Raw genomic sequence first — 71509 nt, forward strand, 5'->3', positions numbered from 1 at the left:
GAAAGTGGCGAGGAGAGCCCAGACCCAGCTGACCCGACCCTGTTGCAGCAAACCTCAACCCTCCCAAATGACATCTGGAAGGGGCAGAAAAAGCCAGAAAACCAAACGTTTCACAAATGTAAAGAATTTCTAAAACCCGATCACCATATTCATGTGCTCCGTCACTACGTCTTCGGTCTTGTCTTCCGCTTTGTCTTCCTGTCTTCCTCCCTGCCTCCTTGGTGCCCCCATACTTTTCTGGGGATTAACTTGATAAAGGCCCCTGCCCTTAGGGAATCTGTTAGTCAATCAACAAACACTCGCCATTCCTCTATTATGGGCCTGGCCTGGGTCCCAGGACTGGGGACAGAGCAGGGAACAGGACAGAAAAAAATCCCTGCCCTGAGAAACCTTAGTCTGGGGGAGGAGGGGGAGAAAGCAGACATTAACAGCAGGTAATTTCAGACAGCAGTGGACCAGGAGGAAAGCTGGAACAGGGTACTGACAGAGGGCGACTAGGACGAGGGGCGCTAGGCTGGGGGGGTCAGGGACAGCCTCGCCGAACAAGGACATTCCATCCCCTCCAGAATCCTGAACCCCTGCTCTAGAAAGGGGCAATCCCTTTGGAACAAGAGACTGTGCTGGGTGCCCTGAGATGGGGACATCCCCATCTAGGCCCTAGAGAGGGGGAGGATGAGGCAGTCTGCAGTGGCAGCTGCACAGGACCCAGCTCCCAACAGACGGGTGGGTGGACCTAGAGTGGGGGTAGGTATAGGGTAAACGCCAAAAGAAGGGCGTGGCAGGGGATGTGGTGGGCCGCCTGGGGTCTTGCAGGGGGGCGCGAGGAAGGGGGTGCCTTGGAGGGGCTTTGGGCGGTGCAGAGAGAGCCAGATTGCTTGCTGGAAGGTTCTCCTGGCAAAAGCAGGAGGTGGAGACCCCGGTGGGGCCCGTGCAGGGGTGTGAGCCAGAGAGGGCGGCCCCTAAGGCAGGGCCAGAAAGGAGGGCCAGGTGCACACAGCTGCCCCACCCGGGGCCCGGCAGACCGGGCAGGGGAGGCCCTGGAGCCATGGGGCTCCACCGGCGTGGTCACTGCTGGGAACCTGGCACTGGGCACAGGGAGCCCGCAGGCCTGCACCGACGCCACCAGGGGAAGGGCGTGCAGAGAGGGGCCTTCCAGGGAGAGGCCGTTGTCTAGCCACCCCCCTCCCCAGTCCGGGGATGGGAGCCAGCGCAGAAAAAGCCTCCGGCCGCCCAGAAGACAATTCACTAATACCAAACACCCTCGGGTCACCCCCTGGAGGCACTCTAGGAGCTCCCCTTTGCAGTAGCCCAGACCCGTCCCCCCACCCCCCACCCCCCACCCCTGGGGCCCTGCGGTGGTCTGGGCAGGGCTGGGCGCCCTCGGGAAAGGAGAATCAGCAGGTGGAGGCCTAGCCCAGCCCTGGGGTAACGGCCCCGAGTGGGGACGTCAGGAGCGACCAGTTTGGGGGCCTCGGGAGCCACAGGCCCACTCCATGTGGCCCTCAGAAGCCGTCTAGAACGAAAGGAGCTGGAACATGACCAGGCCGGGGGGCACGGGTCCCTACACCAAGTCCGCAGGTCGGCCAGCGCTGAGGCTTCTGCTACCTGGAGCCGGCACCCGGACGGGACGTCGTCCAAGGCGGGATTCGATACCGGAAAGAGGTTGACTGTATAATATTCATCGTATAGAAAGTGAACACCTCACAGGCAACCTATTTCAGGTACCACTGAGCAGGGCTGACTCCAGACGGGAGGCTTCTTCCTCACAGACGGCCCACCACGCGCCCCGGGGCCACGGGCTGGAGGTCAGCGCATGCTCGGGGGCCCCCGCCGGCCCCCTCCCCGGCCCCGGCCCGGCCCCCTCCCTGGACGGCAGCGCGAGCAGGAGGCATGCAAGGTGGGATCTGATGCTGAAAAGGGGTCGACTGCGTATTGTGCGTCAGGATGAACGCGAACGCACCACGGGCAACCTCTCCTCAGGCACCCCACGGGGCAGCAGGTGCAGCAAGCAGAAGCTCGGGCTCTCCCCCAATGGGGCGGCGGCCGGCGCGGGTCCCCAAGGCAGGGCGGTGAGTGGCAAAGTGGCTGGGACAAGCCTCCCAGGTGCAGGCCATGCAGGGGCTCAGCCCTCGGTGGGGGAGGGGGGCCCCCGGGGACAGGGGCAGCCGCCCTCCGCAGTGGGGGGCCCTCCATGGTCTGGGGCACGGAGGACAGACAGAGCCATTCGCCTTGCAGCAAGCGGGGCCTCGTGCCCAGCCTCCCCCGGTGCAGACCCCCAGCGCCCACGGGCCCTCCGGGAAGCTCTCCCGGGGCGGACTCGATGTGGAGGGTCGGCGGAGAGGGCGACACAGGTCATTCACAGAGCCCATGCACTCACGTACCCTGGAGGGGGCCGGCCTCAGAGTCGCAGGTGGTACTGAAAACAGGCCATCTGTGTTATATTCGGCATTAATAAAGCGAACTCATCACAGACAACCTCTCCTCAAGTACCCATGGAGACGCCGTCGAGGGCCGTCGAGGGCCGCCACCGCTGCTGTGGTGACCGCCTCGCGGGAGCCGTCCTGAGGGTGGATCAGACAGGAAAGGTGAGGGGCTGCCGGCTGGCCGTGCACGCCTGCCCTGCCCCGCCCCTCCCCTCCAGCCTAGGCGGCCAGGCCTCCACCCCGGGCGCCCCGCTGGGGCGATGACACAGACCCCTCCCCCCACAGCCCCATGCCCGCCCCCGCAGGGCTTCATGTCCAAGAGATCCTCCAAGGTGAGATTTGATACTGAGAAAAGATCAACCATGTATTATTCGAAGTCAATAAAGCGAATATAACACGGTCGATCTCCCTTCAAGTACCAGGAGAGGTGCTGAGCTGAGGAGCGACGGGCCCGGGCCCGCGGGCCCTGCGGGCTGCAGTGGATACGGACGGCTAGTGGACCAGGTGAAGTACATTCGAAACAATTACTTTCCAACTGGTCGACCATCCGTCCTGTACCCCAGAGCGGTGCTGCTACCGACGTTCTTCCCCGAGGTGCCACGGCCTCCGAGTCGGCCTCTCTGGTGGAATTTGATACCGAAAAGGGGTTCACCGAGCAACATTCGTCGTCCAGATGCAAAGTTGCTCGGGTAACCTCTCCCCGAGTACCATGGAGAGGCTTGGACGCTTGGACTAAGGCAGACGCTTCAAGGTGGCTGTGCTTCCAGAAGACCCTCCCCAAGGGCAGCCTGAACGCTGGGCATTCAGGGGCCGGAACTTCGCCCTCTACCGGACTCCCCTGCCCCCGCCAGCCGTTGAGGCCAACCATTCCATCCCCTCCCAGAATGCGCCAGATCCAGAGACCATTCCCCGAAGTGAATACGAGGGCCGTGGGGGGTGGGGGGATCTCAGGCTGGCAAGGGGGTGCCCTTGCTTGGGCGCACCACCCTAGAGGGCTCCCCAAGGCGAGCTGACGGGCATCTGAGGCGCCCTTCTGCCCGACTGTCCTACACGGGGGCTATCTGCCGATGGGTCTGACGCACAGCTGACGAAGATACCACCCTGCCTGCCCTCAGCTCTTCTTTCCCAGACCCCGGAGAGGGTGACCCCAGGCCCCGCGCCAGCACAAAGCCTCCCTCCAGGGGGCACTGCGTGTGTGCGCGGTGCTAACGCCCAGCACTGCGCTCCCCGAGGTGCCCCCAACACCACCTCTAGCCCCGTATAGGCGTCACCCCCCCGCAGCGTCCTCCAAAGGGCGATTTAATACAAAAGAAAACTGGTTGATCATTTGATTAGCCTCACAAGCAAAGCAAGCAAAACACCAAAAATAAAGGCTAGGAGGAGTGGGGGGAGAAAAAAGCAAATGAGCCAAACATAATCTCTCTTCAAAAAAAAGGCAAAGCAGCTCTGGTATCAGAACCCTGGTTCTTCACAGAGTTGACATCAGATCCAGAATATGCCCCCAAATAATGGACTGGCCAGAGAGGGCCAGGGAGCAGATGACATATGCGACAAGCAGAGTCTGGATTCTGTGCCCACCACCCATTTTGCGAACTTGGGAGTGGGACCGACAGCAGAATCCTTTCCCTGATGTTGGCAGGAGTTCAGAAAGCCCTTGGGTCTTGCTACCATTGCAGCAAGGAACCGGCCACCCAAGGTCTGTCCTGAAGAAAGAAAACGCAGTATGGAAGCGTCCCTGTCCATGGATACTGACCTGCGGCTTAGAGATGCTTTCCCAGAGCTGACATCACCTCCTGACGGGCTCGTGAGAATGGGCTGGGCGGCAGCGGCTACTGGACCAGATGACATACATCACCAACACACTCAGGGCATGTCCTGGGGCTGCGCCCATGCACCTACCCTGGCGAGGGCTCCAGCCGCTGGCCACCTCCTGAGGGTGCTGTGGCTTCTGGGAATCCTCCAAGGCAGGGCTTGATCTGGAAAGAGATCCACCAGACAGTGCTGGTCATCCACGAATCATGCCAGCAAAGGACAAATTTTCACACCCCGGGCAACGGTCTGGATCCTAGAAACACCAATTCCAGGACCACCTCCCAAACGAGGCCAGCCTCCGCGACCAAGCGACACTCGGCTGGTCTGTGGGGCCGGCCTGGGGCCTGGGGACGTGCCAACACCTCCTGTGGGTTGCACAACGGCACTGATGACAACTGTCCCCACTGACCAAGGATCTCCTGCCTCACTTGTGGAGGGAGTCAGCGTGTCGCCCAGAGCTCCGCAAGGGGGTGAAGGGATGCCAAGAGGAAGCAGATCAGGAGAGGCCCAGCACTGAGAAGGCACACACGCTGGTGACAACATGCACCCCGTCACCAGCGTGTCCCCCCTGACGTCAGCAAGCCCGCTCAGGAAGCTCTCTGGGAAGACTTGGGACAGAAAGAAAAGGTCAGACGCATAAAGGACACTGTGCCCGGCCCCCGTGTTCCTGCTGACCCCACGGACCGCACGCCACACGTGCGAATTTAACCACCTTAATGAGAACTGTGCCGACACTGATTTTCATACAAATCGTGTTTTTCACAGTGAATTCCATTAAACTAATCAAATTCCCTGTTTAGCCTCCCTGGCTATGCTGTTGAGCTGTTCTCGTTTCTTTTATTTCCCTTTGCTATTTTCGCCCAAATCATCTTCATTAGGATCAATTCTTTTCCATTTACAAATTTGCACGGGGATCGGATCCCTCAGTGTGCCCGTGTCTGCGTCCGCCCGGCTGCGTCGGGAGTGCGCTGCCGTCCGTTTCCTCCCGTGGCTGCCACGCCTACAGGGCTCTGTGGCCCCAGGTCGGATGCGGCAGCTGACACGTTGTCGAGAAAATTAGATTCTTCTGCCAATTTGTAGACAACTGAGCATGTCTTACGCGGCGACTTTTCCGTTGTGTTTAGTGTTATTTTGTGTTGATTACTTTTATCACTGTTACTTAATACAAGTAGGGTTCAGTACTGACAGCTTCTATTCATCCCCTAACCCATGAGAAAATGGAGAGTGCTGGTGGGCAGGGGGATGGCGAGACAGAGAGAGAGAGGGAGAAGAGGAGCGGCGCAGGGAGAGGAACCGGAGAGACAGACAGACAGAACGCAGGAGGGGTTTTGTGCGAGACAGAGGGAACGAGAAGCCGCGGCCTCTCCAGCTGCTGAGGGCAAACTCTTCACTAACCCACAAGGTCAAAACTCCTCCCGAGGAGAAGTGGGGCAGGCAGAATGTCTTTGGGATCAGTGGTCAGACCGGTGAGGTAAGGAGGGTCCCAGGTAAGCTCTGGAGCAGATTGAGCACTGACACCAGCCTTCCAATGCCCCAGGTGACCCACGCTATGAACGGAACCTGTGTTCTCTGATCCACATCATCCTTGTCCACCCACACGCACACCATCCGTTCTCGTTCATGGGAGAGGTGTAGACCCTGAGCTTGCCACTGGGCCCCAGAAGCCATCACCGGCAGGATTTGATACTCAAACAAAAGTTGCCTTTGTGTGATTCAACATAAATAAAGCGAATTCACCAAGGGCAACCTCTGCTCAAGGGTCAAAGGTCAGCAGGGGCAAGAGCACCAGCAAGACGCCTCTTCACCGAGGGCAGCGCTGCCTTCAGGGTCTAGCTGCTCATTTCCACCCCCCGCCCCCAACTCCCTGGCACTAGCCTGGCACTGCACCCGGGAGCCTCCCACACCTGATCAGAACATGTCTTGTCGGAGGGGAGGGCATCATGCACCAGCTCACATGGCACCGGGTGATCCCCTGACCTGGCTTCAGCTGGGAGCAGGGGGCTGGGGGAGGCTCTGAGCACACGCACCACAAGTCAGACCCATATCTAGGCAGCATCTGGCCACTTACCCTCGAGAGGCACAGACACCCAGGTCCCATCCCAAAGCTGGCGCCTCCGCTGGGCAGGCCCTGCATGGGAATTTAACACAGAGAAAGGAGCGGTCATTTAACATTGTCTAGAAGTACTGTGGCCACGGCAGGGACCTCCAGCCTCCAAGCCTGTGGGGTCCCTGACCTGAAGACTGGGGACTCCTCCTGGAGTGGGGGAGCTGGCATGGCGAGGGCGAACCGGCCGCGTCATCGGGGAAACAGAGGCTTGCTGCTGTCCTTCATTCCCTCTTCCTTCCAGGAGGGCCTCGGAGAGCCACTTGATAAAGAAAATGTGTCAACCAGCCACTATCCATTCATCCAACATCACATCTACCACGTGCACTGAGGAACACAGCAGTAAGCAAAACCCCCAGGGAGCTCGCATTCTGGTGGGCAAGAGAATGATAAAGGAAGGTCTATGATAGAACAGCAACATAGTAATAATGGTCATCCCAAAAGCCAATTCTTTTTCAACTGCACTACATTTCAAGCACTGTCCAAACACTCTGCACACGTATTGAGGCTTTATACCTACTCTATGAGTAGGCATTGTCTCTGTTTTACAGATGGGTAAACTGAGGCACAGAGGTGATCGCCTAAGTAACTTGCCCAAGATCCCAAAGCTCGTAAACATAAGGTAAATCATACATGCTATGAATGATTCTTATCTTGCACCAGGAATAAACAAATCATGCCGTGGAAACCTGTCTTCAAATACCTCGATTCTCATGACCCAAGAAATCCCCACCCCCAGCCCCACCTCCCCAGGGTGGGCTTTGCACCCTGAGGACTAGGACACTTGAAGGCATCCTAACACAATGCATATGTAAAGTGTATGCCCTCCACTCAGCCAGGCTGTTGGCATAGCGCAAAGGTCCCCTCCCCCAGAATGTGTCCCATGTCCAAGATGACTTCATACAGGACAGAGGCTTACCAAATAAGCTTTCTTCACTAGTGAGTCTCCAGGGAAGGAGGGGTTAACAGTGACCAGAAAACCACTGTCTCCCCTACAAGGTCAGCATCATTCCTGGGAATTCTGGGCCGGGTGACATTGTCACACATAAAGCACTTGTCATGGGGTACACACTCCGTTTCCTTACCGTGGACAGGCACCAGATGAAACGTGCCCTTGTGGAGTTTTTCCCAAGAAGAATTTAGTACTGAAAGGAGATTGGCCATGTAATACTCATCATAAATAAAATGAACACACCATGGACAACCTCCATTCGAGTACCTGACTAAGGTGCTAGCTTCCGGCACGTCCCAGACAGCAGGCCTAAGGACGGAAGGGGTACGGAGTGAGGATGCTGGCGACACCAAGAGGGGGATGCGCGCTGTGCGGGCTGGCCCCATTCAGCTGGGCCCCGCCGGCAGATGCGGACCCACTGCCCCTTACTTGAAATTAGCGCCCCTTCCAGGAAGCCATGCAGGGAGGGACAGGCTGCGGGGCATCACCTGTTACACATGAGGAGACAGCACAGGGATGACTTCCTGTCAAACACAGAGAGACTCGACGACGAGACTACTGCCTTTTCAGGGAAACTGGCGTCGTGCGTAAGTGGTAACCCCTGAGGGGGTGGGGATGCAGGTGGCACACACATGGGAAGACCCGCACGTGCTCAAGACCATCCAGTCAAGAGTGTGGACGCCAAGTCGAGTCCCTGAAGCTGGCATCACCCCAAGGTGCCTGAAGGCTAGTTTTGATATGTAAAAAAAGGTCAGCCATGTAAGATCTGTCAGAAAATAAAGTGAGTACATCACGGAAGACCCGTCTTCAAGGGCTGCCAAGAAGCTTTGGGAAGAAAAGCCCCACTTTTCCCAAGATGGCACCGCCTCCACGAATCTTGCCACAGATGTATCACACAGAGGGTGCAGAGCAGGGTGCACTGAGTCAGGATGGTACACACTCTATAGTCAGCTCTGGTCCATGGTTCCCCCACCCCCCGCCACTGACCCCAGAGAGGAATGGACACTGAGGTCTCACCCTGAAGTAGGACCCTGCCCCAAACAGCCCTCCACAACAGGCTTTGGTACTGAAAAATAGGTGAACTATGTATGATTAGCATAAATAAAGCAAAGGCAACATGGATAACCTAACTTCAAGGACTGTAGATTCATGCCAACCAGTTGCCAATTCCTCTTCTCCAAAGTTGGCCTTCCCCAGGAAGTCCCCCTAAGGACACAGCAAACACGGAGAGTTAGCAGAATGAGAGTCATGCAGGAAGTACACGTGCCATGCTCAGTCATCCCATCATAGACCCTGAAGTAGCCCAGAGGTCAACACCTTCGCAGTGCTTGGCACGGTATCTCAGAAGCACTTCTGGGGGATTTGAATGTGGAAAGGTCAAGCGCAAGAGAAGTCACTATTCTGATCACAGCAAGGAACACTTCCCCCTTTCCCATCAGCATCACAACTGATAGTAGGGATCCTTTCTTCACACAGCCTTGTGTCCAGGAAGCCCTCCAAAGCTGGAGTTCATCCCAAGGAAGCTGACTTCGCAATATTGATTGTTAAAAAAAACTACAGTGTGGGATACAGATGTTATCATGCATGGTGTGACACTGACCTCAGAATTATGGCCTCATCTCCAAAGGTGGCCTTAACTTCTAAGAAGTCTCCCTGAGGATAAATTACACACTTAGGGTTAATAGTCCAGTAGACATATGTTCAAAAACCAAATCCTCCATTGTTAAAAGTAAATTCACATACCTAGCAGATGGTACAGACTCCACGTCCATCCCAGAAGCTGGAACTGCAACGAGGCATCCTGCCAAGGTGGAAGATTATACTGTGAAGGGGGCATCCAGGTAGGATTCATTTTAAATAGGCAAGTACAAGAGCAAATGACAACAGAGACTTCCAGATAAGATGGCAGCGTGGGGCCAGATCAGAGATTTTTTTTTTTTTCCTCCTCCAGGAAACCCAAGAAAAGGCCAACACATAGAAGAGAAAAGTACTCATAGAAATAATAGAGGAAAATATCTTTGAAACAAAGGAACGACTAGCTATGAATCAAGAAGGCATAATATGATTCAGAAGAGTTGATAAAGAAAACCAGTGACTGAGTCAGATCCTAGTACTGAGCTAACAGAGAACCCTCTCCTCCACAAAGGCAGAGAAATGATGAATAAAACACAGCCACAGCCAAAATCAACTGGTAAATAAATGCACAGCTAAAAGGAATGAAAGGAAGGGAAACGATCTGCTGCCAATGAAGAGAGAATTTAATTCAGAGTGACAAGTTTGCAACCTGCCACCAACGAGACCTAAGGGACCCTGCACTGGAGACTCAAAGAGTCTGTGGTCATACTGTCCAAGCAGAAGAGGGGATGTGACCTTGGGCCCAAGAAGTGTGGAGATCTGGAAGAGAAAGGAGAGCTAGAACACTATGCGGGCCCAGAGAAATGACAAGAGAGTGTGCTTCCGTCTAGGCTGTGGATGGAATGACTTCTCCTGTGAGCAACAAAGCTCCAGGACAAAGATGTGGTGAGGATTTATACCAGCCATCAGGTGTGAGAATCTTTAAGCCAACAATTGAGTAGGAAAACTGGTCCAACTGGTGAAAGCCTTGGGGTTCCAGACAGAACCAAACACAGAGCCGTAATGTCACCATCTTTTGCAAAGGGAACAAAACAGAAACACTTTAATTCCCACTGATGATAGTATCACTACAAAAAGCTACAGAAACCCATGAAGAAAAGCACAATCAGGAGTCAACAGACTCAACAAAGAGAAGGACTTGTACCCCTCAAGTTGAAAGAAAGTAACAGTAAGTATCTTTAAAGTGACTAAGGTGATTAAAAAGAGCTACAAATCACAGGGCCACAAGAACATCTGAAAAAACAGGCAGACAAGGTATTAGGAGCAATGGTCAGACATTCTCAGAGATGAAAGACCTCACAGACTATGGTCCACCCAAAGTCTTTCTAACAAAGTATATGAAGATCCACCAGACAATACAGTCCAGCCAAGCAGGAGTTACGTAGAGAGGCCCCATCAAAAGAGCTAGTGAAATACTAAATGTAGCAGACAGTGGAGCAGTATCCACAAAGCTCTAAGAAAAAAAAAAGAGAAAGTAGGCTGAGAATTTTATACCTAGCTAAGTTGTCCCTTATGTCTAAAAGCAAGAGACAGAGATTCTCAAATGTGCAAGGACTGAGCAATAGTGTCTATGAGTATTCTTGAAGAAACAGTGATAAAATCCATTCCATTGAGAGATTAATTAAAATGAAAAACTCCAGAATAGAGAAGGCTTAGTTTAAGAAAAAACAAAACAAAACAACTGGTGGTCAGTAATGAATCCATTTAAATATAAAACTATGATTAAACACCTGCAAGAATCATGGTTATAGAACAAAATGCAAAAATCTATAATGGGAAAATTACATTGTAAAAAGCAGGAGGTGGATCAAAATGCAAGAATGCTGATTTCCTTATATTTCACAACTAGCAGTGAAATTGAAACAATTAAAAACATGATGATCCAAACCAGCTGACATTTTACACAATAAAAATTTTCCTTCATATTAGAGGGATCTTTTAGGAATGAATACCTCTTGTGGTAGAGCAAGAGACCTTTATCAATTCTTCCAATTTTCTTCGGCTTACTTTTTATATTAAATTTGAGTAAAATTAGAGTTAACCTTTTTAATAAAAAGATCAGGTACTGTGTGATCTCATATTTATAAAATATTTTTCTCTTTGTCTAAATAGACGTTTCTATTTGCATATTTGCTCAGACAGGTATTTGAAATTTCTGCAGTGCTGATGGTTATTTCTGGGTGCACAGAGAATTGGGCAATTTTCTCCCCTCTTTATTTACATTTTTCCACATTGCTTGAATTTTTATTATGAGCATGTGTCATTTTCATAAATATGGCATTATGGTAAAATATTCTTTTTCGAAAGAAAAAACAAGAAATTGAAAACAGAACTGCCCTCTGTCCTCAAATTTCGTACACTTTCCAGGTCAATAGATGTAGTGAATCACCCATTCACTTAGCCCAGAAAAACTGCTGAGACCAATACCCTTCCTGACTTTGCCAGTATATCTAAGGAATCCTCCCTCGAAGACAAGATTTAGCACTGAAAGAGAAGGCAGCTGTCTACTTTTCTTTAGAACACAAAAAGCAATCCAGAAGCATCCTGAACACCCCTACTCCCTCAGTCACTTAGGGTCCTAGATCACATGCTTCTCACCCCAAATTGGCAAGGTCCTCCATGAACGGACTGAACAAGGATAAGGAGCACTAGGGGCAAACTAGCCACTAATTCCCGAGGGGCCTGCTGCAGGTTCAAGAACATTGGCATGGGACCCACAGGAGTGTGGCTTCCCCGAGGTTGGCATCAGCTCCAAGGAGACGCCTGATGAGATGTGGTACCGAAAAGAGATCGACCGTGTATTGGGCATCATTAAATAATGCGAACTCACCACGGACAACCTCCCTCCGAGCACCATGAGGTGGCGCTGCTCGCAGCGTCCCTGCATCCACGAGGTCTGGGCAGCTGGGATGGGAGTGGCCTCTGAGGGGTGGACGGGACACTGAGGATGAGGAGACCAAGTGGCTCCATCCCCAAGTCAAACCCATGCATTCCGGCCAACTCCTGGTTCACTAACCCGGGATCAGTTGCACAGGAATATACCACTTCCTGCACTTGGCTGCCCATGCAAGCAACACTCAACAGTGCAAAGTCAGCCACGTGTGGGTCATTGTCAATGAAGCAAAGAGCTCTGGAAAGACCACACGTTTGCAAAGACAGATTAGCCACTGCCTCCTTGATAAGGTTGGAATCACCCTAGGGGAGTTCCCTGGAGGCTGCGAGGCTGCTGCAGGTTAGTAAACCAGGGATCACAGGGGCCGTTTCCTGGTTTCTCCTAAATCCCAAGAACTGACTCATAAAAATGCTTCTCCATGCCCCTCCGACATTGGGTCTGCTAGTAAAAGGAGCTCGCCAGGTGTATTTCAGTGTTAGTTTTTTTAAAAGTTAGGGCTTCCCAACAGCCTCTCTAGCTTATCCTGAAGGCGGTGGTGCCCCAGGAAGTGGCCCTCGGGTCGGCCCGGCCTCTGGGGTTAGTGCGTCAGCAGCATGCGTCCTCAGGAAAGCACGGGGCTCAGCCGTCCAGGCACCTTACCTGGGAAACAGCACTGGCTCAGGACACCTTCCGAGGCAGAATTTGACACTAAAAGAGAGGAGAGCCGTGTATGACTCGCTTTGATGAATCGAATTCATCACGGCCAGCCTCTCTTCAAGTACCATAAGTGAATGCTGGCGAGAATCCATTGCCTCTCCCGCGCAGGCAGCTGCCCTCTCCGGAGCCCTGTAAGGGATGGGCGGGACAACATTGGGTAGTGGGCCGAGTGACATACTACCACTTTAATTGCATGCTCACCCGAGACGCACTTACCCTAAGGCGGGGCGGACCCCGTGAGTCCTCCTGCAAGAGGGGACACCATTCGACGGCCATCATGAAGCAGCACATCGTGGTGCCCCCCCCCCCCACTCCGACAGTGCGGAGTACCAGGGCTGCTCCCCAGGGTGGGCCTCGCCTCTGCGGGGTCCTCCTGTGCGGAGACAGGATGCGGCAGGTTAGGGGACCAGCTGCCTCACCCACTGGATGAAACGCGTGCTCGGTGAACAGGTACGCACCCTAGAGAGGAGCTGGCCGGCTCGCGTCAGGTCTCTCATCGGAAGGCAGCATCACGTCCCGGAGAGCTTCGGGGAGGCTGTGTAGTGATGGCGATGAGGGGGCTACTGCGGATGAGTGACCCCGTTTTAAGCGAACACACCCTCCCGACCACGGCTGTCCAGGTCCGCCGAGCAGCTGCCGCCACAAGTCCGTTGCCGCGGTGCCCAAAGTTGGCAGGACCTCCAAGAAGTCTTCCTGGGTGGGTGAGGTGGGTGCTGAGGGTTGGTGACTAGGTGGCCCACAGGGTGAACAGTGCTTGCCCCTCTGGTCAACCAGTCACACACCCTGGACAATGCTCACACCAGCATCTCTTCTGGAAGTTGGCCTTAGGCCCAGGAAACCTCTCTTCCGGGTCTTGTAAGATGGCGCTGGTGACAGAAGAACAGCCATTTCCCCAGAGTTAGCATGGCCCAGGGAAAGGCCCCCTACGGGCGGATCGGACGCTCAGGTTAGTGGGCCAGACGACTTACAGCTAGGTCAAGCTCGGTGTCCCTGGCCAACCCTCCATCCTTGTCTTCTCCACATGGTTGACAACACGAACACATCTTCCCGGACGTTGCCCTTGTGTCCAGGAAGTCCTTAGAGGTAGCATTTGGTACTGAAAAAAGTGTTGTCCGTGAATGATTCGTCATAAGTAAAGCGAATCCACCACGAACAACTTCTCTTCAAGTACCACAGAAAGGCAGAGACAAGACAGACAAGAGGTCCCCTTCCTCTTCTCTGGGGGTCGTGGCCTCCAAACGCCATCCTGCGGGCAGATTGGACACGGAGAGTTAGTGACACGGTTGACGTGGGTCCCGAGAACACGCTGGAGGTTGGGGGGGCCGTCCACTCACCTCCCTGGGAGGGGTGCTGACACAGCCCCCCCTCCCTGGAGTTGAATTTGTGTTCCTGAGTCCTCAGGGGCAGGGTTTAGAAACGAGAAGAAACTTGTGCTTCGATGTGCGAACTCGCCACAGGTCAGGGCTCTCCACACGTGCATGGACCCAAGGGTTTCTGAACGGAGGCCTTGGACTTCTCAACAGAGCACACTCGATTATCCATCAAGCACATGGAGGCACTAGCCAAGCTCCTTCACGACTCGTGGGGTCCACCAAACTGGGGGAGTTCCAGAGAGATTCCCATGGCCACTGCAGGGTGCTCCTGGAGAGTCTGGCCAGCCCGGGGACCCGAGGCACCCTCAGGAGGATCTGAGGGAGGCTCATCAAGCTCTTCACTGTCCCAGGAGACCCCCACTCCCTTGCCACCCGCTCTCTACCCATCCGGCTCCACTACCCATCACCCCAGAGAACCACCCAAGAAAGCAATTCCAAGAAGGATGCTATCAAAAGTCACTCACCCACCTTCTCCCAAACAACCCTGGACCAGTAGGACCAGGTTCCATCTTCTCATGGTCAGAGTAATCTTTTCAACACAGATCCTGCATCTCTCCCTGCCTGGAACCCTCCCACAGCCTCCACCTCACTCAGAATAACATCCACACCTGCCCCACCTCAGCTCTGGCCACTCCTCCATAGCTCAGCCCAGCCCCACTGGCCTTCTTCCTTTCTCTCAATGATGCCAGAGGGCTTTCCACGTAACCTGCCCTCCTTCTGAAATGCTCTGATCCCAGATTGCCACCTGACCCACCCCCCACTTAGTTTCCATTGCCCCTCCCCAGAAAGAACTTCCCAGACCCCTGTAGTGAACATAACCATCCATCCCATTTCTGCTTCTCTCTAAGACCTTACCCTACTTTCTTTCTCTCCATAACACTCAACAGTGGACAAAATTATATCTCACAGTTGGCTTCTTATTGTCCATCTCTCCCACCAGGCTATAATGAGCAAGGACTTTCTCTTGTACTCTACCCCCAGTTCAGAGGAAGTAGCTAAGTTCTAGAATCCTCTAGAATACAGTATGCACACAATCGTTTGTGGAATGATAGAATCATTCCTCATTGGTTGATCAATCCGTGGACCATGTGGTCATGCCAGTAGCAAGAGAATCTGATCGTGAAAAGAGAAAGCCCTACTGAGAAAGCATCACAGCCAAAGCAGATTACCCCTCCCCAAGGCAATCATAAAAATGGGCTGGGTCTTGCGGAAGAGGGAAGCAAGTGAGACCATCAGAAACCAAGAGCGGACTCTGCTCAACTCTCTCTCCACATACACCGGAAAGACATGAGGCGAACATGTCTCCCCCAAAGTTGACACAGATTCCAGAAAGCTTTTCTGGGCAAGATTTGACACTCAGAAAGAGTCTACCCTGGAGCAAATGCAATAAAGATGACCAATTAGGTATCAGCCAGCATCACTGCCACGTCCTCACACTGGCGTGGTCTCCAGGGATTCATCTCATGGCGAGGACTGGGTTCTCCTGGAATAGGCAGCAGGTGCTGGGTGTGAGTGGGATTCTCACTGGTCAACCTGCCATGATGGGTGGTGCAGATACCAACACCCCTTCCAGAAGATCACAGTCCAGCCCTCCTAGGCAGCCACTGTCTGCACAGAGTGGCTTCTGGTCATGGGTGCGACAAGTGACAGGCATCATGAAAGAAGCATGTGCGCCATGCTCCACCGTCCATGTACATACCTTGGGTGGGTATGGAAGCCAAGACCTCCTCCCTGCAGGCGGAATGCTGTCTGGGAGGCCCTCCAAAGCAGTATTTGATACTGAAAAACTGGATGTCCCTGTATGATTCGTCATAAATACAGCGAACACAGCAGGGATAACCACTCTTCAAGTACCGAAGGCTAACGCGGCTGAACCGTGTCTTCACCAGAGTCGGCCTGGCCTCCAGCTAGTCCTCCTAAGGACGAATTGGGGACTGAGGGTTAGGAGAATTGGGTGCTGCATGTTGTAAATAAAGCCCATGCTCTCTGGCCAGCCATGCATTCCTGTCCCCCAGGAAGGGGCTGGGACCAACAGCTCTTCCCAGGCAAGATTGATACTTAAAAACACAAACTTTCCCTCGTATGACTCAGCATAAAGAGAGCCAACCCAGCAAAGAGAAGGTCTTTTCAAGGGCCAGGTACTAGCACTGGTAAGGAAACCACCAGCTCTTCTCCCGGAGTCTGTCCCGAGAAGTCACTGGATAGGTAGGGACTGTGGATCAGTTGACATACATCATTGATAAAATGTATGTTCTCTGATCAACCATCCATTCCCCTATCATGGACAACGCCCTGCCCTCACGTTGGAGTCCTGTCAGGGCACATTTCCAGGTGGGAGTTTGTCCTGAAAAACAGCAGCTCCAATGTGATTAACCACAAACAAGGTGAAACCCCAACAGTCAACCGCAACACCACTCAGCCCCAGGGGCTGAGCATCCAAGGTCTCAGTGGGATACACGGAAGGGAGCTATGTGGCTTAATCCTAATTAAGGCACGGGCTCTACGATGGGTCATTCTTTCAAGTACTGGGGGAGGTCATTCCTCCGTGAAGTTGGAATTATATCCAGGAAGGACGAAATGCCGTATTGTGCTTGTAATAGAAAAAGCACTGAGGAGTGACCCGCCGTGTCTGCCCCGCCCAGGTGAGGCAGAGTAGGAGCCCACCGTGCCCACCCCCTGCCTCCTCCTGTAGCTGGGCTGAATGCTGAGGGTCAAATCAGCTCTGCCTAGACCTTGGATTGGCACTGCCAACAAGAACCTTTCGCGGGAGGGCCTCATGGGCAGGATGGGATACTGAGAGCTGAAGGACCACGTAATCTAGGCCACGAATACAGTACTCCCCAGACCAAAACTCTGTCTTCATGACAGGTGGGATGGAGCTGGGCTGGCCCCCGGAAGTCCCGTAAGGACAGGCTGTGTCCTGGGGGCCCGTGGACCCCCACATGCTGACTCTCCACCCACGGACGGTGTGATGGGGCTGACGCAGATCCCCTCCCTGCAGGTGGGACACCTCGACACATTCTTCCACGATACCAGCATGAGTTCCACGATGCGACATCTGCCAAAGAGCGCCCCGGTGGCCCCACCTCGAGCACCGAACGCCGACAACAACATGGCCATCCCATCTCCAAAGCCTGCTTCAATTCGGGGGCTTTTCCTGCTCATTCTGAGGGTGGAACGGATTCTCTGGGTTAGTGGGTCAGGGAACACATTCACCAAAAAATGCGCACCCCGGGGTCAACTCCATACTCGCATACCTGAGGCGGAGGCTGACAGTTTTCTTACTGTGAGGCTGGCGTCCCCGACATGCATCCATCCTGAATGCATTCCATCAACAGACCCGACCACGCTGGTCATCACAAGTGGAACAGAAGCATCAGGATGGGGGTGCGGCAGCCGGGCTTTGCAGCAGCTCTAGGATGTCACCCTCAGTATAGGTCAGATCCTGGGGTGGTGACCCTCCACCAAATTTGGGGTCTGGGCCAGCCTCCCTCCCCTACAACAAGGGGAGATCCTGAGACCACTGTTCTCGTCCCGAATTGGACCCCGCATGCAGGGAGCTGCCCGGGGCAGAGCTATGGAGGAAAAGAGACATCGGCTGTGTGCGTCTTCATTGTGAGCACAGGACAGGAATACAAGTCAGAGCCAGTCTCTTCAAGACCCTCCTGCTTGCACTGCCTCTTGGAAGTCACCTGAAAAGGAAGTGGACAGTGGGGTCCGTGACTTCACAGAGACCCACAAAGGGACAGTGGAAGTCAGCCTCCCTTTCACATACCTGGAGAAACGGTGGCCCTGAGTTCAGGGAGCCCTCCGGGGTGGGATCTGACCCTTGAAACAGACTGCCCTCAGAGAAGTCTTGAAAGAAGTGACTTCTCCTTGAGGATCCCAGTGGGGTGGAAACTACAATGTATCCGGGGGGCCAGCACAGCCTCTGGGAAGCCACCCTACAAGGGGCTGGGCCAAGAGGTTCGGGGCCGGGCGGAGCTCCAGCCCCCGGCGGGGTAGGCTCACTGGTCAGGCATTCCCTGAGCCGCCCTGCGGTGATGTGGACACGGAGGCCCCATCTCTGGAGCAGACCGGGCACCACACCCTCACTCCAAGGCAGGTCGGCATTGAAATGGGGCCGACTTTGTACAAATCAAAAAACACAGCAAGTTCACCGCAAAAACACGGCAAAGTCACCCCGGGCTCGTCCCCCCGCCGGCCTCCCTTCCAGGAAGCATGCCTCACGAAGCTCAGGATGGGCCCCTGGCTCACATCACACACCAGAAACACACACTCTCACGTCTCTTGTGCGGGCGGCCCTCCGAGGCAGAGTTTGATATTCAAAAAGAGGTTAACCATGTATTATTCATGATGAATGAAGCGAACAGAACACGGATAACCTCTCCTCAAATATCCCTGAATAGCTCTGATACGAAAACCATGGCCTCTTCCCCACCGGTGCCTTTGCCTCTGGAGAATTCTCAGGACGAGCTGAATCCCAAGAGTCAGGGAGCCGGGCGTTCACAAGCTGTGAAGAAAGCGCAGGTGCTGGCGTCAGCCATCCGCTCCCACACTTGGGTCCCAGGGCCTCCCTTGGCCCTGACACCACCACCCAAACCCCAAAGTTCATGCCCCAAAAGACTTCCAAGGCAGGTTCTATACGAAACAAAGCAACAACAAGAAACTTTGCTCCAGGGATTCCTGGCAGATGGGATTTGATGACAAGAGGTAGTCAGCAGATGAATGTGTGTCATAGATATACCTCTTCTGATAAAATGGAGCGTCACTGATCCCCGAGACAAGGTCTCTGCCGCAAGATGGCCCCGGTGCCAGGAACATCTCCTCCAGACTGACTGCAAAGGAAGGAGTATAGAATTAGAGGGGCCAAGCCATCAGTTATGCTGTTGACCCGGCACCTGACAGGTTCTGCTCTGGGCAGGCACTCGGGGCCTCTCCCTGACGCAGCCTTGTATCTGAGGAGCAATTTGAGGCACGATTCGATTCTAAAGAAGAGTAATCTCATGACATTGATGCATCCAGGGAGCCCATCACAGATCACTGTTGTTCACGAACCAGAGAGCAGCGTGTTGATTCCAGGAGGCTCTCTCAGGAGGGATGGCATATGGAATGCGGGGGACCCGGGCACGCACATCACAAATAAGGCACATGAGATCCAGCCCCGAACGGTTCCAAGTGTTGTCCACCGACCAGCAGCGTTAGCATCACTTGGGAACTTGCTAAAAATGCAGAATCTTGGTCCCTGAATCAGAATCTGCCTTTTAACAAGATCCCTAGGTGATGAAAATCTTAGAAGCATTTTATGGTTTGAGGAACACTGTTCTAGTTAGTACTTCACACATACAAGAACACGCACACTCACACTCACACACACACACACACACACACACCCCAGAGGTGCCACTGACCACAATGTCTTATTCGCAAAGTTTGTGTTCCATCCGAGAGTCCAAGATAAAGTGGGCCCAAAGGAAGGCACGTGGCTGAGGATAAACAGAACTTTCACTACACAGCTGCTCAGGAGCACTGAGCCATACGAGTGGCAGGAAGCATAGTGTGTTGAATGTTTGCGCCTCCCCTAGGAAGTCTTCCATGCTCAGGATATATGCCAAAGACCAGGGGACGTGGGACCCAGGTGCCCCAGTCCACCACCTAGGTGCCTAGAGAGATGCCTGGAGCCAGCAACTCTCCGAGGGACCCCTCGTGGCTAATATTTAAGAACAAGAAGATAAAGACAGTTGGAAAATTAGCTGAACATCTTCCAAGTGGTCCCTCCCACCCCAACGCCAGTATTAGTGCAAGGAAGTCACACTGATGGCTTGCATCCCAGGGCCACTGAACTAATTATTCTATATCTTTAGAACAGTCATGCTCCACAGGAGGGCAGGAGTCGACGTCCTCCTGCTGAAGTCAGCACTGTGCTTGAGAGAACTTTTGAAGCAAATTTGGATACTAAAACAATGGTTGTCCGATATTAATCACCATGAATATAGAGACCATACTACGGACAACCATTCTTTAAGCACCAAAGAACTGCACCATCCAGAAGAGCTTGGCATCTTCTTCAAAGTCAGTGTCCCTTCCAGAAAGTTCTTCCCGGGCGGTCCGGACAATAAGGGTTAGCAGGTCAGCTTCACACATTGAGAGTCAGGCACATGCTTGGGGGACCAGTCACATCCTCGGGACTCACACAACGCCCTGTCCCTGAGGTTGGCTTCATGTCCCAGAAGCAGGACTGATGAGCCTCGAATGCCGTGCCCCGCCTAACACCTGCCCGTGACCAACGCAAGTCAGCGGCGGCACCAAGGAGCCCACTGGGCCCTGGCCAAGCTCAGCCCCGCCTCCAGGGCCCCCACCACGAGCCAAGTGCATGCTCGCTCGTCCCCCAGCCCGGAATGAGCCCTGGGGAGGGGTGCCGCACGCAGCCCTTTACGGAACTGGCCATCAAGTCCAGGAAGTCTGTGAGGCAGGATTTGATACTCAAAAAGAAACTGTCCTTGTATGATGCATCACAAACAAAGCGAACACACCAAGGATAATTTCTCCTCAAGTATGAAACAGCGTGGACAGGAACACCGGCACCTCCAGGTCTCTGGCTCAGGGTTGGACAGTGACCGAAACTCAGCAAACCCAGGCACGCACACACACACCGCACACGCACGCACGCAAGCCCCATGCACCTCTGACAGCCGCTCTTTCAGCACTGGGGGGACAAGCTCCCCGAACCCGCTCCTCACACAGCTTGGCGTCCACGCCCAAAGGCCCTCAGAGGGTGGGTGGCGGCGGAGGTCAAGAACCCAAGGGTTGTCCCCCTGACACGGAGTGAATGTTCTCACTTGCCCTGCCCACCCCACCGAAGTTGGCCATGTTTCTGAGTGCCAGCACGAGAAGGACTCCGCTGCTCCCCATGAAGAGCCTCGGGGGGGCCCCTAGCATAAATGTGGCCCCCACTCCAGTCTCGACAATCCATTCACATACCTGAGGGAGGGCTTGATGTCCACATCTCGACCTTGCTCCAAAACTCCAAGGAGGGAACATACCACCACCACCAGCAACACCGAGGTCACGGCACGTGAGCGTAACGGCTACCACTTAGGACGTGCCAAGCGCCAGGCTCTACTCTAAGCCACGTACAAGCCTTCACTCCATCAGCCCCCAGCAGCCCCCACGACCCCCCTCCGACAGGCGAGGCAGCAGGCACAGCGCGATGAGATCTTGCCCAATGTTGCATGGTTAGTAAGTGTCAGAGGCGGGATCCAAACACAGGAAATCGAACTCTACGGTCTGCGCTCTTGATACTGAAAAAGTGGATGACCCTGTACGATTCGACATGAGTAAAACGAACAGGACAGGGATAACCACTCTCCAAGTACCAAAGGTTAGCACGGAAAAGAAAGCCACTGCCTTGGGAGGACTTGGTCCGTCTTCAAGGCGCAGTCCTGGGGATGAATTAGACGCTGCGGGTTAGTGGACCAGGGCGCACGCACCAAGCATAAGCGTGCAGGCTCACGGACCGAAATCACAACAGTGACAACAAACACCGCCCCTCGCCAACGCTGACCTGGCCCTCGCGGGACCCAGACCACACACACAGCGCATGCCTCCTGACCCACCCACACATCACAGGGAGAAGTGACACTGCCTGGGCCGTTGCCTTCCCTAGAGTCGGCCACGCACCCGTGAAGTCCCCTCCGAAGAGCGGTAACCCATTGAGCGATTCGCCACACAGCAAATGGACACGCACAGTCATGCACACACATACCGCATCCCTCGCTGAGTGTGACTAGGTCCAAGAAGACTCCCAGACAAGGTTTGATACTCACAGAGAGCTTGCCCTTGTATATTCTATGTCAATAAACCGAATATACAAAGGGCAACCTCGCTTTAAGTACCAAACATGAGCATTGGGCAGGTCCATCGCTATGGTTCTCAGGCCTGGCCTCGTCTCCTGGGATCCGTCCTAGGGAGGGGTGGGACATGCAGATCGGCAGACCCGAGGGCAAACACCTCCTGCCAGGTGTGTGCCCGTTGGTCAGCTCCCCATCCCACGGAGCCCAGGGAGGGGCAGGGACGCCAGTACCCCTCCACTGTAATCGGCATCGTATCCAGGAATCACTCCAGCTCAGGACTTGTTCCTGAGAAGGAGATCAACCCCACAGCCTTTGAGTGCACGCACAGAGCTCAGCCTCTCGATTTCTGCAAAACGACACCAGGGGTGGAACGTGCATGAGCACCTCCTCCAGGAAGTTCTCCTGATAACACACTGGGCACTGAGGGCAAGGGGACCGGGCATATTTACACTGTAGATAAAGCAAAGGCCCTGTGGTCAGCAGCCCATCTTATCTCCCACAGAGGCATAAACATCGATGTCATTCTCAGAGTCAGCTCCCTCCCCACCACCCTCCTGGAGGTTGGCATCATGCCCAGGAAGCCATGCTAGGACAGTTTCTATGGAAAAGGAGTCAATCCCCACATACCACAGAGTAATGGAGAACGCACACCCACAACCAGTTCCCCACGGCGGCCTCTCCCCTGAGATGGCCCCCACGGAAGGAGCGGCAAGTGAAGGCTACAGGTCAACAGGGGACCTGACTCATCCCCCAGGTGAGGCGCTCACCTCTCTCAGACGACATCTGTCCCTGATGGGGGCTGCCGCAGTGCTCGTTCCCTGAGGCTGGCCCCAGGGCCAACTGACCCCCACGGCAAGCAGGGCAAAGACGACGGTCACACAGCCCAAGAACTGTCTCTGCAAACAGAACCGGAGTGCTCTTCTCCCAGCCATCATCCTAGGGGTGAACGAGATGCAGGCCGTTAGAGAACCAGAAGACAAACACTGAGACAGAAGGACGTCCCTCTGACCTTCCCATGTTCACATACCTGGCCCAGGGGGACAGGCTCCCATGGCTCTTCCCCAGAGCCCAGCAGTTCCTGTGGAGGACACTGTCTCCAGGGCAGGCCATGAACCACAAATCACAAAAAGAAAGAGCTCTTACAGATTCGTCTCGGGGACCATGGGCAGGGCAATGTCCATCTGAACACTGAAGAGGAGCACTGATGAGCAAATCTCAGCCTCTCTCCCAAAGCTGATGCCACCTCCAGGAAGCCCTCCAGGACGGACTAGTGGGGGTTGGTCCATCAGACTTGAGACCATCCTAAATAAAGCCGGTGCTCTGTGGTCGACCGTCACTCATGTGTTACCCTTGAAAGGGGCTGGTATCAAGGTCGGTCTCCTGAGTTTGACTTTGCACCGGGATGCTCCTGGGTATGACTCGGTACTGACAAAGGGCAGGTCCATGCATAACTCATCTTTAAAAAAGCAAACCACCATTAAACTCAGTGCAGACAAGAGGAGGCATGTGCAAAAGGCCCCCCACTCCCTGCCCCCACCAGCATAGCACAGCCTCTGGGGAGTCCCCCCGAGGAGGAGCCCAGGGTCAGCATCGCAGCCGAAGCCCACACCTGGGCCCAGGGAAGCGGGGACATACCTGGGAAGGGCTGACATCAGGCTGACATCTCTGTCCTGAAGATGGAGCTGGGTCTGAGTGCCTTCCCGGTCAGAGTTTGATACGCAAATAAGAGTCTCCCCCTGTATATTCGCCATTAATTAAGTGAACATACAAAGGGTATCCTCTCTTCAAGTACCAAAGAGCAGCTCCAGTGAGGACCACGCTGCGTCTTCCGGAGTGGTCTCTTCCTGCGGGGCCTGAGACCAGGGGGAGGGGCCGGTGACAACCCTGCCCCCTGCATGCTGTGACCCAGCCCTGAGGTGCACTGTACTTCTGGCATCTCTCCAAGACAGGATTGTCTCCCCACAGGCAGGCAATCCTCCATGACCCGACATAAAATGGACAGACCAAGGCCGACATCCCTCAGGGCCTGCAAAACTGCCCTGGGGGAAACTTGCTGCCTCTGTCCCAAAACACTGCCTCCAGGAAGTCCACCTGATAACGCGTTGGCCGCCTGGGGGTAGAAGACAAAAGAGCATGCATCATGGGGGGTGGGGAAGCAAAAAGAGAAAACCAACACACTCCATGATGGGCCGCCCATTCGCAAATCCAGTAGCGGTGCCGAGACAGGCACGCTTTTGAACTTGGCGATGTGTCCAGAAAGCCACCTGCACTGCCGCTCCAAGCACCCAAGTAGTGCAAGGTTCCGCAGAGGGAAATGAAATCGCTGTGGGCCAGTGCTCCCTAACTAAGAGATAATGACGTCAAGAGTCCCAGGTCCTTCCATCACAACCAGCAGTGATGCCAAGGGGCTGCCTATGGACAGAGGCCACTGAGGCTTAATGGTCCCAGCAGCAAGTCTCATACAAACACTGGGTGCTCTGGGGCCACCCCGGTCCCTTCCTCGGGACTGGCACGGACCCATCCCCTTCCCTTAGGTGGACGCTAAGGCTCAGAAGTCAGCCCAAGAATGGACTGGGTGTGAAGGGTGGGTGGGCCAAATGACCCAAATCTCAGCTAGACACTGACGTTCCTCTTGAGCAGCCTTCCACCGCATCTGGGAGATGAAGGTCTCTTGCCAGCGCCTGGCATCCTGTCAGCCTTACGCGAAGCAGGCCCACCCAGGGAAGCGCCGCTTTCTAAACAGAACGGCAGCTCTGAAAGGAAAACCAGTGCATCATCTCCCAAGTCATCATCTCTTCCAGAAAGTTCTCTGAAAGATGCACGGGACGGGGAGGGCGGGAGCACCAGGTCACAAAGAGCAGGAAAAGAGGCACATGCCCAGTGGCCAACCGTGCACCTGTCCTGGCCCTCTGCTGGGTCCCAGAAGTCAGCCTGGTCTCCAAGCAGCCTTCCCAGGAGGGATTTGCTCCTCAGAGAGAGCTTGTCCTTGCATATTCATTACAATCATACAAACACACGAAGGATAACCTCTCTTCAAGTAGCAAACGAGAGTACTGGCAGGAAGGCCACTGGCTCTGGGACAAAGCTGACATCAGCTCCAGAAGTGAGCCTAAGGTGAACAGATCGGATACGTGGGGTCAGCGGGCGGGAGGCATGCGCCGTGTGCGGAGTCCGCACCCATGGGGGAGTCGCGTGCCCACTCGGCCCATACCCCCTGCTGCCCCCACCGGTGCCCCCTCCCGAAACCGACAGCCCGCCCGCGTACTCTCTAAAGTTCCTGCGGAAGGGGTTGATTCCAGAAAACTTATCATAAACATGGGAAACACACAGAGAACAAAGTTCATTCAAGGTCAGTGAGGCGGTACTGAGAACCATCTGGAAACAGCACATTAGACGCCAAGGGCGTATCCCATACAAAGCGTGGGGCTACCCCGTGGTCGGCTCCCGTACCCAGCAGGGGTACCCACACCATCTCTTCTTGGATGGCGACTTCACGTCGTCGGAGATTTCCCAGCAGCATTTGATACTGAAAACGTGGATTTTCCTCTATGATTAATCATAAATAATGTACTCATAGAAGGAGAATCTACCTTTTAAATACCAAAGAAGGATTCTGTCCAGGAGAACGTGAACCTGTGTTTGAGTCATCAAAAATGAAAGTCACGGAGGGCGGACGAGTTTCCATGCGGAACCCGGACAACAGACCCGCCACATGATAACCTCCCCAAGTTGGCCTCCCAGTGAGAAATGGCTTCTAAGCCTGTAGGATCCTGTGGCGTTTGCCCGTAATTACCATACGATGTGCAGCCCACCACGTTTTCACCTGCCCAGGCCCCGGGGGGGGCTAGGGGTGGGGTCCCGGGGAGGGGCTCGCGTCCTACAGTCTCCTCCAGAAACACTCCCAAAGCGGCATTTGATACTGAAAACATGGATTTTCCTCTATGATTATCTATGAATCACGTAAACATAGAAGGAATATCCACCTTTTAAATACCAAAGAAAAACTGAGTTCTGGAACGGACAAACATGTGCACAGTTCATCCAAAGTGGAAGCGAGACAGCAAAGCAAGTCGCCTTCGGTCGCGTGGCCCAGACGACACGCCATGGCCTCTCTGCCCGGAGGACTCCTCCGCGAGCGGGGGCTTCTAAAGGTGATGGTCGGCAGACATATGGCTCGAACGAAGCACATGTTCCGCGGTCCACCAGCTTTTCACTTACCCTGGCGGGGGGCGCGGCCCTATCTTGCTCCCCTGACCGCGGCTTCAGGCCAGCCATTTTCCCAAAGCAGCATTTGATACTGAAAACGTGGATTTTCCTCTATGATTAACCATCAAACACGTAATCATAGAAGGAAAATCTACCTTTTAAATACCAAAGAAGATTAATCCTGGAAAGCGGGAACCTACGCACAGTCCATCAAAAGTGAGAGGCGCGTTGGCTGCCGTGGAGAAACTGTGACCACAGACCCCAGCCTCTTCCCCGAGGTGGCAGCGAGGCAGAGGGGTCGCGAGGCAGGGTGGGGGGCCAGGGGTGGGGCGGGGGGCGCGGGGGGTGGTCCGCAGGCCTGTGGCGCGACGAAAGCACATGGGCTGGGGTCCACCATCTTTCCACTTACCCTGGAGGGGCTCAGCCCCCCGGCTCCCCTGACGGTGACATCAGCTCAGCCATGCTTCCCAGCAGCATTTGATACTGAAAACGTGGAATTTCCTCTATGTTTAACCATAAATAACATAAACATAGAAGGAATATCCACCTTTTAAATACCAAAGAAGGATTTAGTCCTGTAAAGCCTGAACCTGAGCACAATCCGTCAGAAACAGAGGTAACGCGGGGCGGGCGCGCCCGGCTTCGGCCTGCTGGGGTGTGGCAGGGTGGTAGACAGCTCTGAGGACAGCACCTAACCAGAACCTAAGTGTTGGGGTCTGTCTTCCATTCACTCCCTCTGTCGGCGGGAGGGGTGGGGGGTGGTACACATTAACCTTCCTCTGTTTCCCCTGGCGGGGGGGTGGGTTTCGTGTTCAGAAACGTTTTAAAAGCAACTTCAAATATCAAACGTGTGGATTTTCCTCTATGATTAACTATAAATCCTGTAAACATAGAAGGAACATCCACCGTCTGAGTATCAAACATGGAAAGCCCTAACCTGAACATAATTCATCACGAATAAAAGCATCCCAGGGCAGTCAAGGACCTTTGACACTCCGTGAAGGAACTGTAACACCAGGCCCTGGCCTTGTCGTGCCCAGATAACAGACCTGGTGACCAGGCGCACGAATAGGGGCCGGCCCTGCTCTCCCTCACCCTGGGCAGGATCACCCTAGCGTCTCACGGGCATTTCACGGCCACAACTATATCCAAAGCAGGGTCCGGTTCTGAAAAAGGGGACGTACTTCAAAAATTCACCATAAATAAAGCAAGCACAGGAGGGATGGCCATTCTTTAAGTTCCAGAAATATCACAGACAAAAGAAAGAAACTCTACAAAGTCCCTAAAGTCAGCCCCAACTCTGAAGCCTGCCTAAGGACCCCGAAGGCAAAGGCCACACAGAAGTGTGTGCTGATCGTCGAGCGTCCTTTCACATACCTTAGAGGGATGAGGACACCAAAGAACCTTCCAGAAAAGGAGACTTGTATCCAAAAGGTCCCAGTAGCCAGGATTTGAGAAGTCAATGGGATGGGCTGTTAGGAGTGTATTAGAGAAATAGATTTCAAATCGCATCTCTTCAAATACAACCAAGGGGCAGCAAAGCATGGTTATTCACCAACCGCTGCCGCCACCCCCTGAAAAACACGGCACAACTTCCAGAAAAATCACCCTTCAGGTGGATTGAACACAGAGACTTACCAAAGTAGGTGCCATTGATCCTCGGTAAAGCACGCATCCAACAGCACCAATGACCCCAGACTCAGTTGTCATCACCGCCAGGAAGTCCTCCTGAAAACAGATTCCAGACTTGGAGACAAGCGGGCCAGGTGGCCTTCTTCGGAAACACAGCACACGCTCTGTGGCCAACCCTCCATTCACAGTCCACAGAGGGGCACCCACACTGATACTGTTTTCCTAAGGCCGGACTTGTTTTCAAAAATGTCTTGCACGTGAAAACCACTGCCTGTCACAAAGGGTGGGGTTGGGCGTTCTTCCTAAGGAAAAATAGATACTGAGGATAACGTGGACCAAGGAACAGCCCTCATTTACAAAGAGCCGGAGTCCCCCCCCCGTCCAGATACGGCTTGTTGAAGAAGCCACCCTGATCCCCCCAACCCAGAGCCCCAAAGCACGATCTGTCATAAATAAAGCAAACACACGGGGCCAGGGGTTCTTCACATACCATCAGAGCAAGGCCACGCTCCCTAGGTGGGTGCTGTCTCCAGGAAGCCCGGCAAGAATAACGAGACACGGCTAGTTAGGGGCTCAGAGGGTCTAAGTCATAAATACAGTACATACCCTCTGTGGCCAACATCAGGTGTGTACCCAGGGGTGGTTCCTGCAAGCATGGCCATGAACGAGGAAGGCATGCTCTCGAGGAGGAATAACCAACCGGCTGGACAATTTTTTTTTTTTTTTTCACTGAAATGCAGGCAGCCGGACAAGATCTGGGATAGATGTGGCGACCAGCCACCGAGCTCCTCCTCAGGTATCCCACGATGGCATAGCCAACCCACCTGTTGTCGCTTCCAAGAGGTCCAGCATCACTCCCCAGGTGTCCTGCTAGGGCTAAAATGTGGGTTAGGGTACCAAAGGTCAGGTAGCTGAGAGTCCTGTCTGCTCATGGCATGGCCACCTCCCCTCCCCTGCCACCCTCATTCCCTCCTGGAATGCCCTTCCCTAAAGTGCTTCTTGAATAAACCACTTGCCCCCAAATCCTGAGGAGCCCTCGCCAGGTGTAAGGAAAAAGTATGTGTTGATCATAGCAGTGTGGCCTCCAGGAGGTTGGAAGAAAGATAAGTCAGAGCATATGTCCAGGGGAGCTGGGGAAAAGCCCTGGCCACTAGCTGAGACCGGAGATAGGGGCATTTGAAGAGTCAAAGACCCCACAGTCTCTCTCTCTCTCTCTCTCTCTCTCTCTCACCCATTTGGAAACCTCCCCCAAACAACCTGGTATTTCACGCCTTTAAAAAACAGTTACTGTTAAAATAAAATTACATTAAACTAAGTTACATACTAAAACATCAGTACACCTGCCACATATTTGTAAAAATTCCCACGATCATCTCGTATTTGTCATTTCAGTTTTTGCAGCCTATGTCTGTCCTATCGCTTCCCCGTAGAGGTTAAGCTTTGGAAACCAAGGGGCTGGAAAGTGTATATTCGGATTCTTCTTAAACTCTGAAAACCATATTAAACACTTTTTTGTTCACGTTTCTTTGTCAATTTTTCAAAGCAATTGGTGTCACAGAACCTAACTTTCCACGTTTATAGACTTACCTTCGGCAACAGGATTATATGGTGATTCATTCAATAAATTCTCAGATCTCAAAATAAATAAATGAAGGAAAACACTTGCCATCTGGTCAACCATCTGTTCTCATACCGTCCGAGCGGGGGAGAGGATCTCACACTCACACCCATTCCTGAACCTGACACCACGTGCCGCGGGTCTTTCAAGAAGGCATTTGATGAGGAAAAGAGATCAACCGTGCAATATCTGCCATAAACAAAGCAAATACATCACGGACAACCTCCTTTCGAACATCTCAGACCAGCTTCCATGACCTTGCTTCTCCTCCGGCTGCCAGGGAATCCTCCTGCAAAGGAGACAGAGGGTGAGGGCTCGCGCACAGGGAGCACGCACCAGCCAAGATGTGCTGCTCCCTCGGGGCCTCTCTCCAGCCTACCTGGGGTGCTGCAGGGAACAGCGGCCCTCGCTGACATTAGCAGCAGGATTCAGAAGCCCGCCAAGATGGAAAGGGAGGATCAGTGGAAAGAGCACTGTACCTTTCACGTTTCTCGGACATAAAACAAAGGCATCATGGGACAGCAGTTCTTCCCATTCAACAGGTGCCTCAGGACCAGAATCCCCTCCAGGAGCATCTCCTCTGGGCTGCAGAGATGCCGCAGAGACTCCTCTGGGCTGCAGAGGGTCCACGGGCCAGGTGGTACAAGGCATGCACAGGATGCATACGCAGCCCGCCCGCTACGCTGAGCTCAGAAACCCGGGGGGACGTGCTCCCATGGCTGGCCGTCCCTGAGGCTGGCACCCCATCATCTAGGATGGGCCTAGAAGGTACAGCAGGCTCACTATACGTGTGCCCCATCTTGGAAGGCCTTTCTTCACAGGCTACCGACGAGCCTGACGCAAAGACTGCTGCTTCTCTTCCCAAGGTGTTTTTGCCTCCAGGAGGATCTCTGAAGGGAGGACCGGCCCTGGAGGACGGATGGAGCAGGGGCTACGGCCGCGCAAGCATCTGCTTGGGCCGGCGCTGGGGGCTGCCGGCAAGCTCCCTTCCCGGGAATCGGTCGGTGCCAGGCTTCAGTGACGGGATATGATACTCAAACAGAAGTGCACCCGTATTTTTCGTCATAAATAAAGCGAAGAAACACGGATAACCTCTTTTCTAGTACCAAAATGTAGCCCCAAGAGTGACCCCGTGTGGCATCCTGTCCCAGCTGACAGAGCTCCAGGGACTCCTCCTAGGGAAGACAGAAACGGAGGGTGAGCGGCCGACGCGACCATGAAGGCCACGCACACACTCTGGACCATGACCCATTACTTACCCCAGGGAGCTCCGGACACCACCGAGAGGCTCTGCTCAAACATCCTTTCCTCCCAGTCAGCTCTGGCACTGAAAAGAGGCTGGCCAAGAATGACTCGTCACGAGTACAATGAATTCATTTGGGGAAACCTCTCTTCAAGTACCACAGAACAGAGCCGTCCGTGGAGCCCCGGGGCCCCCTCCTCCAGGAAGACGGCCTAAGGATGGATTAGCGTGGAGGCTGAGAGACCCGGACAGCAGCATCATTCACGAGGCACGTGTCCTGCAGTCACATCCATTCTGTGGTCCTGCCTGGGGGCCGACAGCGACGTCTCTTCTCTGCTGACAGCACCGAGGTGCCTGGGGCTGGGAACCTGGAAAGAGTCAGGCTGGGGGGTGGTTAGTCCCAACATAACGACCACCCCGGGGAACCCCTCTCCCAGAACCACAGGGACAGCCGCCTTCCACCACAGTTGGTGTCCCCAATCAATTCCACTATGCACGTGTGGGTGACCGTCCGCCAGGTGACACATCACAGTTGAACTACATCCACCTGGCAGCCGTCCGCTCACATCTCTGGAGGGAGCTGGTGGATGGTTTTCACTGGCTACTTGTCTGTAGGGCTGTAGCAGTGTTTTGGCTGTTGTCACCTGAGCTCCCTTCAAACGTTAGGGGGATTCTTCAGGAGCGAGCCTGGAAGGAGGTCTCCCCAGCCGCCCTGCACTGCGGAGCTGGCATGGGACCGAGGCCTCCCCAGCTGCACCTGTCCTTCGAGGTGGACATTGCCCGTGGTTGGGCTGCAGGTGGCCCGACGCCGCACGTCCCTGACCCTGCCAACACGCGGGCCAAGGGGCAGACCCTCCACGTACATACAGAGATGGGCGGTGACACCACAGTCCCTTCTCCACAGTTCCGCTGGGCCCAGGGAGCTCTTCAAGGCGCAATTTGATACCGAGAAAGAAGTGCACCATGTTTGTTTCGACACGTATCAAGCGAAAATAACAGGGGCAACTTCTTCCCAGGCACCAGAGGCGGGCGCGTGCACACTCACTCCCTCTGGTCGTCCACCTGCGGGAGAAAGGACACCGAGGGTCAGAGCCGGGTCAGCGCCATCCACCCCACGCGTGCGCGAAAGCAGGGGGGCACCAGCTCACCTGGGCAGGGGCAGCACATCCGGGACACGCTCGCAGGCGAAGCTGACGCCGAGTCACGTGGGGCGTGCGGTCGTCCCTGTGGATGAAGCAGACCGGTCCCTCGGCTCCACGACCCCAGGTCGTCCTCCCGGGGGGGGAATCAACCATCACGGCAGACGGGTTCCAGAGTATTTACTGTGAACTCCACAAATGCTCCTGGAGAGCGGCACTCCGGAGAAAACAGGACAGTCTGCACCCCGAAAGAGAGTTTCTCCCACGAGTCGGTGGCTCTGGGACAGCCTCCTCTTAAGGGACAGGAGACCGAGGATATTGAATTAGGCAAAACAAGCCACCAGCCCAGCATCAGCTCTCCTGTGTCTCCCATGGTTCTGATGGCATCCCTTCCTCAAGGGAGCTTCTGGTTCCTTCGAGGCACGGCTGGGCCCTAAAACACCAGCAGTCTAGAGTTTAGTATGACTTGTGAATACAGCAAACCTGTCAGAGAGGGCCAAAGGGCACCAGGTGCGAGGAAAAACGTCTTCCCCAAAGTGTACAGCATGTCCAGGAAAGTCCTCCGAGGAGAGAGGGAGTCTGAGGGTGAATGGGTCAAGGGAGATGCTTTGGGGTCTGCCATCCTTCAGCTGCCCCGGAGAGGGGGGCCCATGCCAGTGGCCCTGCCCTGGACACAAAACACATTAATCAGGAATTGTCATTCATAAATTAATACATTTAAAGTACAAACATGGTAAGTTCATAAGAAAAAGTCACTTTTTACTGAGAATCTGCCTTAGATAGGATAACAAGGATAGCGGAACCAAGAGACACACATCGCTGAAAAAAAAAAAATGCACGAGGCTCTCATCTGCTTTTAGCCCAAGTAAGATAAAACCCAACTCAAACTGGCTTAAACAATAAAGAGATTTTTAGGTTCTATATAACTTAGAGGCTTATATAACCCACAAGTGAAGAGGCAGGGCGAGCTTCAGGCAGGGTTTGATCCAGGGGCTCAAATAATGTCACCCAGGTCCTGGTTCCTCTCTAACTCCTCAATCTATGCCTTTTATGGTACACATTTCCCTCTCTGGGGCTGCACAGCTCTGCCATGCCCAGACCCAGGCCCTCTCCTCTTGGTCATTAAATGGCCGTGGGAGCATCGAGGTTCACACTACCATGTCACATGGTGGAAGGGTCCATACAGGGTCTACTCTGGAAGCTCTCACAGGAAATGGAGAAATACTTCCTTTCCCAGAAGCCTAAGGAAACACCTGGCATCTCATTAGCTCAGTGTTAAGAGTTAGGGGCCCATCTTTGGATCAATCGCAACAGCAAACAGAGAGGGATAAAGCAACTCACTTAATCCCGGGGTGGTGTGTGTATGGTGTGAGGAGATGGGGATGGGAAGGGGGTTCAGTCCAACCCAGGCCACACGGCAGGAAGAGGGGCGCTTTCAGGACTGAAATCAGGGGAAACCGAGGAAGGGGGAAAACATGCAGGGTAGCAAAAACCTTGACCCAAGTCCACAACAACAGCCCACGTGCCTTCCCTGAAGTTGGCGCCCAAACCAAGCAGTCCTCGAGGCAGATTTGGATACTGAAAAAGAAGTGCACCGCGAATGTTTCGTCACAAATAAAGCGAAAAAAACACGGGCAACTTCTCATTAAGTACCGCACATCGGGTCAGAGCGGCTGGGCGGCATGGCTTCCGGGCAGGCAGCATGCCGTCGTGGGATGCGTGCCACGGAGGTCTAATGTTGGTCAAAATCACACAAAATGGCTCATGGGCAACATGGCCTCGAATGAAATGGAAAGACCCTGGGCCCTGACCGCTATCGCCTCTGCTGATCAGCCCTAGCTCGAGGTGGTGCTCGCGCTGCAGAGAGGACATGGAGGTTACTGAGTTATGAATGAGTAATAAAGGAAACCCAAGTTGGGGCGCCTGGGTGGCTCAGTCGTTAAGCGTCTGCCTTCGGCTCAGGTCAGGATCCCAGGGTCCTGGGATCGAGCCCCACATCGGGCTCCCTGCTCAGTGGGAGGCCTGCTTCTCTCTCTCCCACTCCCCCTGCTTGTGTTCCCTCTCTCGCTGTGTCTCTCTCTGTCAAATAAATAAATAAAATCTTAAAAAAAAAAAAAAAAGGAAACCCAAGTTCTCAGTGGCCCGTGAGGACCACCGACCCATTGGCTCCACGCACTCACCGTCCCCGCATCTGCACCTCGCCACGACGGCCTCGTAGCTGGTGTGTACTCCCACCCCTTGTCTTTGGGCTTGGCCAGATGACTGGCTTCGGCCAAATACACATGGGCAAAAATGGACCAGTTGTAAGTATCAGTGTTAAGGAGCCACTTACTTTCTTGTGCACCTGCCATCGCTGTGGGAACAACGAGTTGGCCAGCCCCAGGGGACGGGGAGAGATGTCCCCTCCTACCTTCACTGCACAGAGTAGGCCTGTCTCCACAAGTTGTCCTGAGGCGTGGGGGGAAGGGATGCCTTGGGATTACAGGGCCAGGAGACATGTGCTAAACAGAACACGTGCTCTCGGGGGAAAACATCCACAGCCATACCTCCGGCGATGAGGTCCCCTCCCTCAAGTTGGTGTCACAGCCAGAATGCCTCTCCGATTGAAGCCGACACTGAAAAGCATCCAGTCCGCTTGGGTCCTCCCAAGTCAAGCAAAGCTGGACAACACACACAGAGCTGAGTGATGACAACAAAGCCTCTTTCCCCGAGTTAATGAGCATGGACTTGAAACCCGCCCAGAGAAGGGCCTAATTCGAAGAGGTAATGACCCAGGAGGGGCTCATCAAAACCACACTTGGAGCTCCTCAGGCACCCATCCGCTCACTCACCAGTCATGGTGTGGACACCAATGGCCCTGCCTGGAATCTGGCTTCACATCCAGGAAATCCTCTGGGGTAAAGTTTCCTGCTGAAAAAGAGACGGGCCGTGGAACATTCATCATTGACACAACAGACTTGCTCTGTTCGGATACCACAGAATAGAGCTGACTTCACAGCCACAGACACTCCCCACGTTAGCACTATGGTGCACACACACACCCTCCCACCGACCATCCCGAGGACAGACTGGACCCATGCGCCAGGTGATACACACATCTGGCCTTCAGCGCGCGCGGTGGGGTGGGCCCCCCGCTGGTGGGGGCCCTGATAGCAAGGCCTCTTCCTTGACCTTGTCTGTGGTCAGGTAGACAGTCCTCCTGGGCAGGATCTGAGCCTGAAAGAGAAGATTATTGACTAATGATTGCTTGTGTTTATTTTAAAAAGATGAGACGGGGGTCCCCCTGGACCAAAACGGTGACCCCTCTGTAAACACTGCATTCGTATTGGCCCCAAACCCTCCTACATCTTCACCAAAGTCTCCACGTGCACCAAGATGTCATCCCACAGATGAACTGGGCGCTGATGGATAGTCAAACGGGTGACCTACAGCATAAATGAAGTGCACGTCACCGGTCTACCACCCTCTCAGCTACCCTGGAAAGCAGCTGCCATTACAGTCCCTTCAATGACGCGGCTGGTGTGTCCAGAAAGCCATCCGAGAGAGACCCCCCCCCCCGAAGAGCCACCACCCACGTGAGTCATCAAACAGACGAAAACCACAGGGCGCCACCTCCCTCCACCGCAGATACATGGGCCCTTTCCCAAACGTGGCCTCCTTTCCAAGGAGCTGTCCACGGGAGGGCAGGGTCCCGAGGGCCACACGCCGCACCGCCCTCCACCCCGCGACCCACGTCACCCGGTCCGCCTTCCTTGTGCCTACTCAGAGTGAAGCTGGCACTTTCCCTTCCCTGAAGGCCGCATCGGGAACAGGAAGTGCCTCCAGGGTGGGGTTTGATACTAAAAAAGAGGTTTCCCGTGTATGTTTCATCATAAATAAAGAGAAGACAACACGGACGACCTCTCCTTCGAGTATCGAAGATTAGCACTGATAAAAAACAAAAACAAAACAAAAAACAACCACAAAAACGGAAGACACAAAAACAAAACTGCTGAATCTTCACCGACGCTGGTGTGACCTCTGGGGACTTTTCCTGAGTCTATGCTGCAGGAACCCCGAAGTCACGTGCCCTATTCAAGTGTCCTGTAGTGGTGGTTTCTGGACGTCAGCCAAGAAACCCTTTAAAACTGATACTGGAAAGAGGTCACCCATGAAATATTTTCCAGCAATACAGAGAACGTTTAGTGTACAACCTCCCTCCAGTTATTGGAGCTTTCCTGCTGATGGCGCCACGGTCTCCTGGAAGTCCACAGGCCTCTGAGAGTTGGCATCCCAAGTGAGGTCGGTGCATCAGGAGAGAGTTCAGCAATCGAGCCCGCATTTTGTGGTCCCAGGGCAGCGCCGTGGTCTGCAGTGGGCTGACAGCCAGGGCCCTGCGCTGAACGGGCCACGCAGTCTTCCAGGCTAAGGTGTGCTTATAAAACCAGATGTACAGGACAGGGTTAGTCGTAAGTCAAGTGAGTGCCCACTACAACCTCCCATGGGTAGGGGAGAGGAGTGGGGAACAGGGCCAGGCCCCTGCCCTCCAGGTGAAACCCCGTTCAGTGCCCTCCACTGCTTTCCACTTAAGTTGGTACCAATGAGGAATGAAAACAAATCGCCTTTCCTGAAGTCAGTTACCCAAACGTTGGCACCAACTCCGGGCTGGCTTTTCTGGTTTGCTGCCAAACACATTTGACCCTAATTTTTTCATCACAGGGGGAATATTGAGATCTCCAGACTCTCTGCGGCCCCAGCAGGGAGGGAGGCCAGCCGAGACCCTGAGAGGCCTGGAGAGAGGAGTCACACCCCCAGGGAAAGCAAGCCTCAGGCCTCCTCTTACGAAGTTGTAGGACTGTGCCCTCTCTTCTCTCCCAGGCCGGCCTGGTGAGCCTCTGCCACATCTCACCTTTCTCTCTCGTGCGTCGGGCTCTTTCCGGGTGGGTGGGATGGCGCGGGTGCATCAGCGGATGTGAAAGATTGGGTTGTGCCCGTCACCGTCACCACCGCATGTGCTCTGGCTCTCAAAAAACAAAGTGGGGTTGAGTGGAAATGACCTGGGCCTTCTTAAGGACCCCATGCCCTCCTCCCCCAAATGCCGCAGAAGAGTCCAGAACCGGGAGTCATGGCATACTGCCATCCACACCAACACACTGCCGACAATCGACCTCTGTGCCTTAGTTCTAGGGCCGGCCAAGAGTCACCTCCCCTCCCAAAGGTTGATGTCGCCTCCACAGAGTCCTCCTGAGAAGGACTGGCAAGGAGCACCAGCGTCAGACACGACGTGCAGAGCGAGGGAAGCCTAGGTGTTAGCTCGCTCACCCAGGACTGGGGCCGACCACTTCCATCTTGTGTGGGAAGTCTCGCAAACTGGCATCTGATACTGAAGAGTAGTCAGGCGAATGACTTGTCCTAGAAGAAACAAACACACCAAAGGGAGCCTCTCCTCGAGTACCATGGAGAAGAACCATCCACGGAAACCCAGCTTCTTCCCTGACATCAGCATCGCCTCCTAAGGGTTGATCAGGTTCAATGGCCAGTGGACCAGGTGTGTCCTTGGTAAATCCCACGGCCTGTGGTTAACTAGCTGCTCACTTCTCCCAGATCAGGGATGAGGACAAGGCCTTTCCCCTAAACTGGCGTAACAGCCGGTATTTCTCCAGATTTAAACTAAATCAACACCAGAATTCTTGTTAGAAATAAACAGGTCCCACCCCAGACCAATGTCAGGGACCGAGTCCCCACTCCCTGACACAAAGGTCTCAGCTTGATCTCAGAATAATCTTTTTTTTCCCCCAGAGATGTCATTATGTCCAGAACATCTTTTCAGAATGAACTGGAAGCTGGGGGGCAGTGGTCCAGGCCACCTACATGGTCTCTCCAGGGCATGCTCTCTGTGCAGTGGGCATCTACCTAACGTGGGCTGGGCTAACTCCAAGCCCATCACCAAAGGGGACAAAAGCCAGCCATCCTTCATAGTGGGACTGGATACTGAACGAGGCTGGCTGTGTAGGACTCCGCAAAGCAAGATAAATGCAAGCCCTGATAACCTACCTTCGTGTTCTGGGGCATGGAGCTGTCATCATGGGGACCACTGTCTTCCTCCAGGTTGGCATCACCTTGGGAAGTCCTCCTAAGAATGGATAAGATATTGAAGGTTAGTAGAATAGGGGACAAAAGTCAGAAATCTGGGATAGGCTTTGTGGTCAAGCACATATTCGTGTCCACAGTGCCCATTCCCTAAAGCTGGGATCTGGACCAGAAGGCCTCCAAGGTGAGACTGATGCTGGAAAAGAGGTTAAACGGGTGTGTTTCGTTCTCACTAAAGAAACAGAAACCCAGAAAACCTCTCTTAAGGGTACCATTGATTATCACTGACAAGAACACCACTGATCCTTCCCCAGACTTGACATTCGGTTCTGGAAGTCCTGTTAATATGGATTGGACACCACTGGTTAGTGTAACAGGTGACATTAGTCATAAATATAAGGCACAGGCTTTGTGGTCAACCACTTATTTCTGTCCACTGGATGGGAGCTGACAGTAACGCCCTTCCCTGAAGCTGGGATCTGGACCAGAAGGCCTCCAAGATGGGATTTGATACTGGAAAAGAGGTTAACCAGGTGTGTTTCATCCTCATTAAAGAAACAGAAACCCAGAAAACCTCTCTTCAGGTACCACTGATTAGCACTGACAAGAACACCACTGATCCTTCCCCAGACTTGACATTCAGTTCTGGAAGTCCTGTTAATAGGGAGTTGGACACTGCGCATGAGTCAGTTTGCTGATGTAAGCCATTAGTTCAATGTATGCTATCCATCAACCATCTATCCAAGTACCCCAGTGGAGCACACCCCAATAGCATCCCGAACTTCCTGAAGTTGGCACCCCGGCCAGAGGGTGGTGATACTACAGAGAGGCTGGTCACAAGAGCTGACACACTTTTGGTTAACCCCCCAGGGCCAGAGAGAGACACAGATGCCTCAAGCCAAGGCTTGTTCCCCAAAAGGTCTTCCCAAGCCTCCCTGGGTCCTGAGGTGCATAGGCCAAGTGACTTTGGTCATAAATAAAGTGCACACACTCTGGTCAGCGGCTCACTCGAGTACTTTGGGGTGGTGCAGACAGCATGCTCCTTTGCCTGCATTTGGACGGCCTCACATTTAGGAAGCCCTCCAAGGAGAGGCCCTCCTACTAAAAAATAAGTCCAAGTTTTGCCATATCCGGCCCACTGTGTGGTGGACGCCTTGCGGACGCTCTATCTTCCATGTCTAGAGGAGCCCGGCTGGCCCTGGTTTATTGTCTCTTTCCCCAAAGTCGGCACTTCTTCCGGAAGTTCTCCAAGAGGAGATCAGATACTGAGGGTTAGTGGACCAGGTCACAAACGGCACAAATAAAGCGTGTGCTCTCTGGTCAACCATCTCATGTACCCAGACACGTGTCGATGCCACTCTCCTTGTCCGCAAAGTTATCCCTGCCCTTGAAGCTGCCAAGCCAGAGGGGTTTGCTGAGAAAAAGGCTGCCACACATGAGTTATCATCACACACAAGACAAAGGAACGCCATCACAAACCCCGCAGAGTTGCAGTGAGCGCAGAACTAGTGTCCCCACCCCACAGTTGATGTTAGCTCCAGGAAAGCTTGCAAGGCGGGATTAGATACTGCAAAGAGGTCGACCGTGTAATGTGCGCCATAAATAAAGCGAACGCGCCACGGACCACCTCTCTCCAAGTACCAAGCAGCAGCAGGACTGACACCAGGACAGTGGCTCTTCCTCAAAGCTGATATCCCCCTCCTGGAAGTCTTCCAAGGCGAGATGTGATATTGAGAAGAAGTAGACCATGTGTCCTACGTCATAAATAAAGCGTACACACCATGGTCAACCGCATCTTCAAATACCATGAAGGGACGCGGAACCCGCCTCTCTTCCCTTAATTTGGTATCACCTCCAGGAACCCCTTGGCAATCAATGAGCGTCATGAACTATCACCAATCAGCAAATGTGGCAATGACCACAAACCCGTGTCCAATGCCACTACCACCTCCAAGACGCCCTGTAAGGCTGGGAATGGGTGCTGAGTATTGGTTAGGGTTAGCACGTGGTCTGCAGCCAACCGCCTGGTGATCTATGCTGGATGGTGCCTACCACACAGGCCCTGCTTTCAAGTCAGCATGGCCCCCGGGAAGGCCCTAAGGCCGACTGATGCTGAGAATTAGCGGACCACATTACATATGCCATAAACAACGCGTAGGCTTTCTGGTCTACCATCTCTCCACGCACTGTGGAATGGTGCTGAAGCCAGACCAGTGTGTCTCCCACGAAGTTGGCTTTGCCTCTGGGAAGCCCTCTGCGACTGAATTTGATATTGAGAAGACGTGGACCATATTACATACGACATAGAGCTAGCGCATGTTCTATGGTCAACCATCTTTTCAGGTACCGTGGAAAGGGCTGCTGTCAGAACCGGCGTCTCTTTCCTCTCGTTAGCACCACCTCCAGGAAGCCCTCTGAGGCTAGATGCAGTATTGAGAAGAAGCCACCATGCAATGTGTGCCACAGATGCAGTGGACGCAGCACAGAGAGACCCCTCAAGGACCCAGAGTGGAAATGACGCCGGAAGGAGCCCGATGCCTGATGCTTAGTTATCACCTACAGGAAGCCCCCCAAGGTGCATTTGCCGTTATGAAAAGGTGGACCAAGTGACATGCGTTGTTAAGTAAAACATATGAAGCATGGTCAACTTCTACTAAGTATCCCAAAGCGGTGCTGGTACCACGACCAGCACCTCACCTCCAGAGCTTGGCGTGTGACCTCCCTGGAGACCTCCAAGGCTGAAGCTGATACTGAAAAGAAGTAGACCATGTTCCATACGCTGTTAATAAAATACATGCAGTGCGGTCGAACCCTTTCCAGGTACCGTGAGGTCGGTGTTGACATCAGAACCAGTGCTCCAACTCGACTCTGAAGCTGGATGGCAGATAGGGAGGAAGTGGGCCGTGGAACGTGCCTCGTCTGTAAGCAGACACAGCAGGGCCAACCAGATCTTCGTGGAGGAGCCGTGTTGAGTCCAGAGCCAGGGCATCTTCCCCAAGACGACTACACTTGATATGGGAAAAAGATAGACTGTACACGTATCGTCAATGACAAAAATGAGTCAGTGAGTCTTCAAGTACCTGGAGTGGCATCATCTCGTGAGCACCCACACCTGCACTGGGTCTTGAAGCCATCTGAGGACCGCTTGGAGGATGACAAGAGGCAGAACGTGTAATATCCCTCCTTCACGAACATTTGAGGCACTGACCACCATTTCTTCAAGTACTATGGGGGGACGTGCCAACGTGGAAGCAGGACACCTTCCTAGAGGGTATCATTGTCCTAGGGAAGCCCTTGGAGGCTGCGTTTGACACTGAGGAGAAGACTGTGTTGCAAGCATTAACAGATTAAGTACACATCTAACAGTCTACCGTGCCGCCAAGTACCACGGAGCAGACAGGGTGCTGAGGGAGACCAGTGTCGCTTCTCTAACTTCAGGCTCTCTCCAGGATGGTTTGGATGGCTGGGCTAGATACCAAGAAGCGGTTTACCGTCCCACATACATATTCAAAATGTATGTGGGACGGTAAACCATTTCTTCAAGTACCGCACGAGGGCAGTGATGACCGGAGGAAGGCTCACGTCCACAAAGTTGCCTCTGGGGACCTCTTCGGGGCTGCATTTGATGCTGAGAAGCAGCGGGTCATGGTGTACACTAAACAAGAGTTGCGTGGTCAACCATGTCACTGAATGCCAGAGAGCAGCACCGATCCCAGAAAGAATCAAGATCTCCTCCCCAGAGATGGCGAGATTTCCCGAGGCAGAACTTGATATAAGAAGAGCGAGAGTATGTCATTTTGCATCATGCAGAAAAGAACATGCCATACAGAAAACCATGTCTTCGAGCATCATGAAGAGGCCTGGTGTTGGGTCCAGTGGCGCCTCCCCGAAGACAGCGTCGTTTCCAGGAGCCTCGAGGATGGATTTGATACTGAGGGTTAGTGGACCGTGTTACATACGTCACAGATAAAGCGTACGCTATACGGTCTACTATCTCTCCAAGTACCACACAGGGACGCCGAGGACAGAGGTTGAGGACGCGTCCAGAAAGCCTTCCAGAGCTGGGGGAATCAGAGGGCAGGTCGAGCACAACACATGCATCATGCGACAAGCACACACAGGCTAGGAGTCTTGTCTCCACTGTCAGGAGTTGGTGCTGACGCTGGAACTGGTGGCTTATCCCCAAAGCTGGCAACTCCTCCGGGAAGCCCTCCAAGGCTGCAAGTCCCACTGAGCAGAAGTGGACGGTGTTATGGATTTCATGATTCCAGAAATACTGGTTAAGTGCCTACTATGTGCTAGGCACCGTGCTGGATCTGAGGGAATGGGTACATGGGCACAGTGGGAGGGTGGCCATGGCATGTGGCTAACGGGACTGGGGGGCGGGGAGGGGAACGGGTGAGCAAAACGACAACTCTAGGATGGCCTGTGTGCAACCAGAAAGAACACCTGTCTAGTTCTACTGAGCAGGCCAAGCAAGTAGACTCAGGGCATGTGAAGCCCAGGCTGTAAACCCGAGTATTGGGCATTAAAAAACATATATATATATATATATATATATAAACTTATATAACATATATATATATATATATGCCACAAGCAAAAGACTAATGGCCATCTCTGCCTAAAAGTCAGGGGCATGTCCCAGAGGTCCTCTTAGGCCGACTGGATCTGAGCAGTAACCACCATGCCATCTTCATAAGCAAAGCAGATGTTTGTTTTGGGCAACTGACTCCCTAAGGTCAGAACCTCCGGTTCATCCCCAATCTTGGCACTGCCTCCAGAAAACCCTCTGCGACTGAATGTAATATCGAGCAGAGGGGGACATTAGTACAAACACAGGAACTTCAACATAGGGCAATCTCTCTTCCATGCCACACACAGTGCTGGAGGCTGGACTGCTGGGTCCCCCCGAAGGCAGGATTGGCTCCATGAAGCCCTCCCCAAGCTGGCTGGGCTTCCGGGGAGTGGTGGGCCATGCCACACAAACGCTTCCTCGCGCATACGCCACAGGGCAAACCATCTCTTCAAGCACCACGGCTGAGGCTGGAACCGGCGTCTTTCCCCCCGAGTTGCATCACCTCCAGAAACCCCCCAGAGGGTGCATTGAATAGGCCTTGTCGCACAATTCGGACATCAAACACAGGCACCGGGAATTACCATGGAGCAGTGCCGGAGCTAAACCCAGTGTTCTCTTCCCTCACGTTGGCAACACCTCTGGGGTGCCCTCCGAGGATGGATTGGATACTGAGAGTTAGTGGACCATGTTACATAGGTCAAAAATCATAAAGCCTACGTTCCATAGTCTACCATCTCTTCAGGAACCATGGAGTGGTGCTGACCCCAGACCAGGGCTTGTCCCTGAAGTTGGTGTCACTTCCAGAAAACTCTCTGAGGCCTGATTTGGCACTGGGAAGCAGACACGTGGTGAGCGTAAATGAGCCCCCCTCAAGTGTGGGGGAGCGGTGCAGATGGGGATGAGGCACCTCTACCCTCTCCCAGGAAGTCCGTGCCAACACGGAAAGATTGAGAAGAGGCCAACCATGCAACGTTGGCCATGCTTTGGCCAGGACATGGTCAACTATCTCTTTATCGAGGCAAAGGGCAGTGGTTTGCTCTGTGTGGCAGAAGGGGAAGCTCTAAGGGCAGAGCTCAGTTGTGAAAGGGGGTCCCTCAACTCCTGGGTAACAACCTCCCCGAGCTATGGCAGTCCTTGCCACACACTACACCACCTTGGTATACTCAAGTCACAGACCTGAGTGAGCAGTGGGTTCTTCTAGCTCCTTCTCAGCATCTCCACCTCCCCCAAGAGGCTTTCCTTGGGTCTCTCGGTCCCTTCTCGTAGTCCAACTGTCAAAACCACCACCCCGTAGAAATGGAATGCACAGCCATGACAGTTGGTCTCCAAGGACAGGGCAAGGGCAGGCTCCTGGGCAGCAGGGTGGGAAGACATAGCTATCCTCCAGTCTTGGAACCCAGCACAGAGCATGTCATCCCCCAGCTCCCAATCCAGTTGTTGAAGACCAAACTCCTTAGAATGGCATTCAAGGCTTCAGCCTACATCCCCATCCTCCTCCTGCTCCCGGAGTCCTGACACCACCTCAGGCCTTTGCATCCCGTGACCTTCCCCAGCACCCTGCCTGTGCCCCTCCTCCACCAGCCCAATCCCACCTCCCATGTGGTCAGGCACAGAAATAAGCTCATGTTTATGAAACACCCATGAGATGCTGGATCTGTGAATAAAACAGGGTCTCTGCCCTCCTGCAGCTTCTAGCTTAGCGGGGGAGCCCCGCGTGGAAATAATTACTGCAGAGCATTGACTTCAAAATTAAAAGAGGCCAAAGTGTTGTGAAGGAGCAAGGAATGTTTAGTAAGAAGATCTAACCAGCTGGGGGGAGCTTCTCAGAAGAAGTTTATAGTAAAAGATAAAGGATGAGGAGAATAAGCCCGGAAGAGAGGGGACAAGAGTGGACAATGCAGGGTGGAAGTAGAAGACTGGGTAGAGCACAGACTAGGTGGAACACAATCCAGGTGGAGAATGGACCAGGTGGAGCACGATCCAGATGGAGAATGGACCAGGTGGACATAGACCAGGTGGACACGGACCAGGTGGAGCAGGGACCAGGTGGAACACGGACCAGATGAATGGCCCGTGGACCAGACAGGTGAAGCATGGTCTGGGTGGGGCATGGTAAACAAGAGAGCAGACCTGTGAATGGTGCATGCAGAGCCAGAAACATACCAGAACTAAGGTGCGAGATGGAGACTAGATCATTCAGAGCCTTATAGCAAAATTTAAAGATTCCAGATTTTATCCTCAAGCCACAGGAAAGCCCTTATTAGCTGGTAAAGGACACAAGCTTCGTATTTTTCTAAGACAGGTCTTGCTGATGTGAAAAGACAGTGCTTCTGGGGGCAAGAGTGGGACAGGGAGAGAGTACAAGAGTTCAAAAAAAGAGCGCGGTAGCCCGGGCAGAGGAGGGGTCACAGAAGTGGGGAAAGCACAGTTAGGAAGAAGAGCATGAGAGATTTAGTGATGCCCTGAATGCAGGTAAAAAATGGTGAGCACCAAGAGAAGGTCAAGAATCCGTGCAGGTATCTGGCATGGAAAGTAGGAGAGAAGGGCCCCACTTTCTGAGCTGGGGAGCCCCGGAGGAGAAGCAAGTGTTGGTGGGGGAAGAGGAGTTTAGTTTTGAGTTGCATCAAGTGTGAAGCGCCAGCGAGAGGCCCTAGCAATCAGATGGAGGCCACTGGTCATCTTCATGAAAGTTCCTCCAGTGGAGCAGTAGGGTTGGAAGCCAAATAAAAGTGAAATGCAGAGAAAGCACCAAGAAGGTGTTGGCTAGAGGGAGAAGGTGGTTTCCTGGGATTTTTCAGACTAAAGGCACTACAGCATGCTACGAGCCAACGGGAAGCCTCCAGGAAAGGGGAGAAGCCAGCCATGGCGGTAGAAAGCTCCAGAGGAGCTGGGGGAGATGGAGCCCATGCTCCATGGCAGGTGGCATGTGGTGGCAGTGTGCCATGCACCAGGGGCAGGTGGCTTCCTCCACTGGTCATCAGGGAACGAGAAGCAAGGGGGCAAGGCTAATGGGGAGAAGCTGGGGAGTGCCTTTGGATGGCTTTTGTTTTCTCTGTATCCATGATGGAGAGGACGCCACTCATGTCTCCTCCTGGAATGGGGACTCCTCTGGGCAGGAAGGGGTCACACTGGCCTCTGTTTTGAATCCCCAGTGGCCAGAACCAGACATTCTGTAAATGAATAGCAAGAATATCAAGGAATGAAAGGACGGACAACTGCGAACTGCCGCGATGAACCCTGAAAATATCTTTGCCCTCCTGGATCTCTAGAGAAGCAGGCAAACTCACCCTCCCCGCCCAACTCCCCAACACACGGACACCAGCCTGGACGAGCATCCCCTCAGCTCAGACGGCTGGTGGCTGACAGCCCTTCCCACTCTTCCAGACCCTTGTCGATACCCCACTCACCTCATGTCCATTGGCTCTCTCAATGGTGCATGGATCTTCCCACTCGCATGTGCCCCCCTTGCTCTCCCTCACAGATGCACTTGTCTGCTCCTCAGCGGCTCCCCTTTGCCCTGACTGGTCCACACATCCCCTCAGGCTCTCAGCTATGAGCACATCCTTGCTAGCACCAAGCTTTGTGGGGGCCGAGGCCACCCTGACTTATTGTTCCTGCATCTCCATAGCTCACAGGCTCGAGGGGATAGAGACGGATCCTCGACCCACATGTTGTTAAGAGATCAGGGGAGTGCACAAAATGCTAGGATTTGGGGCTTACAACACCCATAGTCCAGAAACGGCAAGGAGCCTCAGCTCCCACAGAAGAGGCCAGGCCCAGAGAAAGCAAAGAGAGGCAGTTCTCTCCTCCTAAAGACTAGGGCACAGGGAGGGAAGGCCAACAGGAGACAGCAATGAGACACACCCACCCCCCCTTAGACCTCATCATCTGGAAGCTCATAAATAGGAGGAACGGGAAAAAAAACAGATACACACTCGTCTTAATAATGACGCAAAGTCAGAGAACACGATATCATTTTTTTTTTTACCATAGCCAAATACAGATATAAGTATGCTTTTAAAAAAAAAACCCTGAAATGTAAACACTAAGACACTTACAAACTGGTTGTATGCTCTCTGAATTACCAGAGAAAATTTTTAAAAAGAAAAATGTGGTCTATATGATAAAAGATATCAGGAAAGAAAGGATGAGACAAATAAAGCAAACATTAGTACAGTTGTTTTAAGTCCAAACAAGACAATCAAAAAACAAAAACGTAAATGGGTTACACACCCTGAAAAAGGAGAGTTTTCAAGTCAAGGCAAAAGCCTCAAATACAAAGTATCTGCCATCTACTTGAGGCACACTTTAAATAATTAACTCAAGAAAAGAATCAAATCCAAGGAATGGGCACAGATAAATAGGAAGGCCTCAATTTTCATGCATCTGGCTTTCAGACAACCCACACTATCATGCAATGACATCTCAAAAACCACAAAATTTATACAACAGCTGACTGCCAGCAATCAACTCCCTATCAACAGCACCCCCAGTTTTGCATATACAGCAATTTGTTCAATTTGTGCAGTTGCCTAAATATCTCCTTGCAGAGGCTTCCAAAGGGTATTCCAAGGGGCACCTGGGGTCCCCCATGCCTCTGATGGGATGATGCCCACAGCTTGAGTTCACCGCCCAGCTCCAAATAGGGCAGCACTGATTTGATCTATTTTACTTATTGGGCTTCTGGGTAATATTTGGTCTGAATAAAGAGGTTGGCTGCATTTGAGAACCAGTATTTAATTACAGTTTGCTCTTACTGTTTTGTAAAATAACTGAAAAATGGAAAAATAAAATTGCTGATACCTGTGGTTAAGAGCATAGATCTCATATATACTTAAGAAATTAAGATGAAGATGGAAATTGTTAGGCAGACCCAATGTGGCCAATCTCTAGCCTCAATAATTGAATTTAAGGCAGTCAACTATTTGCTTGAAAAGAATAAAATTAAAGAACATCCGTGGAATGCTAGAAATTGCCTAGAAATGTGCAGAATATTGAGCTCTCAAGGAACAGAACACTCAGGAACATGCAAGTCTCTGGTTCAACTTCCAAACAACATTTTGCCTTGAATTCAGACTTCCAGGAACAATTACATGGGAGGGTAGGGCTACCTAACTCAGGAACTCAAAAGAAAATAAAACAGAAGTGTCTCTGCAATTTCAAGCACCCAAGAGCAAAATCATTAAACAGGTTGATAAAAACCACCTCTCAGAGGTGGAAGGTACAATCCACAACAATGATATAACATTCACAAACATTTACATTAGGAATAAAATAGCATCCAAAGGAAATGGAGAAACAGATAGAAACAATTTCCAGGGTCCTCTCAGTCCTCAAGACATCAAATAGTCAAAAAAGTAATGATAAACAAATTCAGAGGCAAGCAACATCATAGTTAACAGAAAATGAGAAATAAAGAAAAGAAGCTTACTTCATCAATATTAAGTTACACTGTCCAAAAATCTCTGACTCATGTAACAAAACAAACAGATAAATGTTATAAACTCTTAGAATGAGATTGTTAAATTTTTAGATTACTTCATTCTTTACGAAGAAAACCCAAAAGAATAGACTGAAAGCCTAGTAAAACAAAATGTCTTTAATCAAAATCTATACCCTATAAATGAGATGTACACCTTACTTTTAAAGGTCCATGGAATGTTTACAGAATTGATTATATAAAGCACAAAGAAGACATCCATAAATTCCCCAAAGTAGAATCTATATATCCACATTCTCTAGCCACAGTGAAATATAACCACAATTGAATAAAACAAGATAAGGAACACACAACCCAAATCAATTAGAAATCAATTTTTAAATAAGCTCTACTTTTTCACATTAAATTCAGATAATCATTTCTTCTAAGCATAAGAAGAAATGAAAAGCATAATTACAAATATTTTTAAATATTTTTAAAACTACATATTAAAACTTATGCAGTCAACATTGCAAGCAGAGGCAAATTCATACCATGAAATGTTTTCATTATTTAAGAAGAATAACATAAGGAATATATGGACAGATCCACAAAACAAGCTTCAGGAAAAGCAGAAGGAAGGAATCAATAAAGATAAAGGCAGATATTGTTGAATTTGAACACACACACACACACACACACAAACAGTTGAATTGATAAATTATTCCAAAAACTGATTCTTTGAAAAACCTCTAATAGAGACACTCCTCTAGCTCATCTAATAAAAAAGAGATAAAGTACACATACACAAAATTAAGAATGACAGAAGTGATACAATCATAGAAATAGATTAGAATGTTATAAAAATACTATTTATAACTCTATGCTAACCAGATTTTAAATCTCAGAAAAATCTATTATTTTCTAGGATTAATAATAGGTTTTAAAAAAAATCACCGAGCACTCACTATGTGCCAGACAAGGGGCAAGGTACTTTATCTCTTCAATCCTCACAGTGGCACTCTTAGCTACAGGCTCTCATTTTAATCATTTAACAACTGAGGAAACTAAGAAATAGGAAGGAGACATATTTTTCCCAAGGTCACATGGGAAATGACAGAACAAGAATTTGAACCCAAGTTGTCTGATTCCAGTACCTGCACATTTAAATGCTAGGCTATATTAGAAAAAGAAGCATATATTCTACAGATGCAAAAAATAGGAAGAATCCAATAAATACAGAAGAAACAGGAAAAGTTGTCAAAGAATTATCCCAGGAGAGTTATATGGGTGAGTTCTTTCAAGCTTTCATGGAATAGATCGTTCAATTGATGTATATATGGTACAGAATACAGAAAAAGATGGTATGTTCCCTAATTCATTTTACAAAGCCAGCATAACTTTGATACCAAAACCAACAAAAAATAAATTTGAAAACTCCAAAGCGAAATCCTAACAAAACAAATCATGTGGTATATTAGAAGAACAATACTCCATAACCAGGTAGAATTTGATCCAAAAAAAATGTTTCAAAGTTATGAAACATTATTATAATTCATGCATCAACAAGTCAACAACACAAATATCACTACATATTAATCAAAAAAGCATTTCAAAAGTTCTAAATCCATTCCTGATTTTTAAAGTCATATATGAACTAAAAATAAATACTTCATTAGCATTATGAAAAACATATACCTAAAAAATTATTTGTTATTGTACTTAACAGTGAACCAGAAACAAGATGAAGATTTCTATTTTCAACAATTTAATGTTTTGGAATATCTAGCCAATGCTGTAAGACAAGAAAGAGAAATAGAAGAGATAAAATATTGAAAAAGAGGCAAAATTAGTATTATATAGAAGTGAATGACTTTTACCTAGAAGTTCCAAAACATTCAACTAAGAACTTGTAGAAAAAGGAAAGAATTCAATGAGACAGCCAATAACAATAAAAATGCAATCTCTTCCCTACATGCTACTAGTAACCAGTTAGAAAATATAAGGGAACAAATTCACAATAGAAACGTGTAAACAATATTTAATTCCTTGAAATAAACTTAATGATGAATTGTGAATTTGTCAAATTTGACAAATTGTGAAAATATATATATATACTATATATATTACTATGAAAGATTATACAAAGCCCAAGTATCAAAAAATATAAATTCTCTTTAATTCACAATTTTATAAAATTCCACAGAAAATCTATAAAGAATGTCTTTAACTTCCTAATATTACTAAAATTCATCTAGAAAAATAAACAAGTGAGACTAATGAAAAAAATATTGATATGAGAATGAAAGACAATTGCTACCAAATAATAACACGTATTATAACAATACTGTATTAAAACAAACCAATACAAGTGTAAGGATAAACAGATTAATTGAATAATAGAAAGCCACAACAAGAAATAAAAACTATTAAAAAAAAAAAAAAAGAAAGAAAAACTATTGAAGTATCTAGCATGTGGTACATACAGAAATAGAACATACAGTTATTTCTTACAATAAATAAATGATTAAAGATTCAAATATAAAAGATGAAATCATGAAAGAACTAGAAAAATTGTAAGTGCCTATAGAAGCTCAGGGTGGGAAAGGCTTTTCTAAGAAAAAAAGAAAGTATAAGGAAAAAATTAGTGATAGAGTTTTAGAAAATAAAAATCTTTTAAATAAAAAAGAAAAAAATGAAAAACCCCATGAGTAAAATGGAATGGCAGATGAAAATGGCAGGGGGTGGTGGGAGTGGGATGAGCATTGGTACTATGGGATAGAAAAAGTTACTATTCTTATTTAAAAAGTCTTATAAGATAAAAATAAAAGAGGAACATGCCAATAGAGAAAAATAGGTAAATGACTTTCAGTTCAATATGGTGAATTAAATACAGATGTTCACCTGCCTTCCCCCTTAAAACTGTGTTAAATGGGGGTGAAGAGATTTTCATTTTGAGATAAGCACACAGGGACAAAGACAAGAAGACAGGAGTGGAAACTGATTCAGAACTGGGAAAACCAAATTTAAACTGGCTGTGAAGAAGGTTGAAATAAAGCCTGGTGTATCCCAAGGAATCCACAGAAGTCTCAGGAATTGACAGCACCAGACGCCTTGATGTCGCAGGAAAATCTGAGCCTAAATAGGATGAAGTGGCTGAAAGTCTGTTTAAGAAGAAGGCAGGTCCCCAAATCCTCAACCCCCCGTGCAGTCTCCCTGATCCTGAGAGAAGACTGAAAATGTACACAGAAAGTAATAGAGAGGTGACTAACACAGAAACAGCAAGCACAACTGAGGGTAAGAGTTCTAAATTAAAAAGAGGAGGGCTCCTGGGTGGCTCAGTCGTTAAGTGTCTGCCTTCGGCTCAGGTCATGATCCCAGGGTCCTGGGATCGAGCCCCACATCGGGCTCCCTGCTCGGCAGGAAGCCTGCTTCTCCCTCTCCCACTCCCCCTGCTTGTGTTCCTGCTCTCGCTGTCTCTCTCTCTGTCAAATAAATAAATAAAATCTTTAAAAATTAATTAATTAATTAATTAAAAAGAGGAAGAAGGCAAAATTATCAAGCTGGATGTTGAGACCCCCTTTCTTCCTCCTCATACCTCCCAGGGCACTGGCAGCCAGATATACTCTAGGCCAGAAACTAAAAAACCTTTGGAGCATCTGAGCAGTCCAAAAGAAAAATATTTTAACACACTAAACATGGGGTGCACTAGCTAGCTCATTCTAGAACCCACACCTCACAAGTCCCAACTAGATCATCAGTTTGAATGCTGAGAGCTACCAAAGAGCTCATTAGTGTATTTGTGTGTGTGTATGTGTGTGTGTGTCTATATCTATACATTGATCTCTATCACCAGAGAGTGGAGGAAAGAATGCTAACATGGAAGTCAGAGACGCATATACTTGGAAGGAAAAAAAAAAAAAAAAAGCTTGGAGACTGCATGAAGAAGAAAATTTCAGAAAAACTACCATTAATATTATCAGGGATATCAAATATTATCAGGAATATCAAAACAATCACATCCATGAAACAAAATGTTATAAAATAATACTTGGAGTGTAATTTAAAAACCTTACAAATAAGAGATTGATTTCTTAGAGAAATCTCTCAGAAAGAGAACAAAGAAATTGAGGGTTGAAAATCAGAGGAAAAAACATGGGAATATTAAAGAACCAGTCAAAGAGATCCAACATACAAAAAATAAAAGTTCTAGAAAAATGGTTGGATGGAAATTATCCAAGGATTGTTCAAAAAAAATGTCCACACCAAGTTTCAGATCAAAAGGGCCTAGCAAAATGGATGAACATAGATCCACATCAAGATGCACATGCATGAAACTTAAAACCCTAGAAGACAAGAAGAAAATCTTGCACATTCCAGAAAGGGAGGAAAAAAAGAACACATACAAGGGATGATGAATCACAAAGGTTTCAGACTTCTCATCACGAGCACTGGAAGTTAGAAGACAATTATGTCTGCTTTCAAAATCTGAGGGGAAGAAAGATGACCAACCAGAATTCTATACCCGGCCAAACTATCCATGTCATTGTGAAGTAGACATTCTCCTTTTCAGATGTCAAAAGTCTTCAAAAATTTACCTCCCCTGAACCCTTTCTGAGATAACTGCTAGAGGATGCACTCCAGCAAAACAGGGGAGTAAACAAAGAAAGATAACCCAAGATTTATGAAATCAGGGATCCAACCAAGGAGAGAGGATCAGGGGACTCCCTGGGGAGAGAATGAGGGCAGGAACCCCAAAGATCAAGCAATCTGGAACAGAAGAGGCAAGAAGCCTCCAGGAAGAGATTTCTTTGAAAAGATAAAACACATTTAGAAAACTTGTTTGAATGTATTGAGAGGCTTGAAATAAATCTGATAGGTTCACTTAAAACTAACCAAAAGAAACAAGCAAACACCCAGATAATTATTAATTCCAAAGAAAACAAAAAGTTTTGATGGACAGGTAAATAATCATAATGTTGCTGCTCAGCTGTCAAGAGTGTTTCCATGGTTATAATAATGTAAACACTGAATACTGACCAAACCAAAACTATAAACCAAACATATTAAAAGGATGGGGCATAGAGGTATGCTCATGGATGGTGAGGCCAAGGACATATGCTCTGGGGTTGAAAAATCAAGCTTAAAAAAAAAAAAAACGCCAGAAAAATAAGAATGTTACTTAGAAAAATGGATGTAAATGTCAAAAGGATGAGTTAAAAGAATCAAAAGCAGGAGCAGGATTTGGGGTGGGGTTGGGAGAGGAGGGACTGGTGCCTCCACAACAGGCTTATAGGACTATTTGACTCTTAAAATGATGCATATGCCAGACTTCAACAAAAATAAAACTAAGGGAAAGATGAAAAATGCAAGGAACTGGAACTGGCAGGTCAGATACTAAGACCCAGTAAAGACATGTGGGAAATGCTGTGATCACAGGTAATGAAAGAACTGACAATGATGTGTGTTAACAAATTTGCAAATATCAAAAACTTGATAATTCCCATGGAAACTGGCACTTCTTAAACTAATTCTGAGATTGCAAGTTGGTGCCAAGTTTAAGGAGGGCAAGTTGGCCATAAAATGTTCACACGTCTGACATGGCCATCCCACTTTGAGAATGAACTTCAGGAAACAAATCGGACACATATGTCAGATGAACAAAGATGCTCACCCCAACTTACACAATCCAGCTTTGAAAATTATCTAAAAATCTGCTAAGAGAGGAACCTATTAAATCAGTTAGGAGGTAGTAATTTGCTAGCATACTCCATAACCACTAAAACATCACAAGCTAGAAAATTACCTACTGGCATGGGAAGATATTCAGGATATAGAGTTAGATGATAAAATAGGATGACAATAATGAGCCCAATTAAAAATATACATACATAATATATGTGTATAAACACGCACATGTGTGCCCCCACACACACACACATACATACGTGTGCACACACACACGCACCCACTTATGTAATTTACAGCAGAAAACAAAAGACCAGAGAATGGTCATCAAAATACAGGCAGTGTTCATCTTTGAGTGACTGGGATGAGGGTATTTCCCATTTTTCATTTTGTTCTTTTTAGTATTTTACAAGCTTTTATAATAAACATGTATTTCATTTTTAATGAGAAAAAATACTATTTTTTGGAATTATTATGTGCGATAAGTTTTAGTTATTAGCTTAGTGTCTTTTATGGGGAAAACTCACATGGTTCCATTGTTTATTGCATTTTCCATTATAGTAATGAGTTAACAAAATGCAATTTTATGCATAATTTTTAAAAGAAGACTCATTTCTGCCAGGAGCATGAAGGTAAACCTGAGTCCCAACTCCAGCTGCCAAAAAGGACCCTAGTGTCCAGTCAGCTGTGAAGTGAACATGGTCCCTACCACTTGGATGGGACCAGGAACAAGGGACAGCTCTCTGGGAGCCATGCCCCTACTGACCTCCCCTCTTTGCCTGCACTCCCCCTAGTGCGGCCCTGGGCAACTTCTAACTGGCTTATCTGGCAGACCTGCCCTCCACACAGAGAAGCAGCTTCCAGAAGCGGCCCAGCCTCTGCCTGCCAATGCTCTGGGTGGGCAGTGCAAGCATTCGGGTCCGTCTGAGGCCTCCACACATGCTCTAGGCCATCTTGGATCACCTAGAGTCTTTATATTGTCTAGACCGTGTGTGGCCCTTCACCATGGACACATACGCCTTTTAGAGTGCAACCAGGAAAAGCAGAACTCACCCAGTGAAGCAGGTGCTCCCCCCATCAAAGGTGTCCTCGGGGAAAACTCAGGCTCAAGAAATCACTCCTCCACTGCTCTCCCTGAGGACGACCTTCCAAGACAAGAGGGCCAAGTCACAAGACCAAATCCAACCTGCAGGAGCGTGTCTGACTCACAGGGTATGGGGAACTGGGAAACACTCCATGGGGGGTACTTTGGGAATGGCGAGGCCAGCGCCAGGGACTTGGAGCTGGATCAGAGCTGGCTGCTGCCTTCCAGATCCTCAGAAGTACATGGGAAATGGACAGCTATGGAATCAAACGTGGGAGTTCCACGCAGGGCCGATCCTGAGCACCTCCGGGTTGGGAGACCCTCCCAGAGTGACAGAGCTGAAAGGAGCGGTGAATGGGCATCACAAGAAACTCAGGATGGAGCAAGGTGGAGGAGGGGAAGGAGAGGGGACGAGATAGGGAGACTTCAGATTCCCACCTGTTGCGTTACCACTGTTGTTGGTATTACTACTATTGTCTGTCCCCCAAGGAGTAAATTGATTACAGTCTTAATTCCATGGCACCAGTCACCGATGGTCCATGAATGGTTCTTTTATGATCTCTATTCAGCTTGTGAAGGATTTGGTGCCCATCCATATGCCCTGCATAGCTCCGACCTAGAGCCAGACATTAACCAACGTGCACCCCCCTGTGCTGGGTGGATGTTCCTATAGCCCCGTGGTCTGGCCCCTTGCCACCAGCCCTGACCTCACAGGCTGAGACCCGCCCTTGCCTATGCCCCGATCCTGGGTTCGGAGCTGTGCTGGGGCTGTTTACTCCCTGGCCCATTTTTGTATGGTTCCAACCACACCATTCCTGGACGCTCTCCCTGCTGGAACAGAAATGGGCTGGTCTCAACGACAGATGGACACCCTCCCAATTGAGGCTCTCCTTGAGGCCACGGCAGGGGGAGTTTTGGGGTAAGCGGGCACCCAGTGGGCTCTGGGGTAGGGAGCAAGCCCAGGTGGGCTGAGGGCGGCCCTGGCTCCGCTCCCCTGATGGGCCAGGCCAGGAGTGAGCTAGCTCCACAGCCTGTGTATTTTGAAACATGCTGTTTGGGGCAACTCTAGAGAGCAGGAAGGGAGTTTTCCAGACGCTTCCCTGCAGGATTTTTTACAAAAGGTCCTGTAATCGGTAGACTTTGCCATGAAAGTTTGTTAAGTTCTTTCGTCCTGATGAGCAAACCATAAACATGTGATGCCACGCTCTTAGGACCCCAGCCCCTGGCACAAAGGAGGACGGTGCCACCAGTCTCCCAGGGGGAGCAACAGACTTCTGCACTCTGTGTTCAGGGCACCCCTCTGCTGCCCCTCTCAGCCCTGTGCATTCGGGGGAGGCAACTAGGATGGGGACTGCTGTGCTAGACTTGGGGACACAGCTGAGCTCACTGCACTCATCTGAGCCTCAGTTTCCTTCTCTGCAAGGGGGGAGGGCGATGATGTACCCACCGCAGCAGCAGGGGTGTGAGTGAAGAGCAAGAAGCACCTACCGACTGGAGCCAGCTCTACAAGGGGAGGGGAGAGAGTAAGGGAGGGGCACACCCCCTGGGAGCCACACCCTGAAGAGCCTCTCCCTCCCTTCTTTCACCAATACCTGCCCAGTGCTTTCTAGCTCCCCAACCCCTTTCCTTTGTGCCCCGCTGCACCCCAGGGAACAGCCATCATGCTGCGAGGCCTCATCTTCCAGCCCGTCCCAGCCCCTATTCTGCCCCTTCCTCCTCCAGGGAGGAACCCGAGCCTGCACACAGCGTAGTCCCTGGGAAGGGGTGGCTGACGAGAAAGAGCCCTGGGAGAAGCAGCCAGGAGACCCACAAAGCGAAGGACTCAAACCAGAGGGTCCCGGGCCACCCCCACCATCTTCTGTGGCTCGAAGGGAATCTTCCATCTTTGGTGACCTCCCCCACATTCCAAGTACGGCCTTCCGGAGGCCGATGAGTGCCCACCAGCTGCACAAACAGCCAAACCAAGGAATGTGGGCCCATGGCTCACCAGGGGACTAAATATTTGGATAGGTGACCTGTGGAGCAGTGGGGTTTTGGTGGGGGGGGGGCGGCGAGAGGAGGGTCAGTGCCAAGGGTATGCATAGGCACGAGGGGCAGGAGCCCAGAGTTGCAGGGAAGCAGCAGGGGCCCCAGGGGCACAGGGGGTTGGACAAATGCCCCTTTAAAAATGTCTGAACTCTGGCCCGGGGGTTCTGCAGAGAACCCCATGGGGGGCTATTAGTAAATGAGGCCAGAATCCCAGTGGCGGCCAGGGCAGCGGAGGGGAGGGGACAGCTTAGGAAAGAGAGGCCACGGGAGGGACACATGTGCCCAGGCCTGCCCTTGTTCCCTCTGGACAGTCGCCAGCAGCCCCGGATGGCAGGGGCCACCGGTTCCTGCTGATCCCGGCAACATCTGCCGGGGACAGGGTCCAGCCCCTGCCAAGCGAGCAGGACTGTCTCTTATTTTATCACGTTGATCCGAGGGAAAAGAAAATATAACAAACCGGCCCCAAAGTGACCAGTGAAGATCAAGAGCCTGGAGGACAGCGAGGAGGAGGGCTGGGACCAGAGTCCAAGGGAGAGCCATCTTTTTCCCCACCCCGCCCCCCAACAGGACAGGCAAAATGGTGATGGCAGAGACTCTTGCCATCATCCTTCTCCTGTGTTTACAGATGGGGACACTGAGGCTGGGCGGCCGTTGGCTCCAACCCAAGTCTCACATAGAGGGAAGAGGGAAACGTCACCCTTTGTGAAGGTCCCAAGTGACGGCTGAGGCCCAGCGAGCATGGCAGGCTGGTGGAGGGGGTGGGGGGGGGCGAATGGGCAGCACCCTCGGGCTCGGGGGGCACAGCGGGGGGTGTGGGGCACCCACTGTGAGGCCCAGCTCAGGTGGGAGCTCCATGGGGCACAGCACACAGCAAGATTTCTGCAGGATAAATGAAGGAAACTTACTTCTCTCTCACACAGCGCAGGAGCACAGAACGTGGAGCGCTCCGGTGACTTTGAAGACACAAACTGCTCTTTCCTGGCAGAAAAAGAAAAAAATGTCAAAAGAGAATGAGAGGCCACGAATCGCCCTGTCCTAGAGGCCAATCCCGGGCCTGGCTGCACTCACAGCTCAGCAGGGACAGTGGGACAGCCAGTCACAAGGGCTCGAACACCGAGAACCGTCCTCCGGGCCTGTCTATGTGTCCCTGCATCCCTCCGCTTCCACCCGGGGCCTGCCGCACCTGTGACCCTGGGGCAGCAGCCCCTCAGCCTCCATTCTGGGAGGCAGGAGTGCACTGGGAGGAGCCCTAGCATGGAGTCATGGAGTCATGGCTGCCCTCCCCATCCCCAATTGATGTCACCTGTCTCTGGAGGAAACGGGGAAACTTTTGGCATAATATAATGCTATTACTCTTCTCCTCAGTGTCAGGACCCACAGGCTCTGGTCCTCAGCCCCACCTGGGCCCGCCCCCCAGGGGAAGGGCAAGCCCTAAGCTGAGCCTGCCCCTGAGCATCCCAGTCCCAGCTAGTGCCACATACTTGTCCCATCCATTTCAGGACCAACTCCGTCTCCGCTCCGGCCCCGGGAGGGTTTGAGACCTCCGCCAGAGGCTTGGAGGAAGAGCTGATGGGGCTGAGTGAGCTCACTCCAGTTTCCTTAGAGAAGCAAAACCGAACCGCGGAATTCTGTCTTGCAGACCATCAGCCTACTCAGTGACAGCTGAAGGTTTGTTTTCAATCTTCGCTTCCCTTCTTTGCGAGGAGGCCCCAGCGACCCCCGCAAACCAGACTCGGCTCTGGCCAGTGGCCACAGGGTTTCAAATTTTGAAATGAGCCTTTTGCAAAATGTTCAGTTTCAAGCCCTGGTCCGATTGCCCACATCCTGTCCAAACTTCCTGGGGGAGTGAGATTTATTTAAGAAGGAATAAAATCTCCACGTTCACGTCCTTGAGTGAAAACACGCCCCATCCCAGGCAATTTCAAGGATTAAGGTTACATATCTCTTAATGAGTCACAGGCGGAAGGCAAAGTAGAGTTGGCTGGAGAAGAGGACAGGCCTCAGTAATGAGGAGGTGCTATTCCCCAGTGCCAAGGATCCCAGTTCTCTGCCAGGGATAGAATCTGCCTCCAGAACGGCCTCACAATCGTTCTTGTGTGCATCCATTCACTGTCTCATTCAACCAGCTTCTGATGGATGGACCCACCAGGTTCTGTCCTAGACAGAGGGGGATCCAAAACACCCAAGACCCAGCACCCACCACCGGGCTGGGAAGGCAGACACCAAGCACAGGAGAGGTTTCTGAATGGAGGTCAAATTCATGGCCGTGCAACAGTCCAAACGTGAGGTGACCCAACCGACCAGGGGGAGGCAGGACAAGCCGTCCTGCTACTGCTCCGTGGGAGGACAGGGTCAGAGCAGGAACGTGTGCAAAGGCATGGAGACGCAAATGCACAGACTCAGGGAGGGTCTGCAGGGCAACACACAGGGCCAGGAGTGTGTGGTAGGAGCCAGGGCGAGAGGCCAAGTCACAAAGAACCTGAGCGGGAAGACAAGGAGCTTGGGCTTCCCCATGGGGCTTCTGGAACTCACAAGAGGGCTCTAGGGAGCATGGGACCCTTTCTCATGCATTCTAGAAAATTCTAGATAGACTGTACAGACCACAGTGAGGAAAACAAACTGGAGGAGGGGCAAAAAGACCAATCCAGAAGCTGACGCCAGCCCAAGATGAGGGAAGTCTGGACTGGTGTGGGGGAGGGGATGACAGAGGTAGCCTGGGCATTCCCTGAAGACATGCTGACGGGGCAGGACCGAAGTCGGAGGCAGAGGGAGGGAGGCGTGGGCCAGGGTGGCTGAAACAGGCCACACCAGGTGTGCTCTAGAACATCACAGGGAAGCTAGCGACACAAGGGCCATTTTAAGAAACTCAGAATGAAATGTGGTGGAGGGAGAAGAGGTCAACACATATTCCGCCGGACCCTCAGTCTGTCATCTGGCAGCACGTGTAAGAGAAAACCTTGAAAACTGACGGGCAGATCAAACGCTGACACTCGGCAGAGCGGTCATTAACAAGCACAGGGCTTGCGTGAGACGCGGTGTTTGGCTGGTGGCCACTGCCCGGGTAATAACCACACAACCGCTACACAAACCCTGCAACCCACTCACTCCTCTGTCCTCCAAGGACGTCCAAGGACCCCCACGCCTATGGCCTTGTCCTTTGAGACTGCACCCCCGAACAGAGAAGAGAAGCAGAGAGAGCTTATGGTGAGGGCCAGGCCAGCCGAGCCCAGGCGGCAGGTCAACCAAGCCCCCAGCACCTCGGCTTCATAAAACTCATCACGAGTGTAATTAAGTAATTTTGCTGTGAGAGTTTGTTTAAAATCTAGCTCCCGGGCGCCTGGGTGGCTCAGTCGGTTGAGCGACTGCCTTCGGCTCAGGTCATGATCCCAGGGTCCTGGGATCGAGCCCCGCATCGGGCTCCCTGCTCGGCGGGAAGCCTGCTTCTCCCTCTCCCACTCCCCCTGCTTGTGTTCCCTCTCTCGCTGTGTCTCTCTCTGTCAAATAAATAAATAAAATCTTTAAAAAATTAAAAAATTAAAAAATTAAAAAAAATAAAATAAAATCTAGCTCCCAAGCCTTGGAGCTCCACAAGGGCAGATAGAGGATATGGCTGGTTTCTTGCTATTTATACGCAGCCTCTGAAGCCACAGAAAGAGCCTAATATTTTTTGAACAAAGGAAAGAATGGATGATTAATTCACCATTTTTTTCAAGTCTCGACCTTCTAGTGGACTACATAACACAAAGAGAAGACTCTGTCCTCAAGGAGTACATTCCCTTCGGAAGAAACCAGCAGGTCCTAACGAACACTGTAACACAGGTTCTGTCAGGGGTGTCAGGATGCACCAGTGAGGAGGACAGGACGAATCTAGACAAAGGGATGTGGGGAGCCAGGAAGGAAGACAAGGGGCTACGTGACTGTGAGACAGGTTGGGTTGGCGGCGGGGCGGTGAGGCTTAGCACAAAGCTGAGCAACCGGTGGAAGCACAGACAAGAATCTACTGGAAGTTGCTGACCACTGTGAGATCCAGACAGCTGGTTTACCCAGCAATCCTGGGGAATGGGAGCACGTAGGTCCTGTCTCCTACGTCCACACACATGAGCCAGTCACACCTTTGATTCTAGCCAAAAGCCACCAATGTTGATCCTGCTGCCCACCCTCAGAATTCAGGGGGTCCGGAGTGCTCACTGCCCAGAAGACTCAAAATTAGGGTCCCACATGTCCACAACTGAGAATGGTGGGGGAGGGGGGCCTCTACCTGATTCACTCTGAAGTAGAAAGGCCAGTGATTTGAGCTGAAATCAAATCGTCAGGAAGGAGGAAGCCATATTCCAGGCCAAATGACCAAGTTCCATCACCAAGTCCAAAGGACACAAAATCAGGAGTGAGAGATGGAATCCAGGGTCAGGAGCCAGCAAGACAGGAGAGGAAGAGGAGTGGTCAGTGTCAGCCATAAAGTGGGTAAAAAATTACAACATATAATTGCAGGAGGGAGGGAGGATGTAATATTGGGGGCAGAGGGGACGGAGGGTGGGTCTTGGGCAAATACCCCACATAGGGCAAAGGTGTTGCCAACTTACTTTTCTTGTCATCTGTCCCTGGCAGAATGGCATGTTCTGCTGCCTTAAAGGTGCATGGTCTGGGCCAGCCGGTCCCATCCAAACTGGCATTCTTCCAGAACTTCATTAGACTCGCCATTCTTCTGGGACAGGGAATCTGGGTATTAGTTGGGTATCATTTGGGAGTTTCCAAATAAGTACAGTTGAAACCATTCAATTACAGCTACTTTAGGTGATTTCTGAGGCTTCTATTCCCTCCCAAGTACCATAGTGTGGACATTCTAATAAACTCCTGCTAGACAAGGTTAATTCCCATAACAACTGTTACCCTTATCGAGCGGATGATGCTGAGACTGGAGGTCCAGAGGCACCTTAAGTCTAACCCAAAGTCCTACAACGACAACCAGAGGAACTCGGCTTGCTTGCACGGGCAAGGAGCTGGCCCACTGGCTGGAGGCATAAAAACAAGACCAGGTTATTTTCGACCTCCAGTCTTGGCAGACGCAAGGGCAGCTTTCGGGAAGACCCAGGACTTTGATTCCCCAATGGCAAGCCAACGTTGCCCAAGGATGGGCCAAGGTCCAGGGTAGTCAGAACTGCCAGTATCCTGTCTCACTGTCTGGCACTGAACCCTAGAAGCCAGACCCAAGGGAGAATCTGGACTTGCGTAGGAGGATGCCACAGACCATCTGACACACAGCACACTTCCCCACAGCACAGTTCCCAGACCATTCTGAGAAGGGCCATCCCGGTTCCACAAAAGCACATGTATTTTTAGTTCTTCATTAATTCATTCAGCAATAATTTACTGGGCGCCTCCTAGGCTCCAGAGAAGAATGTGACCCGGTTCCTGGCTCTCGGGGCACATCCATCTAGTGATGACATGTACACCAATGCCCATGATGGAGTAGCATGGGCGCTCCCGTGAAGCTGTTTACAACGTGCCGGCATTCCCAGCATGCCGTGAGGTTGGGGTGTGGCGAGCTCTCTCTGGAGCAGTCGGGGAAGGGATCCCAGTGTGAGCTCACTCATGCACTGCCTCACACATGGATCACTGACTGACTCACTCACTCCTTTCTTGACTCCCCCCTTTACTCATTCATTCAGTGAAGTTGTTCTTGGATTACATTCCCATCCACTGACTCATTGACTCACTCACTAATTCATTATTTTATTCACTCACTCTAATATCCACTCCATTCCTCCATCCACTTGCTAATGCATCCACTCATTAATTTGTCTCATTTGTGGACTTATTTATTTACACATTAGTTAAATTATTCAACTTTTTCCTTCTCTCATTGATTTATTAATTTCTTCACCCACTCAGTTGTTGGCTTATTACTTAATTCATTTGGTTACTTATTCACTCATTGATGCATACATTAACCCACGGTTCATTCATTCCCTCATTACCAGTTAATTTTCAATTCTCTAGTAATTCAGGAGCTCATTCGGGGATTCGCTTATTCATTCTCGCATCCATTTGTGCACTCATCCTTCACTTACTGGTCCTCCTTGAGCAACTACTCTTTCACTCATTCACTCACGGACTCATTCATTCATCACTCACTCATTATCCTTTTGACACTTTTACTTACACATGGTCTCATCCACGCATTAATTCATTAATTAATTCATCATGCATTTATGCACATATCCATTTACTCAACTCATTGTCAATTTATTAACACATTTGCATACTCCTTCACATTTTCATCAATAGATTTCCTTTTGTTTCCACAAAGACTCAGTCAATCATTACCTCACTGTGTCATTCAATCATTCTCTATTTCATTCATCATTTATTCCATTTCTCACTGAACAAAGATCTATAATCTTCTTAATCTGAGAGGGAGAGTAGTCTAAATCTATTTTTTGAATGGAGATCTGTTTTGTTTTGTTTTTTTCAGTTTTGAAAAATGAATTAAGCATGATCTTGTCAGGATAAATTCTTATCATTTGTCCATGAATGGTCTTCAATGATTTCAATTTATGATTGCATGAAGCCATTTATTCTTTTTAAACAATACAGTCATCATCCATGAATAAAAGGACGAAACCAAGAATAAAAACTTAATCTACTACTTACCCCAATCTATACTGTCCTTGGCCACATTGGTCACAGTCAGGATCTTCATCATTAAATATAATGACTGAAATGGCCAATGTGTGGCCATTCAGGGGTACAAAGCAGATGTAAAAAAGAATAAAATATACTCATCACTGGTTCATACTTGGCACTTACTCATTTAGTTAACCATTTGTTCAATTTTAATTTTTCCTTTCTTCATAAATCAAACATCTAGGAACCCACTGCAAACTAAGAGCAGAACACTGACCATTAAATACCTATGTCTAGCTGCTTCTTATGCTAAGTGGTAACAACCTTAATCTATATATTTTTTTATTTTTTTAAAGATTTTATTCATTTATCTGAGAGAGAGAGAATGAGAGAGAGCACATGGGAGTGGGGAGGGCCAGAGGGAGAAGCAGACTCCCTGCCGAGCAGGGAGCCCGATGCAGGACTCGATCCAGGGACTCCAGGATCATGACCTGAGCCGAAGGCAGTCGCTTAACCAACTGAGCCACCCAGGCACCCTATATATTTTTTTTCTTAATGGACCAAAATATATCAGAACTGAATTAGTAGTATTTCCTGTTTTGTAACATATCCTTTGAATTGGTCTTTTTCTTTCTTTTTTTAAAGATTTTATTTATTTACTTGAGAGAGAGTGAGTGAGAGAGAGCACACAAGCAGGGGGAGGGGCAGAGGGAGAAGCAGACTCCCCCCACTACGCAGGGAAACAATGCGGGGTTCAATCCCAGGGCCCTGGGATCATGACCTAAGCTGAAGGCAAACACTTAACCAACTGAGCCACCCAGGTGTCCCTAAATTGGTCTTTTTCTATTTCTATTTCTATTTTTCTTTACCTTTGAATATATTTGTTTATTGATGAATTCCTTTATTCACTAATAATATAAAATCAATATCCATGAACCCTTCTCAACTAGATTCTTAAACTTTCCTGAGATCATCGCCGCAAAGTCATAGAGTAGTTCTCTTTGTGCAATGGACCTCAGTGGTTCAAAAAAATGATTGATCATAATTTTCATTCAGATGCATTCCATTCACATCATCGGTCCAGGCCTGGCCCTTCTGCATTTAACTTTCAGATGTTACATTGAACCATTTTTTGGTGTTACAGTGACTAAGAATGAACCCACCATCCTATTCAACAACTAGAATACTGACCCCTGAAATGAGTAACAGCCTAGATCTTCATGAAGAGAGGAATGTTTAATCAGAGGGACTAAATAAATAATAAATGGGACAAACATAAAATGAGACTTGAAGTTTGGAAATGAATGAAAAAAGCTAGGTTTTTTACTTGTACTACATTTGTACCACATTTGATTAATTATAAACTGTGGTTTGTAACATATTTACATTATTGGTCTATGCATGACATTGTAAAAGTTATTTATATTTGTTTTATTTCCTTCCATTTTTTGTTTACATTTTCCATATATTTTTCTTTTATTTCAGTATAGCCAACACACCATGTTACATTAGTTTCAAGTGCATAACACAGTGATTGAACAACTCTTAGAGGGTACGATGCTAAGTAAAACAAGTTTAAGAAAGGCAAATAGCGTATGATTTCACTTATATGTAGAATCTAAAAAGCAAACCAAAAGAATAAACAAAAATCAGAGTCAGACCTATACATAGAGAGAAGATACTGATGGTCACCTAAAGTGCGGGGGTGGGATGGGTATAATGGGTGGAGGGGTGGGAGATACAGACCCCCAGTTATGGAATGAACAAGTCAAAGGAATAAAAGGCAGAGCATTGGGAATATGGTCAGTGGTATTGTAATAGTGTTGCATGGTAACAGATGGGAGCTTTTTTTTTTAACTGATACAATGAAAACCCACAAACTAACCACCAAACCAAGAACTTGGTTACTTACGTAGCATGATATGCTCCTTCCCACAGGGATAAGGCAAAGATCTTCATGATTGGAGAGTAATTTAATTAGCTACGGTGCATCCATCCTGCTGAATGTAAAGAGGATGTTGACAAACGAGATTTGGGGTTTAAATACTGAACATGAGGGAATCATGACAGAAATTTCTCATAAACAGTGATATATGCCATATTCTTACATCTGGCTCATGAATGGACCTCCATTTTATTAATTAATTTATTAAGTTATCCATCCATTTTAATAATATACTGAGCACCATTAAATAAACTACCCAACATAAGAACGAGGACTGCTGCAGACAATTGACTCTGGGTCCCATACCCTCAGAGCTAAAAGGATAGAATTTCTTTTATAAAAGGGTGTGTGTTGTGCTAAATCAGATTTATCATGAACCTTGGTTTGTGACACAATCTCATCATTGGTCCTTATGTGGACTTCTTTGAATATATTCCATACTTTTTAATCGTACAGACAACCGTGAATGCCCTCAACAAATAGCCCCAACAAAGGCAAGAATTGGGACTAGTACTCGCACTGAACCATAAAGGTCTTGATCATTATAGAATCAGCTCAAGTGTGTCCACTCTGCAGAGTAGAAAGTAGATGGGAAAATAAAGGGAGGGGAATGAATATGAATTCTTTTTTCAAATTTAATTTTTTAAAGTTTTTATTTAAATTCCAATTGGTTAGGGGCACCTGGGTGGCTCAGCTGATTAAGCATCTGCTTTGAGCTCAGGTCATGGGATCGAGCCCCATGTCGGGCTCCCTGCCCAACGGGAAGTCTGCTTCTCCCTCACCCTCTGCCTACCACACACCCTGCTTGTGCGCTTTCTCTTGCTCACTCTCTCTCCCTCAAATAAATGAAATCTTTTAAAAATTAATTAATTAAATTCCAATTGGTTACATATGGTGTAATATTAGTTTCAGGTGTACAATATAGTGATTTAACACTTCCATACAGATGTCCAGACACATATTATTCATCATTCTTAATTCATACACTACCAGTCACTGTCAATGGTCCAAGTTTCTGAATTCTTTTCATTTATATTTTGCCTATTGATTTATTCATTAATTTGCTACTTACTCATGAAGAAATATACATAAATCCAAAAAAACCCAGAATAAGAGCCTCAACATCCCTAATATTTATCTATAAAATCATTTCTCACAGACATTAGATCTGTTTCTTAAATTGGCCTCAGTGTTTCATGTATGGACATAGCAACATAATGTTTCATGTCAGTCCCATGTTTATTACTGGATCATGTTTGGCTCTTTTTGATTATATTTCCTACTTCTTTTTTTTTTATTATATAAAGATTTATTTATTTATTTTAGAGAGAGAGCATTTGCAGGTGAAGGGAGAGAGGGAGAGAATCTCAAGCAGATTCCCAGCTGAGCACAGAGACCAGTTCAGGGCTCAATCTCATGACCCAGAGATCATGACCTGAGCCAAAACCAAGAGTTGGACGCTTCACCAACTGAGCCCCTCAGGTGCCCCTATTTCCTACTTCTTTTTTAAACTTTTTTTTCTTAAAGATTTTTTATTTATTTGTCAGAGAGAGAGAGCAAGAGAGTGCAAGCACAAGCAGGAGGAGTGGCAGGCAGAGGGAGAAGCAGGCTCCTGACTGAGCAAGGAGCCTGATGCAGGACTCGATCCCAGGACTCTGGGATCACGACCTAAGCCTAAGGCAGGCGCTTAACCGACTGAGCTACCCAGGCGTCCCCCTACTTCCTACTTCTTAATAATGCATTCACCTCTCTTAAATTGCCCAAACCAAGACAAGAACTTTGACTATTACTCACACACTCTGGTCTCCATGCTCCTAAGACAGCCATTAAGGCCATGGCAGAATGCCAGAATTGGTGTGGCAGTGCCCATTCTGAGGAGTACAAGAGAAAGCAGAAAATAAAGTTTGAGATCTTCTATCCATTGGTCCTTTGTATTCCACCTTTCATTTACTCAGCCATTTAATATTTATTAATTGACTGTGGTATTTGCTTACTTTTCTCTTACTAAAACAAATGTTGAACTTCTCATTCATTGATTCAGAACAAAACATTGATTATTACTTACCAATGGCTATGTAATCCAAGGTAATACCTTTGGTCTACTTATTATGCATTCCAGATTATATTAATAACATTGTTCTCCTTATCACATCTTTTCACAATTTGGAATATGCCTCACTCCATTCATCTTTAATCATTTAAATATTTTTATTGATCCTTCCATTGACTCTTTGATATTAATATAATCATAATCTATGAGCCATAAAATTAGAAGCAAAAGATTCTTACGTATCTCTAACATTTATCTATAGGATTTTGTTTCAACAGAGGAATAGTCTAGATTTCTCTTGTATTAGTGTTGGACCTCAGAGTTCCAGACATGTAGTAGTCATCATCCATGACTCATACCGCCACCAGTGGTCATCATTGATCCAGACTTGGCCCTCATTTTAATTTGTGTCTATATGAATTTTATTAATTCATCAATAATAATAAAAGAACTACCTGAAGTCCTAAAACATGAGAGTAAGATCCTTAAATATCTCTAACATCTGTCTATAGAACTATTACTCATGGTAATACACCTTTTTCATTACTTTATTTCAAAGTTGCATGTAAGGATTAATCAAAACAATGCTTCACATCAACCCCATACTTATGCCGGGGCCACAGTTAACCTTCAAAATTATATTTCATATTTTTAAAATAATACAGTGAATGCCTTTAAAAAAAAAAAAAAAAAACAAGCAAACACTGAAACCAAGAGAACAACCTTGACTATTACTCACATTGATCTCCATGCTCCTAAAGCAGAGATGTAACCATGGAGCTCACGACCCTGGAGGATCTTCCATCAGCTCAAGGGTGTCCGTTCTGAGGCTTACAGAACAGAGGAGGAGATAAAGAAAGCTTGAGACATTATCAGCATCAGCTCTTGTATTCCACTTTTTATTTAGTCAGTCATCTAGGTAGTTATTTGGGATAACATTTTTACCTTCTCTTAAATAAACAGTGTAGGTCTTGCCACTGACACAGAACCTGAGCACTGACTATTGGTAATGCTGTCTGTATCATCCTTAATCAAAGAATATTTACTTCTTAGTGAATATCAGAGTTTTCAATATATATCAACAGCATTTTTTCTCTTACCATATATTTTTATAATTGGACAATGCTTAACCTTATTCATCTTTACCTATACATTTTCAATGTTCTTTCATTGGTCCAATTGTAATAATAGTTTGAATATACATGAACACAAAGACCAAAATGAAATCCTTGTATGTTTCTGACATCTGTTTATAGAATCATTTCAAAAAGAGAAAATGGACTAGATTTCTTTTGGGTTGGACCTCAGAGTTCCAGACACGTAGCATTCATCGTATATGACTCATACGCCACCAGCCGTCATCATTGATCCAAGATTAGTCCACTTTCTCTTCATTCATTTCTATGATATTTATTGATTAATTCATTAATTCAACTAATTATACTTTCAAACTCTATGACTCACAAAAACTGAGAAAGAGCCCTGATATCTCTAATTTGTATATAGAACAATTGTCATATCAATATATCTCTTTCATTAATATCTTCAGGTTTTTATATATGCACCCATTGATATAATGCTTCATATCTACCCTGTATTTACTATTAGGCTACATGTGGCCTTATTTGATTATATTTCAAAGCTTGTTACACATTGAATACTCTAAAAGAACACAAACCAAGATGAGAACGTTGTTACTCACTTTGGTCTCCATGCCTCTAACAAATACATGGAACCAGGAGCTCAAGACCATGAAAGATGCTGACATCAGCTCAAGTGTGCCCATTCTGAGGAGTACAGAGCAGAACAGATGATAAAAAAAAATTATGCCATCTCTCCACTGATCCTTGCCTTTCATCTTTAATTTAGACAGTCATTTGTGCAATCGTTAATTTCAAGTGTATTTATTTCATTTTCTCTTAAGAAAACAATTTTGAATTTGCCACTGACCCAAAACATAAACACTGTCTATAATTTATACTGTCTATACTCTCCCTAATCTAAGAAGTAACAGTCATATGCTGTTGAACTTCAGTGTTTTGAAAATATATCCACAGCATTTCTTGCCTGATCACGTATTTTTATAATTGGACAATGGTTCACTCCACTTATCTTTCTCTCTTTCTTTTTCTCTTTCTTTCTTTCAATTCACTTATCCAATTATAATAATGGAATGAAAAACCATGAGCACAAAGGCCAAAAAGATCTTTGTGTATTCCTGACCTCTGTATGTAGAATTGCTTTAAAAAAAGGGAATGGACTAGACTTCTCTTCTGTTGGACCTCAGAGTTCCAGACACGTATTCATCGTACATAACTCATACGCCACCAGTGGTCATCATCAATCCAGTATTGTCCCTCTTTTTCTTCATTCAATTCCATTTGTTTATTGATCATTAATTCATTAATAATAATCTGTAATCACTATAATTCATAAAAACCCAAGGAGAGTTTTTATGTCCTGAATCTGTATAGTGGACTTTCATTAATTAACCTCAGCTTTACATATATGTAATAATCAATGTAATGCACCATCTCATTCTCACATTTAGAGTGCCTGGGTGGCTCTGTTGGTTAAGCTACTGCCTTCGGCTCAAGTCATAATCCTGGAGTCCCAGGATCGAGTCCCGCATCAGGCTCCCTGCTCTGCAGGGAGTCTGCTTCTCCCTTGGACCCTCTCCCCTTTGTGCTCTCTCTCTCTCTCTCAAATAAATAAAATCTTTAAAAAAAATCAATCTCACATTTATCACAACTGTACAATTGGCCATCTTTTTAATAATACATTGAATACTCTTTAAAAAACCACCTAAACCAAGACAAACACTTTGACTACTACTCACATTGGTCTCCATGCTCCTAGCACACATATGCAACCATAGAGCTCGTGACCATGGAAAGTGTTAAATCAGCTCAACTGGGTCTGCTCTGAAGAATACAGAGCAGAACAGGTGATTACTAAAAAAACAAAACAAACAAACAAAAAATGCAGATCTTATCTCCATTGGTCCTTGATTTCTGCATTTCAGTTACTCATTGATATATTTATTAATTTTCCATAAATGTTTTTTTCTCTTAACAAAAGGAATAATCTCAAACTTGGATCTGATATAGAACAGTAAAATTGACTCTTACTAAACAGTGTCTACATGATCGTAAACCAAAGAGATAATATTCTTAATCCATTTATTTCTTAATAAGCATCAGTGTTTTCAATTTTTAGTAATATTTTTTGCCTGATCATCACATAGGTTTATAATTGAAAAACACTTCATCCTCTTCTTTATCTATTTATATTTGTTTGCTGGTTCTATCATCGATTCATTAGTAATAGTGAATCTAAATGTATGAATCTAAAATGAGAACATGATATCTATATATTCCTAACATGTGACTTCTGGATCATTTCAAACAGGAAATAGACTAGGTATTGTGTTGAACCCCACACGTATTACTCATCGACAACTCATACACCACCAATCATCATTACCTATCCATGCGAGACCCTCACTTTCTTCATGCGTTTTACATTTGTCCTCAATTAAATCATTAGTTCTTAGATATTAATAAAAGACACATTTATTCAAGAAAACATGAGCACAAAATCGCTGAATGTGCTCAATGCTGTTCTATAGAATCCATTCCCATATACTATATACGATGTATTTTCCTGTTTTGTTTTTTTTTTGATTCATCAACACAATGTTTCCTATTATATCTATTTTTGTGCCATGGATAACTTTTTTGTTCTGTTTAATACATTTTAACAATGCTGAGAATACTCTTAAACAAATGATTAATAAAGAACGTCTCAAACTCAACACGCAAAAAATAATCCAGTCAAAAAATGGGCAGAAGACATGAACGGACACTTCTCTGAAGAAGACATACAAATGGCTAACAGACACATGAAAAAATGTTCATCATCATTAGCCATCAGGGAAATTCAAATCAAAACCACAGTCAGATACCACCTTACACCAGTTAAAACAGCAAAAATTGACAGGGCAAGAAACAACAAATGTTGTAGAGGTTGTGAAGAAAGGGGAATCCTCTTACACTTTTGGTGGAAAGTGGCACAAGTTGGTACAGCCACTTTGGAAAGTTGGTACAGCCACTTTGGAAAACAGTGTGGAGGTACCTCAAAAAATTAAAAATAGAGCTACCCTATGACCCAGTAATTGCACTCCTGTGTATTTACCCCAAAAACACAGTAGTGAAAAGAAGGGCCATGTGCACCCCAATGTTCATAGCAGCAATGTCCGCAATAGCCAAACTGTGGAAAGAGCCGAGATGCCCTTCAACAGATGAATGAATAAAGAAGATGTGGTCCATATGTACAATGGAATATTACTCAGCCATCAGAAAGGATGAATACCCAACTTTTACATCAACATGGATGGGACTGGAGGAGATTATGCTAAGTGAAATAAGTCAAGCAGAGAAAG

The 71509-nt window shown here is 49.4% G+C and overlaps 4 long non-coding RNA genes, 3 other non-coding genes and 1 pseudogene across 7 annotated transcripts in view; 1 reads left to right on the top strand and 7 right to left on the bottom strand.

Moving 5' to 3' along the window:
• The first annotated feature begins 1729 nt into the window (after window positions 1-1729).
• Window positions 1730-5028, top strand: LOC115938013 (uncharacterized). Its single transcript, XR_014148282.1, has 2 exons — window positions 1730-2585; window positions 2840-5028. It is a non-coding gene; the product is annotated as an uncharacterized LOC115938013 (long non-coding RNA).
• A 3317-nt stretch (window positions 5029-8345) lies between these two features.
• Window positions 8346-12511, bottom strand: LOC145723231 (uncharacterized). The gene is made up of 4 exons (XR_014148153.1): window positions 12459-12511; window positions 11757-11848; window positions 9035-9092; window positions 8346-8944 (listed from the first exon to the last, which is right to left on the bottom strand). It is a non-coding gene; the product is annotated as an uncharacterized LOC145723231 (long non-coding RNA).
• Window positions 12512-42266: 29755 nt separating this feature from the next.
• LOC145723357 (uncharacterized) lies at window positions 42267-59771 on the bottom strand. Its single transcript, XR_014148286.1, has 3 exons — window positions 57352-59771; window positions 54388-54479; window positions 42267-45397 (listed from the first exon to the last, which is right to left on the bottom strand). It is a non-coding gene; the product is annotated as an uncharacterized LOC145723357 (long non-coding RNA).
• Window positions 59772-61201: 1430 nt separating this feature from the next.
• LOC145723355 (uncharacterized) overlaps window positions 61202-71509 on the bottom strand; it is an 18090-nt gene continuing 7782 nt past the window's right edge. The window contains exons 6-11 of the long non-coding RNA XR_014148284.1: window positions 69905-70019; window positions 68768-68852; window positions 67805-67895; window positions 66810-66886; window positions 64983-65585; window positions 61202-63161 (exon numbers count right to left, since the gene is read on the bottom strand). This is a non-coding gene — a long non-coding RNA (uncharacterized LOC145723355). The remainder of the gene's footprint in view (window positions 63162-64982; window positions 65586-66809; window positions 66887-67804; window positions 67896-68767; window positions 68853-69904; window positions 70020-71509) is intronic.
• On the bottom strand, window positions 65944-66025 carry LOC115938056 (small nucleolar RNA SNORD113/SNORD114 family; annotated as a pseudogene).
• Window positions 67375-67450, bottom strand: LOC115938049 (small nucleolar RNA SNORD113/SNORD114 family). The gene has a single exon (XR_004073243.1). It is a non-coding gene; the product is annotated as a small nucleolar RNA SNORD113/SNORD114 family (small nucleolar RNA).
• LOC115938027 (small nucleolar RNA SNORD113/SNORD114 family) lies at window positions 68363-68437 on the bottom strand. Its single transcript, XR_004073224.1, has one exon. It is a non-coding gene; the product is annotated as a small nucleolar RNA SNORD113/SNORD114 family (small nucleolar RNA).
• LOC115938021 (small nucleolar RNA SNORD113/SNORD114 family) lies at window positions 69342-69413 on the bottom strand. The gene has a single exon (XR_004073219.1). It is a non-coding gene; the product is annotated as a small nucleolar RNA SNORD113/SNORD114 family (small nucleolar RNA).

Source organism: Leptonychotes weddellii, chromosome 9, assembly GCF_054177405.1.
Source record: "Leptonychotes weddellii isolate Sample4059 chromosome 9, ASM5417740v2, whole genome shotgun sequence".
Classification (NCBI taxonomy): domain Eukaryota; kingdom Metazoa; phylum Chordata; class Mammalia; order Carnivora; family Phocidae; genus Leptonychotes; species Leptonychotes weddellii.